This window comes from Corythoichthys intestinalis, chromosome 22 (genome assembly GCF_030265065.1).
Source record: "Corythoichthys intestinalis isolate RoL2023-P3 chromosome 22, ASM3026506v1, whole genome shotgun sequence".
NCBI classification, from domain to species: Eukaryota; Metazoa; Chordata; class Actinopteri; order Syngnathiformes; family Syngnathidae; genus Corythoichthys; species Corythoichthys intestinalis.
This window is the reverse complement of record NC_080416.1, coordinates 30,127,917-30,183,415: the sequence shown is the minus strand read 5'-3', so window position 1 is coordinate 30,183,415 and position 55,499 is coordinate 30,127,917. Positions and strand designations below refer to the sequence as shown.

At 38.6% G+C, this 55,499-nt stretch overlaps 1 protein-coding gene across 2 annotated transcripts; it reads right to left on the bottom strand.

Annotated features, from left to right (window-relative positions):
• Positions 1–23,223: 23,223 nt before the first annotated feature.
• Positions 23,224–54,808, bottom strand: LOC130910745 (homeobox protein unc-4 homolog). Of its 2 annotated transcripts, none has more exons than XM_057828284.1 (9): positions 54,727–54,808; positions 47,565–48,088; positions 44,613–44,778; positions 44,430–44,536; positions 39,630–39,778; positions 39,405–39,541; positions 38,717–38,918; positions 31,070–31,380; positions 23,224–23,845 (listed from the first exon to the last, which is right to left on the bottom strand). In XM_057828284.1, exons 1-9 carry the CDS (start codon positions 54,752–54,754, stop codon positions 23,460–23,462), a joined length of 2,010 nt encoding a protein of 669 aa, XP_057684267.1. In that variant the 5' UTR covers positions 54,755–54,808; the 3' UTR covers positions 23,224–23,459. The 2 variants fall into 2 exon arrangements, with proteins under 2 accessions (XP_057684267.1, XP_057684268.1); XM_057828285.1 differs by having other exon boundaries at positions 31,070–31,362.
• Between the last annotated feature and the right edge of the window lie 691 nt (positions 54,809–55,499).

Sequence of the window (55,499 nt, the reverse complement as noted above, 5' to 3'; positions counted from 1 at the left end):
ATATCCATGTCAATTACAATGCCTTTTAAAGACACTTTATCAAAATGAGTAAATTTATCTTATCAAGGTCCCGCGGGAACCTGGTAAAAAAAATAATCTGAATTCATTCACTTTATAAAAATAATGTGACTTTAAAAACTAAGATTTAACTTTGAAAAACAAAGCAATAATGTTACACAAACTTATGTTTACTCTGATTTTTCAAAATATGAGAAGGGCCTTTTTAACTAGCACATTTTGTACCTCATAAATCGATGTCAATTCCACTAAAAGTGCCTAGGAACTGTTCCGTTGGCAAAAACACATGGAGAAAATATAAAAATGAACACCAAACTTACAAAACAAAGTTCTGACAGCTTCCCTGCTCTGTGTTGGCGGGTGGGCAACACCGTACCTCCTAAAGACGTAAACACAAGTTTGAAAAAAAACCACACACACTTTCATTAATACGTTCACATATACAGTATATACACATCAATGGAGCCACATACACATGAAACAGAGACCCCTCTTTTTAGCGACAGCATCCCACCCCACCCAGCCGAGCATGCATTCCTTTAGCTGCCTCCCCTTACACACACACACACGTGCACTGCAGCCGCACACAAGCCGCAATTGAGGATGCAAACCAGGGAAAGCGAGCCTAGAGTAAGTGCTGTGACATATTTCCTACTCAAGTGAACTTAAGGCAAAATCAACAGTGAAAATATAAAAATGTGCATACAGTACGTGTGTGTATACTGACAAGCCCCAGATGAAAGGTTCCTGGAAAACATGTCATCTCAGGGACGGCTCAGTAATGAGACACAACTCATATGTTTGCACTTGTATGTATACATAAATATACACATATAGTGTGGTTATGTAACATATAAACTAGGGGTGTGAAAATACATTGGAAAGGTGATAAATTGTGTTACTGTGTAGCCCAAAAAGTTATCGATATGCTCTCGCCAAGAATCGATACATTGATGGTGTCTAAGCCTGTCGTAATATGCAATAATTGGGCGCTCCCGTCAGGGGTGACTTTCACGCGGGGTGGCTATTTTCCGGCACAACGCCGGATATTTACAACGAAGTCCGCCAAAACATTGTTACCGACTTGGCTGCTACGGACAACCTCGCTTTGACAACGGACAACTGAATGGACATGATGAACACTGAGTGGCAAATTAAGAGCGCTGTGCTTCAAACTCGTCTTGTTTATGAAAGTCATATGATGGTGCTGTGCGCGCACACACTAGATATCATGAAATAGCAAACTAGATGTGCTACATCCCATGCCATTGGCTACATGAGCCCAGAGTGATTATGGGACACGTAGTCCATATACTACATCGATGAATTCTAAACTGTCATGACTGAATGGAAGCTAAGAAGGCCAAATCATTCCATACCACTGACTGTAGATAATGTTGCAAATATTGTTAATTCAGTACGTGACACAGATGGATTCGGACCACAAATATGATGTCTTGCTCATGTAGTGAACCTAGCTGCTAAGAGAGCTGTAGCAATCAACAGTGTGCCCCGCCTTTAAAACAGTAAAGATTGTTCTCAGCAATTTTATACAATTTTTTTTCAGATCAGTAAGAAGTAAGCACATAAATGTTATGCACTAAAATGCATGTTTATATGGTGGCAATTCAATTTTTGCTCGTTAGCAAAAAAAAACAAAAAAAAAAAAAACAAAAACCGAAACCAAAAATATAATTTTTTTTTTTTTTTTCAGAGCATTAGATGTATTGAATCGGATCGAAAATCGTGTCGCCCGTATCAAAAATCGTACTGAACCGTGACTTAACTGTATCGTTGCATCCCTATGGAACACCATTGCAGAAGCTATGCTGGGAAAAGTTTTCATTTGCCTAAATGCTTAAGTTATTAAGTGCAATTTTATTTATTTTTCTTAAAAAACACATTTTATTTATTCTGTGTTTCTGTGCGTTATTAATATTGTTGTCTTTTACTTAAGAGGCATGGTCTATTGTTTTTAGTTGTGATTTCTTAAAAAGTATTTTTGAATTTAAGAGTAAATATTTATCGCGTTTAAATGGGTGTACTTGATCTATTAATATATACTGTATTCTCACTGTGTTATTGTGAATTGATTTTTTTTTAAATTGGGGGGGCGCAATAATATCACATATCACAATAATTTATCAGATAAACTATCGCACACTAAAATTTGTTATCGCGACAGGCCTAATGGTGTCACTGTTTAAAATAAAAAATATTGTATTGAAAGTGTCTACATGAATTCACTGGCTGCCATTGACGGCGCTAGACATCCAATTCATTTTTACTGGACTGGATGTCTAGCGCCGTCAATGGCACTAAAACCAGAGCGTTCACGCAGTACTAATCAGTCGCAATCTGGTAGCACGTCATGATCGGGTAGTGCCAACCGCTATGTTGCAGGAAAATGGATTCCCTCTCTCGCTCACCTTCTCTATGAAGTTGCTCTTATGGTGTAGACTTTCTGCTGCCCCCTGTAGTCTGGGAGAAAATTGGTTTCACCACAGGGGCTAGCCACACAGAGCTATACATTCTGAGAAACGCATGCCGAATGACCTCCATGCGTCTCCTTTCTGCGTGGAACGTTCAACATGTCAGGTATAAACTAGTGCTGTCAAATTTATCGCGTTAACGAGCGGTAATTAATATTTTTAATTAACCACGTTAAAATATTTGATGCAATTAACGCATGCACGGAATGGCCTGTTCATGCGTTGCCTCAAACAGTTTACAATGACGCTGTTTTAGCACACCGCGCCTTTTATTGGCTTAAACTTTGGCAACTCGTTCACAACATATATAAGTATTGTGGCGAACGACATGGGGAAGAATGACAGGAGACTATTTTTTCCTTGACACGCTTAATTGAACACAACGCAGATCATACTGTATACTTTGCAGCCACCACTGACAGTCATGGTTGCCCAACTTCCCATCATGCATTGGGGCAGAACAGATAAGTTGCTACAGTATCATTTAGTGAAAGCACAACAAAAGTAATATTCCTATCTCTCACAGGAGACGATATTTTTCTTAACACGTTTAATTTAACACAACGCAGAATATACTGTATATCATTTGCAGCCACCACTGACAGTCATGGTTGCCCAACTTCCCATCATGCATTTAGGAGGAACAGTTAAGTCGCTCCATTATCATTTATTGAAAGCACAACAAATATTCCTATCTCTCAAAAACATAATGTTCACAAAAAGAAAAGCGCTCAATGCAAAGGGAACTGGCATTCCCAATCAAAATAGCTATGCAAAATACACATAAAACTTACACAGACTTTGCCTTGGCTAGATCGCTAATTAATTTAAAACTCGCCATTGACACCATGTGGTGTATTTCAATCACTACCTTACGTAGTTAAAGCCAATAGTTTATTTTTTATTGAAAATTTTACAAATGTTTATTAAAACGAAAACATTAAGAGGGGTTTTAATTAGGGTTGTTCCGATCATGTTTTTTTGCTCCCGATCCGATCCCGATCGTTTTAGTTTGAGTATCTGCCGATCCCAATATTTCCCGATCTGATCTGATTGCTTTTTTTCGCTCCCGATTCAATTCCAATCATTCCCGATAATTTTTCCCGATCATATACATTTTGGCAATGCATTAAGAAAAAAATGAATAAAACTCGGACGAATATATACATTCAACATACAGTACATAAGTACTGTATTTGTTTATTATGACAATAAATCCTCAAGATGGCATATACATTATTAACATTCTTTCTGTGAGAGGGATCCACGGATAGAAAGACTTGTGACTTTGTATATTGTGACTAAATATTGCCATCTAGTGTATTTGTAAATACACTTTCAGTAAATGATACTGAAGGCCATGCCCAAATGCATGATGGGAAGTGGAACCATGACTGTGCGTAGTGCTACCAATTGATATATCTTCTCTGCCTTGGGAAATAACATAAGGTGTTAAGAAAAAGATCAATTGCTACCTTGCTTCCCCAGATTGCTTCCCATGATATTTCTAAATGAAGGGAGAGGGATTATATGGCTTTAGCCAATTAAAATAAGGCTCCAAAGGCTGCCAAAATTCACTCTACTCATTTTACGCTGCCTTTTAGCTCTCTATATAGGCAAAACGACGCCATTACAGATGGAGCGCGACAATGCGTGAGTGGGTCGTACAGCGAATGCATTAAATTGCGTTAAATATTTTAACGTGATACATTTTTTTAAAAAATTAATTACCGCCGTTATTGGGATAAATTTGGTAACCCTACCTTAAGCCTAAACTAAAGACTCTGGATAAGTGTAACATATTATGTCTGTAACGTTAAATACAATTAGAAAACGATTTAATTTAAAAAAATATATATATATTAAAAAAAGGCATGGCCGATATTTTTTTGCCGATTCCGATACTTTGAAAATTACGTGATCGGACCTGATCGGGACATCTCTAGTTTTAATATAAAATTACTATAACTATACTCAAATTTATCTTTTAAGAACTGCAAGTCTTTCTATCCGTGGATCCCTTTAACAGAAAGAATGTTAATAATGTTAATGCCATCTTTTGGATTTATTGTTATACTAAACAAATGCAGTACTTCTTATCTTTCCATTGCTACAATAATTTACAGAAAAAATATGGCATATTTTAGAGATGGTTTGAATTGGGATTAATTACGATTAATTAATTTATAAGCTGTGATTAACTCGATTAAAAATTTTAATCGCTTGACAGCCCTAGTATAAACCAGGCTTCACTTTTGTTCATTCACCTCCTCCCAGTCAAATTTTGACTGGGAGGGGGCAAATGAACAATGGATTGGACGTCTCGCACTGTCTATTGTAATGCGTGGCAGGGCAGGATGAGTGCATAAAAAGTAAAAAAGGGATCAGACTTCCACTTATGTACTTTTAATACACAAAAAATAAACAATTCCAGCTCAACCACTCGTCAATCGGGAGTGAACGGACCACGCACACATGATCACACTTGACTCCCCAAAAAGTAGGTAGCAACTGAAGAAGAAAGTTAACATAAAGAGACGCCACCGTGTGGTGGATGTCCTAAGGAACAAAGAGTATCACAGAAATGACCATTACACTATGGCAACCAATGAGCATACCTGTAAAGTTGTACGGTTTTGCCGTAATTTGTACAAGTGAGCACTGATTTTTAAATGTGTACGCCGTATGTTCGAAATCTTTACGTTTTTCGTGCATTACGTTTTTTTTTTTTCCTCCATTCGGATTTTGTCACCGTTTTGGCAATGAGACAATGTGCGTTAGTATGTGTTACTACGTTGGTTGAATGACGCAGGAAAAGTCAGAGACACGAAGAAAGAAGAGTGTTTGTTGTAACGCTGTAGCAAACGCGACGCTAGGCTAGGTGGCTCCAATATTTCCTGACTGTAGCCGAGAGCCTACAATCTACGCCTAAATATCACATGCATATAGAGCTACATGCTAAATGACAGACTCGGCGGCGTTACTAAATAGCCGCCATCTTAAAGAGGTAGACTTCTCAGAAAGGCTCTGTTGTAGTGAACCTTCCTAGCAAACCTAAGTAACTTTTTATCTAAAATACTCTAAAAATCGGCAAAATCTTGACTTGAATCTATCTTTAAATGATGACACCGTTTTAAAACTTTCACATGTCGAAAGTAGACAGAAAGGAACAAATGCAAAAACGGGAGCAATTTTAACAGTTGATTTACAACATTAAATGACTTCCAAACATAGCAATTACTATGTTTTTTGTTTTTTTTGAAAAAATGAAGAAAAAAAAAACATTAAAGGTAACACTAGTTACTTTGCCAACTAACTAATTACTCTTACATTCAGGTCACTGAGTTACTAACTCAATTAATTTTTGGGAGAAGTAATTTGTAACTGTAATTAATTACTTTTTAAAAGTAAGATTAACAACACTGGTCATAAAGATGAAGTCTGAAGAATGAAAAGTGACGAAAGCGGGGATTTTATTCTGCCAATTTGTTGTCGAAAACTATTTGCCTGCAACTATTGGTGATCACTTCTCAGAATTAGCAAAAGAAATGTTCCCTGACTCAAAGATTGCATCGGTAAGTTAATTTTATCAAATGACCTTTTTAATTTATAATTGGACACACTACCTTCAAGTCAAATTGAATTGCGAGCTGAAGTGCCATGAATTCCAGCCATCAAGACATAGAAATTGCCAAAAGTGCTACATACAATAATAACAAAAGTCACTGTTAAATTTCAGTAATCATGATGTAGCTGAAGATATTTTTCTTTGATTGCACCAGGTTATATGTTACAATATTACTAATAAATTCATATTATTTTAAAAACTGAGTTTTATTTTTGTTTCATATTGCAGGCTATATACAACGTTGTAAGATTAGTCACCAATTTGTAAGGGCATACGTCAGTGACGTGCGGTGAGGTTCATGGTTGGTGAGGCACTGACTCCTTTAGTGTCAGATTTCCAAATATATAAACCAAAAAGGGTAGCTTATTCAATTGGCTACTGGTTATTTCATATTTCATCAGCATTCTTCACAAAACACGCACACACGGTACATATTATCGATTCGTAAAAGGAAGAAAATAACATGCATTTGCTCTACACCCTCAATGTGTTGGCCGTCGCAATTCTATAATTCATGCAACATAAATGAGAGTAAAGAGTGGTGTACAAAACCACAGAATTCAATTCTGACCTTTAGTGAAATATTCAGTTGTTTTTAAAACTTTTAATTCTGATACTTTAATCAATTTATTACAGATTACAGAAAAAGTGTGAAAAGAAAAACAAAGAATATTTTATTTAAGTCCAAAATTTAGTTTTTAAATATTCTATTGTATTTTTCTTAGTCTAAGCTTTTTTTTTTTTTTTTTTTTTTTTTTTTTTTTTTTTTTTTTAAAATAAGATTGAAATGAAAACTGTTTGTGGTCTTGCGCCTGTCCTTCACCACAAAAACCGCCGTTACTTTGGAAGGGCATAGGTTTGGTCTCAACATTTGTAGGGACGATATAACAGCATAACCTGCATGTAGGTACACTTTTTGCTGGTGACGGGACATTAATAAGACCAAACAGATTGGATGAAGGGGGCAAAGGGCCACATTTCTCATGTATATGAACCTAATTAATTAATAGGCAAAAATGATCAATGCAAAATAAATCCTTATCTACTGATAATAACTTTTACGTGCATTGGTTCAGATGATACACTGTTCGATTCAAACCTTTGTTTTCAAAAAATACTAAAGAAACATTTTGAAAACTTCCTCAATAAATATCTGGTTTTTATTAGCAAACATAAACATAATGAAAATAATTCACTTAATAATGGTAGGGTCAATTCTATCCTTACAACATATGGGACTATTGAAAGATCTAAATTCTCTATATAACTGAACATTATATCATGCAAAAAAGGTAAGGTTGCTTAAAAGTTGGTGGGGACAATTTTAGCATCCTGAAAAGTTGGTAGTGTTATGTCCCTACCGTCCCTATGCAAACCTACGCCCTTTTTGTAAAAGTCCTCCTTATTTTCCTTTACTTTAAAAAATCTCTCCGCCTCAATGGAGAGGATTGCTTCAATTAGATCGTTCTGTGTTCTATTTGACAAGCCAGAAAACACAGTGGATGTGTCCAAATGTCTAGCTAACCTTTCATCTCTCTCAGCAAAACCATGTAATCGTTCTACAAATATGCCACGTTTAGGAGAGCTTACACGCTCATCGTTACCACGAAATGTTAACTCCTGTTTAGCTAGGATGCAGGTTGCATTAATGAGGTCTTTCAAACTCTTTCGGTTTTCCTTTACCTTGGCATTGTGGATGCTACCGTTGAGCTTCCGCTGTTCGTCAAAGCCAAATCGATCCTTGAGCTTCCAAAACGTTTTAAAGCAATCAGGCTTTAAATGTGAGTGGTCGAGCTCTCATATTTGCTGAGGCTTCGTGGTAGTTTTTTAATGTCACAATATCTCGTGTTAGTCCAGACATTGGCACAAGTTGAGAAGAAAAGGCAGGGAAAGCAGCAAAGGCGATTTTTCGAAGGACAGCCACATAGCCAGTCTTTTCGGGTGTACCAGTCCGTTTGAAAAGCGCGAGTTATCTTCTGTCCCGTAGTTTGAAGCAAACCTTTTAGCTCCGGTGTTGTTAATCGCGTCCACTTTTGACGGAAAGTCCAGTTTCACGTACGCCCACTTTCAGTGCGGCAGAGTACTATCTGCCGCAACCTGTGCCTTTTCACTGCGGTTTTATTTCCCATCAGCAAAACTAAATATGTTGCTAAAAAAACATTAAACTTTAAGGGTTAAAGACATTAGCCAGACTGTGGAAAATCAGGTCAAATAAACGTATCTGGAAACATTATAATGGCGACATGAAGATGTACGGCAACCAGCACGCTCCAATTCCATGTATCAACCCAGTTTGTTATGGATTGCGCATTCAGAGGTGAGGCTTTACTCGTTGCTGCCGCACCTCTCGTTTCATTTCGTTATTTGAACAGGAAATAGGCAAATTCAGCGATTTTGACTATAAAAAATGTTTGAAATGAGTCATACATAAAGAGCATTGGACAAATATTATTATAAATTTGATGCTATAATTATTTTTTGTCATGATGACAGGTGAGGCTCTGCCTCATCTGCCTCCCCTGACCGCACGTCACTGGCATACGTCACTATTTGTAAGATTGCCAACGGCCTCGGGTTGACAGGTATGAATGTGTTAACAAGAAAGTAAGGCTGCAACAACTAATCGATTAATAAATTAGTTGCCAACTAATTTGATAATCGATTTTTGCCAGCAGCTACGAGAATTCGCGTTTTGGTCTTTATGTGTAATATGAAGCTGAACGCGTGCAACTGTGACTAGAGCAAGAGAGAGTTCACTGCTACACTCACGTTAGGTTGCTGCTGAATCAATAATATCACACCGTGTCGACAATTGGATCATCTTTTGTGTTAATAAATCCGGTGTGCCTCCATCAGAGGTGAGTCAATGAGGCCAATTGCATTGTTTGTATTCGTTGTTGATGAGATATTATTACTTAGCATGGAGCGCTAAGCTAGTTTGCGATGATGCTACTCAGTGTCTTAAAGGGAACCTCGGACTCAAAGACTTGTAGGCTCCAATGAGCCACAATTGTTCTTTTACTAAAATATGTCATTAGAAACATAAAATATTGCAATTGATTTAAAAAGCGATAATATTTAGTACATGTTTTGGCCTACGGAGGTCGCCATGTTTTTAAACCTGCAATGGACGTTCGGTGTAATGAAGTAGATTGTCACTGTCACTTGACGAATACTACCGGGTTACTGCAATTCCTTCTACGCAACGAGACATCCAACACATGCGTTCATCAGCTAAAGGCGGCGAGTACTTACCATTTGGGTTTTTATAGTCTTTTTTTCACCTTTTTATCGCTTTAAAATACTTTTTGCATGTGTTTCCCTCTCATACTTTTAAGCATTTCTTGTGGTAGCTTTAAAGCAGATTGTTGATCAGTTGGCCACATTAGTCACATAGCATATTTAAACCACCCTTATTTGATATTACTACATTTAGGTATTTTCTTAAGGTATCTTTAGTATGTTCTGTCAGTATGCATCTAAAGAAAACAAGCTGAAAGCGCACGGTAGTACTTTGGGTCTCAAATTGGCCTCCTGTAGGACGTTTCGCCAGTCTAGCACATTTTGGCAGAACACCATTTTTTTTCTCGTCTCAACCCGTCTCTCCTGTTCATTTTGGTTTTGCTGCTCATTTTGTGAAATATCGACAGTGCTGTCATGCTTATTAATTTTCCTCTCTGGTTCAATTTGAAAGGGTTTAACAGATGGCATGTTTATGTCTCTAGAGTCATACTCTGAAAGTCCGGCAGCGTAACCACGTGACGTCACCGCTCTGTGACATCAACAACAATGGCAACCTACTAGCAGTGCTTAATTTGTAAATCATATGGTGCCGGAACGCAAAGTACTTATGACGGCGCAGGGATGACGAGGGGGTACAGGTACCGGAATATAATAGAAAATTGTGTTGAAACAACACACAAATGCCCACTTGCCATGTTGTGGGACTTACAAGCCTCAATTTCAGATAATATCTATGATATAAATGTTATGACAACAATTTACAATTATTTAGGATATACTCTGCACAGCACGGGCAATTGCCCATATAAACACAGGTGGGACTTACAGTAAACAGTCAGCGATATAACATGGCTATAGATGATTAATCCATGGCTAGGGACTCATCACCAAATGTATCACTATACAGCTCTTTTCACACACCTATCCAGGGAAATTCCTGTGTAAGGTGACGCGGGATTTGCTCAGGTCATTGCTTTCACGCATGAAAAGATGTCCCAAGAATGAAGCAGGTTGGACGCTTTCACAGACTTGTCCCGTGTTGCCCACTGGTGCTCTCTGTGCAGGGAGGGCTGCTGGCGCGATTTTATAAACCGGACATATACATCATTTTTGGTCGGCATCGGCTGTCACAACGTTGGTCAAATCATGTTTTGTTCCAGAGGGAGCGTTTCCAACGTCGTAACTCCAGCCAATTTAAGCTCATTAAGACTTTAAGTAGAGGTGTGCAAAATTTCCGATTCTTAGATTATTCGCGATTCGGCCGTGGAAGATTCGAGAACGATTCACAAACATCCAAATTCCGATTATTGAAATATGCCAAGTAAAGCAGAAGTACGACACACTCAGCGCGCCGCGCGGTCTTCGGTACGCAATTAGGGACGGAGCGAGAGTAGCTAAACATCATGCTTCTCATTACCCGGCCCCTCGGGTAACGCCAATGCTCAACTCACGGCTCTAGCTCAACTCATGCCACGAGATAAAAAAAAAAACAACAACATACCTGACTGCCGCCGAAAAGCTGCTACAAGCCACATTACGTTACGGTAGATATCATTTATATAGGACTAGATGCAATATGGCTTCGGTATCGTTACCAGCACATCTACAAAAAACTAGATGCAGGCGTTAGTAACTGCCGCCATCTTAAAGCAGTACACTTCCCTGCAAGGCTGTTGTTGTGAACCTTCCAAGCAAACCTAATTAACTTTTTATCTAAAATACTCCTAAATCGGTAAAATATTGACTTGAATCTATCTTTAAAATAGTTTTAAAACTTTCACATGTTGAAAGTAGACAAAAGAGAAATTATGGAATAACAGGAGCAATTTTAACAACTTTAACGGTTGATTCACAACATTAAATTAATTGAAAGTAGTTTAAAGCTGCTGATATAGAATGGGGACTGGAGTTTTTTATTTACTGTTATTTTTGTATATTTGTTTACTGCTATATGTTAACTTGATACTGAAATAGTAGTTTGGTTTAGCCTGAGAGGATTTTTGAACAATTTTGGAACTAATGTACAAAACAAATTAAAAAAAAAAAAAAAACCCTGAAATTGTATCTTTTATTTGTAGGCTCCAGCCCGAAAAAAACCCAACATTTTATATTTTATTTGTAGGCTCAAGCCCGAACCCCCAACCCCCTGAAAATGTATGTTTTATTTGTGAGGACTCAGGATAAGGATGAAAAGGATGAGATGCGCCAGTCAGACCTGGACAGCACTGCTTGCTGCTTGGGAAAACTGACTGGTTGTGTTTTGTGTGATCTGTGATGATGCCTGCATGTGTCTTTCTCAGTTGGTAGAAAAAAACTGTTTTCTTAATGTTTAAAAAGTCTGCATATTCTTATGATCATTATAAATGCATTTAAACAATGAAATAACGCTGGAAAAGTTTGTTAAACATAAAGAGCTGCGGTTTTGCGGACACACAAAGGGGAAGATTAAAAAGGATCAAATTTGTAAAAATGTCTGTGCGTAAAAGACTTCTCAGTTGGCAGAAAAAGTTTTCTCAATGTTTAAATTGTCTACATATTTTTATGATCATTTTAAATGCATTTACACAATGAAATAAGGATGGAAAAGTCTGTTAAATATGAATAAGCAGATGCTTTTGCGGACACACAGAGGGGAAGATTAAAAAGGTGGCATGGCATGCTCTGGCTCTGCACTTATACTGTTTGCAATGACCATACAGCGCCTTCGCTTTTTTATCCAAATCATTTACTTATAACAAGTATTTCTTAGTTTAACATCAATAAATCGTTTCAATATACATATATAAATATATATTTATTTTAAAAAGTTAGCGAGTGAGAATCCCGGCCCCGTCCAACACGAACGTAATATTTAGACATTTTAATTTCGTTATGTTTTTAGTTAAATTTAGCTATTTCCCGCTTGCTATGTTTATAATTGCAATGTTTGTTTACCGCTTTGCGTTTTACTGCGAAGAGGGAGGAAGTGACGATCGGCCCGCTATGATATTTACCTTTATCAGCCATCGTGCTGTGACCCTGGAATTTAACCCCTGCTTTCACGCACACCGCTTCCCGGGTAAGTCCCGGACATGACACTAGGACGCAACCCGTAAAATGTCCGCGTAATCTCCGTGTCAGTCGACACGGGAAATTGTTTTCACACACAACTGCTACACAGGTTAATCCTGCGACATTCCCGGTGTTTCGGAGTATGAGAAAGAGGCTGTAGCTAAGCGTTTGACTCTTTGTCAACGTTACAATACAATACATTTTTGAATTTTTAAAAAAATATTATTATCATTTTCTACACACGAGCGGTACCGGTCCTGCCCAAATAAGTCCCGGAACACAGGGACACCAAAATCAAGAGGTGGCGGATCCTGTTCCGATGTGTTCCGGCACAAATTAACCCCTGCCTACTAGTTAAAGTAATTTTACAAATTATATAAAAACAAAAACATCAACAGGGGTTTCAATTAGGGTTCTTCCGATCAGGGGTCGGGTTAACCGAATATTTTCTGTCGTTGACCGGTTTTTTAAAACGATGACGGAAAAAATTGAAGTCCATCCATCATTTTGACAGGTTGCAATTCACACCCCAGACTACAGGGTGGCGAGTGAGCATATTAATTAGCTATTGTCTCTCTTGATGCATGACGTCGTTGGCCTTACTCGGAAAAATGTCAAGGCAACTGAGTGTTTGCCTGGCACGGCCAAACTGTTCTCCCTGTATTTTTCAAACACTGAGAGAAAAGTCTGGGACACAGCCTCTCGAGTAGGTACAAAATCAATGGACAAATCAGATTTGTTTATTTGCGTGACGTGTTCTTCACGAGCAACGTCACTCTTGCGCAGCGAAAAGTCGTCTCTACCACAACACGGATAGCGAACGGGAGAGCCGAGAATATGCTCCAATCCGCGGTAAATTCAGTTTTAAATGAGCTAAAACACATCGACACGAGACATTGACAACAGTCTGTCTCGCCATAGCCATGTTGAATAAACTCCGTTCTCCTCGTATGTTTACTTCCGCGCGCAAGTCCCTCGTCCTGCCCTCGTCGCTTTGCTAATGGCACGTCTGCCCGTCGCTGATTGGTGCACTCCGCTGTCTGTTTGCCTCTTGTTAAGCTTGTTCGAACAGAGTATGAATTAAAAATGAATGAAAACTAAATACTATCGAATATGTCATTATTATCATTTTAAAAATGTAAGTGACGGGTAAAAATAGATTATGACCGGATTTTTATGACACTGTCAGTCAAAATGACGGACAACGAAAAAGTCTAGCACAACCTCTGGTTCCGATCATGTTTTTGTGCTCCCGATCCGATCGTTTTAGTTTGAGTATCTGCCGATCCCGATATTTCCCGATCCAATTGGTTTTTTTTTTTTTTTTTGCTCCCGATTCAATTCCAATCATTCCTGATAATTTTTCCCGATCATATACATTTTGGCAATGCATTAAGAAAAAAATGAATAAAACTCGGACGAATATATACATTCAACATACAGTACATAAGTACTGTATTTGTTTATTATGACAAAAAATCCTCAAGATGGCATTTACATTATTAACATTCTTTCTGTGAGAGGGATCCACGGATAGAAAGACTTCTGACTTTGTATATTGTGACTAAATATTGCCATCTAGTGTATTTGTTGAGCTTTCACTAAATGATACTGTAGTCATGCCCAAATGCATGATGGGAAGTGGAACCATGACTGTGCGTAGTGCTACCAATTGATATATCTTCTCTGCGTTGGGAAATAACATAAGGTGTTAAGATAAAGATCAATTGGTGCCTTGCTTCCCCACATTGCTTCCCATGATATTTCTAATCGTAGGGAGAGGGATTGTAAGGTTTTAGCCAATTAAAAAAAGGCTCCAAAGGCTGCCAAAATTCACTCCACTCATTTTACGCTGCCTTTTATCTCTTTATATGGGTAAAACGGCGCCATTACAGATTGAGCGCGACAATGCGTGAATGGGTTTTTGGTATTTTAACGTGATACATTTTTTTAAAAATTAATTACTGCCGATACTAGGATAAATTTGATAACCCTACCTTAAGCCTAAACTAAAGACTCTGGAAAAGTGAAACATATTATGTCTGTAACGTTAAATACAGTTGGAACATGATTTAATTAAAATTATATATATATATATATTAAAAAAAGGCATGGCCAATATTTTTTTGCCGATTCCGATACTTTGAAAATGACGTGATCGGACCCAATCGATCAGCATCCGATCGGGACATCTCTAGTTTCAATATCAAATTATTTTAACTCATGATGTTTATTTTTTACTTGAATGAACAGGACTTTTGTCTTATTTGTGTACTAAGAATTTTTTTTTCATGTTTTATACTCAGACATTCACTAAATACATTAACAAGTTTTATGTACTTAAAATAGTACAGTTGTAGAGTACAGTTGAGTCAGGAGGCTGTGGTAAAATATTATTTTCGAAGGAAATACCGGTAGTCATTTTGTTGTCATCATTACTTACAACATGGCTAAAACAACTTTAAGTTAAATTGTGAAGGTAATTGAAACATGTGACATTTATCCGATTACTCGTTTAATTAATCGTCCGATTAATCGATTATAAAAATAATCGTTAGTTGCAGCTCTACAAGAAAGTGACCTAAAAATGACCCAAAACCAACAGAGGGCGACACCAAATCAATCAACAGGAAGGAGCACGGAAATGCCCCCAAAAATCAGCAGGAAATTACCCAAAATTGACAGGAAGTATCTTAAAATGACATGAAAGTGACAGAAAATTAACTCATTGCCTGCCATTAACAATGATTGCTGTCCAATTCACTTATGCTGTGAATGCTCATCTTCCAGTTCCACTGACGGTGCTCGAGGTCTTTTTTTTTTTTTTTTTTTTTGACTGGGAGGGGCTCCCAATCTAAACCAAACCAAACCATCAAGTCCATGCATGTGATTTGCTTTCACAGGCCACAGGAATGACAAAGTAAGCCATATCTGGGCCCGGGCCACCAGTTTGACACGTGATATACAACCTGAGTAATTTTTGAAGTGCCATCATATGGTTGCATAAGTGGGCCCACCCACTTATTACTCATGTTATAACATTTGCTGTAAATTTTCAAATAGATTGATCTGGACTTTAATCACAATGTTGGGAAATTTATCATTTACACTGTACATAATATACTGTACAAGGTCATTAGAATTTTTAAAAGATAAAGAGTATTGTGATTATCAAAAATGCTTTTTGTGACATTAAGCAATATATTCTTGTCACAAAATAAACCTTTTATCGCCTCATTATTTTACAATTTGCATTCATCCTTAATGATTTTAAAAGTCTATCAGGTCATGGAGCGGTGTCCCACAGGGTTCAATCTTTTCCCCACTTGACTTTTTTGACTACAAAACCAACAAAAACAGACACAAATAACACGATTAGCTAATATTCCTGTAAGTCTCTCATTTCGGCTGCACATTTAGACAGAGAACATCAAACATGACAGCCGTGCGCTGCCAACCTCGTAGCACGCAAACAAGCCCAAAGCAAACTCACTCCGCATCTATTACCGAGCAGCCGCTGCAAAAATTAAAATAAAAAAACCCCCGCTATAATCTATTCTTTGTTTTTCTTCGCATAGACACTCATCTGTTCTCGCTTTAATTGCCACCTTGTGTCCCAGTGTCTGTTTGTCATATCTTCAGAAGGCAAACCGGCGGAACTGGAAATTCTGCCAGCTTTGTTTCAAATTGGACATCAACTGTAGGTGTATTAGCATACTGTATGTGTTCGGGGGTGATGCTGCAAAATCTCGCCACAAACATAAATATTGAAACAAGTTTGCCTTTCTCTCAAATCTCTGTCAATGTTGACTTTGCAGGATGGAGGTGGAATGAAGCATCCCGTACACACACATACATTCAGGCACTCCCTCCATCTTTATTCTATACTCTCTCTGTTCACTGCGGAGGAAGTGCAGGGGGGAAAAAACAAGCTTAATTGCAGACTGCTGTGTGTCCCGTCCAAAGTACAGACCAGGCACGTGGACGACTTCAAATCCAGGGATTTTAACTGACGGCTATAGACGTCCAATCCGTTTTAAGTGGGAGGAATGGCAGTCGTTCATTCACTGCCACTCTCCTCAAATGAATTGAACCTCTACTAGTGATAAACTCAGTTAAATTCACAGCATTAGGACTAAAAGAGCCACACATTTGGAGTCCATCACCGTCTATGGCAGCCAATGAGTTAAGTCGCTAGCGGTGCAACAATTAATCGATTAAGCCACAACTTATCATTTGCAAATTAATCGACAACTATTTTGATAACCAATTAATCGTTTAGGACTTTCTTCACCTTAAACTTGACTATATTATTGAAATAATTAACATGTATATAACTTCTCAGTTTGTTATGTCAAAGGAGCATATGAACAAAAATCTTTTATTTTGGAAAACAACAATTTTCAGATGTGTTACTGTCTAAATGAGCTTCTTAAAAAGGCTGCAACAACTAATCGATTAATAAATTAGTTGCCAGCGAATTTGATAATCCATTTTGCCAGCAGTTATGAGCAGTCCCATTTGGGTCCTTGTTTGTGTTTAATGTGAGATTGTGTGCGCGTGTGTGCCAGTGATTAGATAAAGAGAGTCCACTGCTCCACTCAGGTTGGGTTGCTGAATCAGTAATATGACAAAGTGTCGAGAGTTAGTTTGTCTTTTGTGTCGGAGGAGAGTAAATGAAACTAATTATGTTGTTTGTATTCTGGCGCTAAGCTAAGCTAGTTAGCGATTATGCTACTCAGTGTCTTAGGTGTGTTTGTATTGTGTTTTGGAGAAGCGTATTAGCACTCGAGTTATTGTTAGACAGTAAAGTCGTCTTTTTTTTTTTTATTTAAGCAAACCACACACATGAACCCAGTTTAGTCTCCTTTCAACACAAACTCCCATTCAAAGTGTAAATTGTCATACAAGAGAGTGTGCTTTGAAATAGGATTTTATCCTCATTGTTTCTTACAACATGCCTAAAACAACTTCAAGTAGAATTGTGAAGGTAATTGAAAAAAAGTGATATTTACCTGATTAATCGAGTAATCGTTTAATCAATCGTCCAATTAATCGATTACAAGACTAATCGATAGTTGCAGCCCTATAATTTGCTCTCTCTGTCTTGGAAAAAGGTATCTGTAAAACTGAACATTTTAAGTTAAGTGGACTTGAGCTGACAAAGTACAATTTTGAATAAAAATCAGTTTCTCATGCATGCCTTGTTACAGTAAGTGTAATGCACTAGCCTAATAGATGAGTAAAATCTGTACCAAAAGCCGTTTTCTTTGCATTTCGGGGATTTTAGGAAGTTTGAACCCTCCCACCCCCTCCCAAAAAATATATATTCCTGCTCCATGGCGACCCGTTTTGTTCAGGGAGTTCCAGCAAGAAATTATAGCCACTTTCACCCTGTATATATCTTTTTTAAAAATGAGTAAGAATACCCACAAGAGGTTTCTTATGAGAATTTATGAATGTTAAGTCTACTTCAAACCTTATGTTAGCATGACTATATTCGGACGTTTTATGTCTTACAATGAAAGTTTTGATCAACAGTAACAGCTAGCTAAACTGCTAGCTTCTACTCCGAAGAAAAAGCTAACATTATCACAGATTTTAGAGGTCGACCGGTATGGGATTTTCAAACGCCAATGTGAATGCAGATATCTAAAAAAAAATCTCAGCCGACTGCCAATATCCAAAGCCAATTTTGGAAGCCAATATACTTTTTTTTTTCTAAGCACGTAGATTATGAAAGGCATTTTTTTAAATTGCCAACAGCTTTAAATTTACAAAGATGACCTGAGACTTAAAGAATAAATTCGGTCTAGCACTACCAAACCAACGAACGCAGATAATTAATCACGAACAGCTAAAACAGTGCATTATTTTAAAATAATTAAACCCACCAGGACGTCACGACGAGATGTAAACGAGAGAAATTAAGAGGATGCGCGCTATGCTAAAGCTAATGCTAACACGAATGCTACGCTAACGCTTCGAGTTACATTTCGAGTGTAAGGATCACTCAGTAAACACATTTAAAGGCTAAAGCAACATTGCATATTCCCTCATGCAAGATAAACACAAATCTTACATTACCAACAAAACAGTGAAGCCTGAAGCTTCCTATCGCAGCCTGCCTTCAAGCTGCTGGAGGATCCTTTCGGGGTCTTATTGTCAGTCAGCGACAACCACACAGATATGTCAGCTATTTTAATCGTTAATCCACCGATGTTGGAAAAAAGTATGTCTATTAGCCTGACATATCGGTCAACCTCTAACAGATTGCCAACCAAATTTTGTAAACAGAGCTAATAAGGCTTTTGATATTTTATAACTATAAGTGAAGGCTCATTCTTCAAGAATTTTGGACCCAAAATGTTCTCCAATTCTAACTCCTCTATCTGCTGACTTTCACAGAAGACTATCAAAAACTCTCACGCATGCACACTCACTATTCCAAAAATTAAAACATACACACACACACACACACACACACACATTCTGTCTCTAACACACAGTGTGAAGTGTTTCTGGCGCCAACAGCAACAAGGAAGGCAGCCAGCGAGCGGTAGAAGGCAAGGGAAAGCAAGGAGCTTCATTAAAAGTGTAGCAGCAGTTATGTAACTCGACTCTTTCATCTCCATCCCTCCATCATCCAATGACTTCTCCATACAGATGACGGTGGGGACATGCCTTCAGGCTAAGACTCCGTGCAGGGAAGCTTCGTGACTATGCTTAACACCGCATGGCATAACAAGCAGGTGTGGGCAGTCGGGGCAGGAACCTCTGGGTACCTCACAACACGATTTGCGATACAAGGCTAACAATAACGATCTTACAATAAGACAATATTATCAATACATGGGTCAGGAAATCATTCTACGATATTCTACAAAGCTAATACACAGAAAAACAAGCTATTTGCTTTCTTCTGATGTAAAATGGAATTTATCACTAGTAGACGTCCAATCCATTTTAAGTGGGATGGATGGCAGCGAACGTACAAATGTTAATTCACTGCCACCCTCCAACTTCAAACGGATTGGACATCTATGGCCGCCAAAAATTTTATTCAAGTAAGAGTAGCGTTACTTGTAATACTTGTAATATTACTCAAGTAAAAGTCGTCGTCCAGAAAATATAATAAAGTACAGATAAAAAAGTATTCGGTGAAAAGAATACCCAAGTAATGAGTAAAATTGTGAGTAACTGCTTATATTTTTATTGGATTTTCAAAAAATTTTTAAACAATATTTTTTGGGGGCAGTTATCTATATAAACCGTTGCTATAATAATACTGTACAATAAGCCATTACATAACCACATTAAGCCAAAGGAGAAAAAAAAAAACAAAAATCATTGAATTCCGACGACAAATAAAAATTACATAAATGAAGCATTATTCTTCCAAAGAGCATGACTGCCCTCTGGTGGAGAAAATACTTCCTAGATTGAATAGTGAAGAGTTCCTTCATAATTACTGCTTTGAAATTAAAAGGATCATATCTCCGGTTTTCCGTAGTCAATCGGTTCCAAACAAAAACTTGAATCCGCGCTTTCGAGTCATGTTGAGGGCAGCTCGGTATAGACCCTACTCACGTGACGTCACAGCCACGCCCCCGCGCCATGTTGTCCGGATACTAGTCATGTTAATGCATTAGCGCTTCGTAAATTCCTCCTATTATGGCGTGTTTTTCTGCTCGTTAACATTAATAATCAAAATGGTGAAGTCGTGTGTGGCGGTCGGTTGCAAAAACAGAGTAGATAGACGGAGAGACTTGAATTTTTACCGTATTCCGAGAGAGCCGAAGAGGAGACCGAGATTGACTGCTGCAATTCGACGAGAAAACTGGGCTCCAAACGACTACCACAGATTACGTAGTAGTCATTTTATATCTGGTAAGATGCATTTAATATATATTTAGAGGGTTTTGGGCTGACAACCACAATTAAGATCATTGCTAGGCTAATCGCCGACAACATACACTCAGACGTTGTGAATGAACTACCTGAAAATATATAAGGGGATAATCAGACAGTTGTCATACAATTAATTTACAATTTCACTATTGAGGTCAAAAGCCAAAAAATAAATTCAACTAGGGACAATCTGGAGTAGTGCTATCGCACTTCATATTTATTACGTATTATATATGTATATAGTGAGAGTGCTATCGCTAAACCATATAAACATTTAAAGCCCTAGCTCCATTGACAAATAATATGAAATACATTAGACTTGACAGTGGATGTTAGCAAGAACAAAAGATTTTGAATGGAAAATTTCGTAACTCACCTTCCGAGCACAAGATTCCTGCCGAATTTTCGTTTACGAGGACCTGTTTCACCCAACCAGCAACGTAGCATTTATAAGCCTCCAAGCTCTTAAAGTTTTTCAAACTTTCGTGAGAATAGGCTGATTTTGTGTGGACAAGATAGTTGTAAATATCAGGATATCAGATGTCAGGCGAAGCCAGCGGGTCGAAAAACATCGATTTAGGCATCAAATACGGAACTGGCGAATGGATAAACTGAAACTTTTCCACGTAACGCCTTTTATGCAACGGATCCAATGAGTTTACAGCGTCAGATAACACCGGGGCTTCCATGAATTGCTCTATAACTTGCTCGACTAATTGAAAACAATGAGAATAGGTCTGAAAAAGAGGTACAATATGGCGGCCGGAAACAGCGACACGCCCATTTTGTGACGTAGGTGAGTAGGGTCTATAGGTCTGAAAAAGAGGTACAATATGGCGGCCGGAAACAGCGACACGCCCATTTTGTGACGTAGGTGAGTAGGGTCTATACCAAATACTTCATTGAACAGGCTGGCGTGAAGATAGAACGGCAAGCTTGAATTTGATTGGTAAAATGGAGTCATGTGATTATTGTTGCCATGTCTCATTGGTGAAATCGGTAGAGCCGCTTGCTACAACTACAGCTGCTACAGCTACTTGGCATCGCTGGCAAAATAAAAAAAAATCTAATATGTAAAATAAAGAGGAAAAACGTAACAACTCTTTTGTAGCACTAAGTAGCGGAGTAATAGCAGCGTTTTTTTGTTCATAAATCTACTCAAGTAAAAAGTATAGCTTGGTTAAACTACAAGTACGTTTTTCTCAAAAAGTTATTCAAGTAATTGTAACGGAGTACATGTAACGTGTTAATCCCCACCTCTGTGACAGGACAAGACGCTTCAATTCTATTCTACATTCTATTGCACTTCTCAGCTTTAACACTAGATGGAGCTAGTCATTGAAACCGTGCTCAGGGTCAGCTCAAAAATCAATTTACGAAACTGTAGAATTTCAGTATTTTTCCTTAGATAATAAACTAGATGGTAAAAACTAGAAAATGCAATTTCTGGAGGAATTGCAATGGTAGCTTTGCTGTGAAGGTTAGTATATCAGGTCACTTCCTGTTGATTTTAAAGCAACACTAGGTAACTTTTCAAGCTTTATAAAATTTTTTCATAATATTTGTGATGTTACGTCAACTAGTTGAATTACACCTCTTTCATTTCTTGAGGGGGTCTGTATCACTTTCACTGGCACTAATTAACTTTGAGGAAGGTGGCAGGAACCCTGCCACACAAAAAAACTACAAATGGGCTGACTGCTTTAGGGTATATGTCATTTCCCCCCTTCCCCATTCATTATAAAGACAGAAATCGGTGCAAACGCTTTCACGCGAATTCTGCAAAAATGGAGAGCAGCAAAAGAGACAAAAAGTTTTATCCGAGGGGGAGGGAGACTACCAGCATACTCAAGAATAAACATTGGCCCAGCTTTCACTCGCTGGTGTGACGGATCTCCCAGCCCCCCATCAAACGAACTCGTCAGCGCTGACTAATTCGGTTGGAGTGGGGGGGTTAGCCACAATAAGCCACACGGTTGCTAACCGCCATATGCTAATGTTTAGCCACAACTGGATTCATTACCTTATTACTATTCATCCTTCACACAGCTGTTGGAAACAGAAATGTTATTTAATCCATCTGCAGGCGACCGGAAGATCATGATTTTATGACACTGTGCGGGTGTGCGCTGGTCTTCATGAGAAACGCAGTCTTCCTTAAGGTAAAACACTACTGCTTTTGTCCACAGGTATCACTAAAATCTACCAAAACTGAAAAGTTGCTTTAAATCTCGGACTTCCTGTTGATGTTGGGTCACTTCATGTATAAATGATGTGACTTGGAACAAAAATTGTAGGACAAGTAGTCTACTATTTTTTCAATAAACCCGCATTTTGGGGCGAACGGTCATTGTTGGAGTGTCAACTGAAAGAGAGCCCGCATCGCATGAGGTTTCAATTCATTTTGGTGTATGACCAGTATCAGTGGGTCAAACGGTTTTCATCGGTCAAACGGATTTGGCTGGGAAGAAACGCCATTGAAAAAAAAAGAAACGTTATAGATGGTAGCTTTTTCATTAGATGCACAGCTACCGTCAATAATCCAATGTGATAACGTCATCTAACTTGGTTGTGTTTTTTATACCACATTAACTATTTCTTTATAGGAAAAATCATTCAAATTTTTTCCCCCCAGTTCATACAGTATATGAGCAACTGAAGTCTTCCCTTTCACATTCTTCACTGCCAAGTTACCCAATATGGAAAGAAATAGCGCCCTCTAGTTAACGGAAATACTCAAACATTTTTGACTAGTGTGATGAAGAGAGCCCATATTGGTTTTTACAATGATCAGGCCAGAATTTCTTGCTGGAATTAATTCAGCCAAATGTATGTAACTAATTAATGACAAAACACGTCATTTCATAAGCAGAATTTCACATGAATACAATATTTTTATTGCATTGTTTATGTTATTGCAATATTACTGGCCAAATAGACTTTGTATACCGGTGGTCTTGATAGCTTGTGTGATGATGGAGTAATAATGTTGGAATAGAGAAGTGAATGAGGTCCTTTGGACTAAATGAAGAGATTTAGATAGCTCTAAAGAACACAAAACTTTGCAACTAAATCAAACACAAAAATATTATTATTTATAAACAACACGCTCTCACTCAAAAGTGAATAGCAGAGAAGTCACAGTTAAAGTGGCTGGGAATCTCATGCGGACTGTCTGACTCGATCTTGACACAAGAGGGCGCCACAGGGCTTCGAGGGGAGCATGCAGGGCTGGTCTGCAAGGGGGGCATAGGGGCCGCCTCCGCTCCCCTGTTCTCGACCCTGAGGCGGGACGGCTGCAAGGTGGACACGGGCGGGAGGACGGCGCTGCCAAGTGTGTATGTGCGCTGGAAGGATGGTGGCATGCTGGCGGAGGACGAAGGTACCTGGCGGTCACGGGCAGCGCCAGCGAATCCGGCCGGGTAACTAGGGGCGAGCTGCTGAACTCCAGGCTGGGCGTACATGTTAGCCCAAGGGTATGACGGGTAGGACACCAAGCTACCTGTGAATTGAAAAGCGAGAGCTAAAACTGCCTGGATAACTCTAGATTTGAAACGTTAACGGCTGCACTTCTGTGTGCTTCATATACAGGAGGGAAAATGCAGAGAGAAACAACTTTTGGAAAAGGGGCACTGAGTGCTAAATTCTAATAATCAAAAGGTATGTAAAGAACATCTGACTGGAAATGAAGATTGCCTCAAATCTATAGATTATTGAAGTGCCCAACCAAAGAGCTTGAGTACTTGGATAGATGCCACAAAATTGCAAAATTTCAAAGGAAACACCATGCTTGTTGCATGAACACAATTAGGGGTGTGACACTATATCAAAATAGTGTATTGCAATAATGTGTGTATTGCCTTACATCTGGCGATACGTTTTTCAATTTCAAGGTCATGATCCGATCAGATCTCAATTAATCTCGATGCTACAGTACATTTGAAGACGATTATTGCGATATTTGTATATGACTTCAGAAAAAAACAAATCAAAATGGACACATACATTTATCTCAGTGAATTCCTAAAACCTCATCCAGCACTCAACTAAAAACTAGGGCTGTCAAAATTATCGCGTTAACGAGTGGTAATTAATTTTTTAAATTAATCACGTTAAAATATTTAACATATTTAACGCATGCGCGGAACGACCCAATCACGCATTGCCGCGAACAGACTACAATGGCGCCGTTTTATGTATATTGAGAGCTAAGAGGCAGAGACAAGCGAGTGGAGTTGACACAGGCATTCATTGGAGCCGCGCTATTTATTGGTATGAGCTTAGGCATCTCTTCCACAACAATTATAACTATTGTGACAAGCGACGTGGGGAACAATAACAGGAGAGGATCTATTTCTTAACACCCTGTATTGAACACAACACAGAGAAGATATACCATTTGCAGCCACCAATGACAGTCATGGGTGCCCAACTTCCCATTATGCATTTGGGCAGTTAAGAACAGTGAAGTCGCTACAGTATCATTTAGTGAACGCACAACAAAAATAATATTTCTATCTCTCAACAAAAAAAAATGTTCACAAAAAGAAAAGCGCTCAATGCAAAGAGAACTGGCATTACCAATCAAAATAGCTATGCAAAATAATACTCAGACTTTGGTCAAACTCTATTCAAACTTTTCGTTTAGCTCAACAAATACACTAGATGGCAATATTTAGGCACAATATACAAACTATCAAAATTACTATAACTTGTACTCACATTTATCTTTTAAGAATTACAAGTCTTTCTATCCGTGGATCCCTTTCACAGAAAGACTGTTTATAATGTTAATGCCATCTTGTTGATTTACTGTTATAATAAACAAATATAGTACTTATGTACAGTATGTTGAATGTATACATCCGTCTTATCTTTCCATTCCAACAATAATTTAAAGAAAAATATGGCATATTTTAGAGATGGTTTGAATTGCGATTTATTACGATTAATTTTTAAGCTGTGATTAACTCGATGAAAAATTTTAATCGTTTGACAGCCCTACTAAAAACATGTTTTACGTTTCGAACAACTTTTTCTCTTTTAGTGCAAACCTGCTTTAGTCCAAACCTTCTTAAATGCAGCATTCTAAACACTTCATGCCTCTGTTTTTTTACAGTAAAAGGCAAAATTAGCCCAAATTTTAGACTTATAAAAGGCATCGGCGTCACCAGACATATTTCACAAGTGGAAAAATAAATAAAATACTCAGGAGTTTTAAGTCTACATAGCATAATCTACAGAATGTGCCTATTAAACATATTACTGTAATCACACCACATACACAATCTGCACATGGCTCCTCAATATGATAATTTATGCATGTAACTTCCACAAATCACCTTCTTAAGATATACTGCGCTCAAGTATGCCAGGAGATCTCCAAGTTGGAAAACGTTTCTGATGTGTTGTAAAGTTGTAATGTGGGATTAAAACATGATTGCTACAAAGAGTAGCCTATTTTAATACTCCGACAATACATCACAAGTTGAGTGACAGGTGTTTCTTATAGACACCATGTAATAGAGAATTATTTTTTCCGATTACTCCAACAACTCGCGAATGCAGCATCAATATTACGGCGTGTGTGCCTACCATACAGTCGACGGTGCAAATGACATCTTCCCACCTGCTTTACAGGTTAGTGACAGATAAACTGCCCATCTTTGTTGTTCGCTTTTTACCTCTGTGTTGATGTTTGGTCGCCTATTCCTATGAATTGTGAATTTAAACGGTTCAACTTGACTCTTTACGTTTATCAAGCAGTTAACTGCGGTAAACTTCGCTGGTCACAAATTGAAGGAGCAGATTAGCTGCAGTCTTTTAGCCAACTGGCTATGAATACAATGACAATTAAATGCGATTTGAGGGAGAGGCTCTCACTCAAGAGCTTTGTCTAATATTATGCTCATATGAAATGTGTACTTGTACTTGAACTGTATCAATATTGATGCTATTTACTGCTACGGTATTTGTTTATATAATCAAATGAATAGAATCAATCTGTATGAATTAATTGCCTAGCTTTGGGATATAATCTCTAACAATTTTGTCTGTGTGCTCATCATAATGTCCAACTGTTTTACAAGCATTTTAATTGTTACTGCTGTCCCTGTAATCTGCAACACTAGATGGACGTTTGAACACCAATTGTTTTGAGTTAAGTGTTTTATTGTTAAAATGCGTTTCGATTTGAACATAAGTGTATGTGTGTTACAGCTTTACTACATATCAAAAGTGCAGTAAAAATCTTCAAAATGCACAATTGCCTTGTTTGCTGTCTGTCAAGCTGAAGAACTTCACGTTTAGTGAAGACAGAACACATCATGTTAATGTAAAAAATAAGATACTGAGAGGTATAATAAGGTACTGTTAATGCGACCCAAAAAATAAAAAAAAAAAACGACTGGAGACAAAATGGCGGAAGTCAAAAGTAAGTAAGTAAGCAAGTAAGTAAGTAAGTAAGTAGCGTACATCTGGCACTACCTGTATGCGCACCTACTTTCGTATTACTTAAAATACAGTGATCCCTGTTTTTTTTCGGTTAATGGGGACAAGAACCTGCCGCGATAAGTGAAAAACCTCGAAGTACCCCCCCCCCCCCCCAAAAAAAAAAAATATATATATATATCTGGCGGAAAACACAGACAAGGCTAAAAAAGCAGTTTCTGCTCTTGCACCCCTCTTTAAAATAAACTGTTGTATTGTACGCCAAAAGAACTGTTGTCTGTGATAGAAAAATGTCTATATGCTGCCATAGCGGTTTCATGGTGCATTAAGCCCCCGAACTATATTCAATTTGTCTTTTTTACACTGGAGATTGAAGGGATGTAAATGTAACGTTCTCGCACACACCATATAATTGTTTGCATTAGTATAACACATTCATTTAACTATAGTTTAGGCAGACTCCACTCAGTAGCCTTGAACAAAGTAAAGTGAATCACCTTATCGGCACTCATGAGGGGGAAAAGGAAAAATGGTACTGTTTCTCATAGGCACCGTCTAACCGTTGCATTACTCGAACACACGTAATACAATCAATCAGGGAATAGTATCATTTCTCATATTCACTGTAGGACTGCACTACTCTAACACACCTAATGTAAAATAAATAGCACACCATAGCTTAAAGAAACAGAATAGATACACATCGCCATCTTATCACAGAAGCCCAAAACGTGTGCGCCACAAGCAAGATTGACGCACCAAACTCTGGCAATCGGTCCTCCCGACAAACGAACAAGGACAAAGACCAGCGCGCTTTGTCCTAAAACAAATAGTGCCAGCCCGGATAACAAAGTTGATAGCAGGTACTTGTGATGTCAATACCAGCGTCGGTCGCTGTGGCAACCACATCCCATCCACGCACGAACCTAAACAGCCCGAAACCGGCCAGAGAGGGATGATCCCAAAGCAACGCCTGGACACACCTTCAGCCGGCCAACGGACTTAAAAAACACTGGACACTGAGATAAGACAGATTTTGCTGCCCGGAAACATGTAGCCTTGTTTTGGATCCAGAATTGTCCCTCCGTCGTCTGTTTTTGCCTTGTTTTTGACCATTGTCAACGAATACATTTTCAACCTGCTTTCGGCGAGTCTTTTTCAAACTTTTGGAACATGGAGTCAGTACAAAGGGTTAATATCAGAGGTGAACGCCCGAAGTACGCCTTCCCGGTTGGCACGCGCGGAGGCAGCATCGGCAGAGTGGTACTTTGTTCAGCTGTCGCTGTTTCCGTGCGGCTTGTCTGGGGAGGCGAATTTTAACAAGATCCTAGTTTCCCCGTTTACAGATATGCAACCGCTTTTGTTTCAACCCAGCCATAAAAAGAAGTAATTATATCATTATTCAAAATGTCTATCATTTTTAGCTTGGAATAATTTATATAATTTTTCATTCGCAATTTCTGCATCGTTATATTACCTTGTTTCACCCATAAAATCCACAAAAAGTCCGGCTGTGGCCATTCACAGCTGTGTCTTGACCAGTTTTTAATAACGGCGTTAGAATATAACGGCGTTACTAACGGCGTTATTTTTTTCAATAGTAATCTAATTAATCTAATCTAATTAATAACTTTTCTTACCTTGGCAACGCCGTTACCGTTACTGAGGCGGGAAAGGCGTGTGTTACTATGCGTTACTATGTTGGTTGAATGACGCGAGAAAAGTCTGAGAGAGACGGACTCACGGAGACAAGAGAGCAGAGCAGGAGTGGGGAGGAGACAAGGGAGTTGTGAAGGCGTTGCAAACGCGATGCTAGGTGGCTCCAATAACACCTGACTGTAGCCGATAGCCTACAAACTACGCCAACATGATGCTACGACATAATATAGAACTAGAAGTAAATGACAGACACAGCGGCATTAGCAACATGTATAAAGAACTAGATGCGTTAGTAAACAGCCACCATCTTAAAGCAGTAGACCTCTCAGAAAGGCTATGTTGTAGAGAAACTTCCTAGCGAACCTAAGTGTTTTTATCTAAAATGCTAATCCTAAATTGGCAAAATCTTGACCTAAATCTATCTAATGATGAAACAGTTTTAAAACTTGCACATGTTGAAAGTAGACAGAAGGGAACTAATGAAATAACGGGAGCAATTTTAACAACTTTAACGGTTGATTCAAAACATTAAATGACTTCCACACAAAGCAAAGGTTACTATCTAGTTATCGCAATATCCGCAATACCCCTGTGTCTAGTTAAGTTTAGGGTAAAGAATAGGGCCAGGGCCAATTTTCTCAGAACCCTTTAAACTTCACATTGTGTGACCTGTTCAACATGAAAATTATCACCAGTTACTTTGCCAAGTAACTAATTACTCTTATATTCAGGTAACCGAGTTACTGACGCAATTACTTTTTGGGAGAAGTAATTTGTAACTGTAATTAATTACTTTTTAAAAGTAAGATTAACAACACTGGTCTTGACACTCAGTGAGACATGCCACACGGAGTTTTTGGATCGAAACAAGGCAAGTACGCGATAATACCTCGTTAAATCATGGTGTCTTTAATTATGCTCTCTCATGCTCTCTTTAAAATCTTTCATTGAGGACTTTAGAAATTTCATTAAAATTTTATTTAAGCGAGTCAACGCATGTGATTTACTTTCGTAGAGCACACAAAATGATGCTGCCGTCCGGACCTGACTCCTGCACCACCAGTTTGACACCTATGATGTACGTAATATCAGAAATCCAATCCTTCAATTGTCCAATCGATAATGTATTGCTGTGAAATTGCTGATTTCTATCCCAAATTAACAATTAACCAAAAAGCATCTAATTGGATGTCACTACATGGTGCAATCGTACCTAAAGATCAAGGGCGTAGGTTTGCATAAGGACGGTAGGGACAAAACACTCCCAACTTTTCAGGAATCTCAAATTGTCCCCACCAACTTTTAAGTAACCTTATTTGCGTAATATCATGATTTCAGTTACCGGTATATAGGTCATTTAGATTATCTTTCCATATGTTATAATTGTTGTAATTGACCCCACCATTGTCAAGTTAATTATTTTCATTATGTTCAGACTCACATGTACCGTTTTCCACTTGCTGAATGTGCTGGTCCATTTTATTTTATTTTTTTACTCTTTAACACATATTTGATTGGCTGATGACTTGACCCCCACCCCCACCCCAACACACACACATTAGATATTAGAAATACTAGGGATATAAGATGGGTTTTTTTCATCCAGCAGCAGCCACTGTATAAAATGTAAAAATATGTCAATGTTGTGGAAGTGGGGAACACACCACTAATTTTGATACTGAAAGTCCGACCTGCATCACAGTTAGTATAACATTAAACTATGTGAACTTGCTAACCTGCAAAATTTGAGTAGGAAGCGGCTTAGAGAGAAATGTCCTCCTGTATCTGTTTTCTACTGTCAACGTTTAATTAACTTTGAGAAATGTAGTGAACCGAGGTTTACCCCCTTCTCCCCAATTTGAATTTTTATGTTATTTGTGGTCTTAATGCAGCCCACAGGAGCTTTCATTTTTTTGTTGATTTTGGCTGTGCTCGTTGACAAAAGCTGTAGTGTTTTACCTGAAAGTCGGCTCCATTTTTATTTATTTTTGTTATTCCTTGTCAAAGAAGTTTTTTCAGCTATACTTAATTTCTTTATTTAGACAATGTTGAGTTTTAAGACTTTTTTTTTTAAATTCCTGGATAGTTAAGAGATGATTAACAAGCTTACATTCATTGTGTATGTTAATATGTATGAATGTATGTATGTTAATATAATTTTAGTGATGTTTAAATAATTTTAAATTTGCTCATAACGTTTGAATTGATCGGTGTAGGCTGATCCAATATACACCAATATACACATAAAAGTTAGAATAAGTCAATACAGATTTATTTTGAATTGATCATTATGAATGTCCCGTCCCCAGCAAAAAGTGTACATGGAGGTTATGCCATATTGTCCCTACCAATATTGAGACCAAACCTACGCCCTTGCTAATGATTATATTTACCATAATCATTATGACTTAAGAGTGGTGCATGACATTCTTGAGCGGAATGTGTTTGTGAGCCCTGTCAAGGAAGAATTTCTGTCACCACTGTGAACAGACTATGAAGTATTTTATTCTATCTGTCAAAAAAGAAAACAATTTTCAGCAAACAAGGAAGGACCTGCCAGTATGAAAATGATGAACCACAATATGCAGGGTCTTTCTGTACCACTTTTCACACTTACCAGGGTTGTTGGGCTGCATCATAATTTGCCCGCCGCCGTGCGACTGAACATAAGTGTGGCCCCCAGAGGAATAAGTGGAACTCCCGGAAGGACCGAAGGCTATGTAGGAGGAGGAGATGTCGTCCGGTGGATTGGTTGTGAGGAAGGGGGAGGGGGTGAGGAAGGCCATGCGTGGCGGATGACTTGCGGACGCTTGAAGCTGCTGCGGCGGCAGCGGCTGGGTGGGCCCGTTCGGGTAAGACGTCTGCAGCTGGAAGGACAGCTGAGTGTTGTTCTGAAAGTCCGTCTTGTCGCTGAAGTCAAACAGAGAACTGACGACATCAAGATAAATGAATACATTTACTCAAAAAAAGGTCACTGTACATACACCCAAAGTAAAAAAATATTGCTTAAATAATACTCTGAAAATCAAAATAGACCACTGTATAGTGGTGCCTCAAGATTAGAGCTGTCCCGACTATTCGACGTAGTCGACATCATCGATGACGTAAATGCGTCGATGAGGACACCATCCCGTCGACGGTTAATAAAGGGTTAAAAAACATGTGTGGAAAGTTGAGAATAGCGAACGCTAGGGATTCAAGCCGGGAAAGCGACACAAAGCCAAAAAGCGCACCGGAAGAAAGGATTTATTTCAACGAAACATAGGAGGATACAGTCGTGTGCCAAGCTTGCATACTACGGAAGCACGTCACCGAGAATGAACACCTGAAGCGCCATCACCCAGATATAATTTTGGAAGACGACAGGAAACAACAAGCTGGTGGATCATAAGTCCATATAACAACATTTTTTTTTTTTTTTAATTAAAGTTGCCTTTATGTGGGTCGTACGACCGAGTATAAGGGGTTAATGTCGGGCTAATGTAGCTGAATAAGCAGCTACGTACTTTACGTAGTGCGTTGCCGCCTCCGTTTAAATCAACAATATTGAAATCAACTTGTGTTTTAGAATCGATTTTACAAATAAGTAAATCCTTATTATTTTGCTTCATCTACTGTATAGCAGAAGCCCTTTTCACATACACTAGAAGGGTAGGCCTTGTATGTGAAAGCAATTTCCAGGGTCAACTGACACAGAGATTATGCGGACATTTAACTGGTCCCGTCTTAGTTAACGTCCGGGACTTTCCCGGGTCGAGGCTTATGTGAAAGCAAGCTTTAAATTCCCGGGTTACAGCACTATGGCTGATGATGTAAATATTGGAGGTGGGAATCTTTGGGCACCTAACCATTCGATTACGATTCAGAGGCTAAGATTTGATTATAAATTGATTATTTGATATTGTAAGATAAGGGGCTAAATTATAATCAGTAGAAGAATTTATAAAAATGCTTCGTCATTGCTCCCAGCGAATGCACATGTATGTAAAGTGCATAGCGGCTCATAGCTACATTTCCCCTAAGTAATAATGCGACTTTTGTTTTCTCGTAGCAATATTACGACTTTAATCTTGTTTTTTTTTTTTTTTTTTTTTAATTTGGCCCTAATACTCCATCGTAGTATAATTACGTTTTTTTCACATATTTCACTCCAGTGGTACGTGACATTTACTGTATTTCTCTACTCTGCTGGTGTTCACTCTAATGTTGAAAACAATATAGACATACCACAAAAAGAGAAAGTAAGAATTGTTTTGAATCCTGCTGGAAAAGTGAAGTCACAGTATTCTGAATCTGTTAACAATCCATTCTTTTGCACTAGGTAATGCCATCGGCATTTGACCTCATTGTTTATTTGTGTTTTATTATTGTTATTTATGTGTTTATTTGTATTTGAATTTAGTAGGCCTGCACAATATATCGTTTGAACATCGCCATCGCAATGTGCACATGCGCAATAGTCCCATCGCAGGACGTGCAATTTTTTATGATTTTTTTTTTTTCCCCAAAGTAAAATTTTGTTTTTCTTCATAAAAGCAGCAATTGTGCAGAGACATGGCTACCTGCATCCCTTTTAAATACACCAGTCTTCATCATTCACAGGTAAACCCATTAGCCTGGATTAAACGGTATTATATGAATACTAGGGATGTCCCAATCGCATATTTTGGCACCTGAGTCTGAGTCAAATGATTTTAAGAATCTGCCGAAACAGAGTCCTGATCCGATACAAAAAAAAACAAAAAACTTTTTTTTTTGCTTTGACGCTTACACGGCCGAGAACAGCCTCTCACTTACACAATGAATGAGTTGCCACAGCACACTTAAGACCGCGTACTGAGCTTAACGATGATTAATACATTTGTGCCTTTGATCGTAGAGCTACCGAGGCATCTCTGGCCAGATCAAAGCTACATAACTGTCAATCACTGTTAACGTGAAGTACCAAATGCCAGCTGCACTGGTGGCCAAGAAAAACTGTTTGGTCACACTGCTTAGCAGGAGGGAGCTTGAGAGGCTGTACGAGCATGAAGCAGATAAACATAAAACCCGATCCTTTTCACCCGAGTCCGATCCTCTGAACAATGGCGCGATCGGCCAGATTTCTGATCACGTGATCGGATCGGAACATTTCGAATGAATTAGGGCTGTCAAAATTGTCGCGTTAACGGGCGGTAATTCATTTTTTAAAATGAATCACGTTAAAATATTTGATGCATTTAACGCACAGTGTCACGTCCACTTGTTACTTGTTTTTGGGTGTTTTGTCGCCCTCTGCTGAGGCTTGGGTGCAACTGATTATATGGGTTTCAGCACCATGAGCATTGTGTAATTATGGACATTAATAATGGCGAGCTACTAGTTTATTTTTTGATTGAAAATTTTACAAATTTTATTAAAACGAAAACATTAAGAGGGGTTTTAATATAAAAATTCTATAACTTGTACTAACATTTATCTTATAAAAACTACAAGTCTTTCTATCCATGGATCACTTTAACAGAATAATGTTAATGCCATGTTGTTGATTTATTGTTATAATAAATAAATACAGTAGTTATGCACAGTATGTTGAATATATATATCCGTCTTATCTTTCCATTCCAACAATAATTTACAAAAAAATATGGCATATTTTATAGATGGTTTGAATTGCGATTAATTACGATTAATTAATTTTTAAACTGTGATTAACTTGATTAAAAATTTTAATCGTTTGACAGCCCTAGAATGAATGCAATGTGGTCATAGTGTTGCTAATCTTACTGTATTTTTCGGACTATAAATCACATTTTTTTTCTCATATTTTGGCTGGGGGTGCGACTTATACTCAGGAGTGACTTATGTGTGAAATTATTAACACATTATGATATAATTTCACATGTTATTTTGATGTTTTGGAGTGACACTGATGGTTTTGTAAACTTGTTAGCATGTTCTTATGCTATAGTTATCTGAATAACTCTTAATAGCTATGGCCACGTTCGCGTTCTGACTTTGGCAATGTATGTTCAATTGTATTATTGACTTTATATTGAAATGGATGCATTTAGTTTGTGGCGCTTTCACGCCCACGTGGGGGCGCATTCGCACTTGTTTACGTGAAGAAGAGCGCTCACACGGCAGAAGAAGACGGACAGCTACGTAGCTCTGAGTGAGTGAGTGGGCGAGTTAGCAAGAGAGAAAGTCGGCTTCGAACCTACGTTCATTGTTTATGCTTTTAAAATATCTCTACAGAGGCAACGCCTGCGTGTATCATCTTTTCTGTTGTTGTGTTTTCCACCCGCGATCGGACACTTAGAGCCAGTTGTGTGGTTGTTTGAACGATGTGCTAATGCTAGCAAACGCATGCTAACCTATTACGTTATTGCTGTAATAGAATCTAATTATCATTTATTTACATTGATCTGAACCTTTTTGCTATCGAGGACCAAATTGATTCAGCAAATTATACGGACGTCCAGCATTGTCTTTTGGGAGTTCGCTGTATAGCCAGGACCGAGCCGTAGCGTCCTGGTGAGGACAGTATATTCACATTTCGTTGTTCATGCACTGTACATTGTACATTTATTCAGCATGTTGTTCTCTATTGTATTTTTATATTAAATTGCCTTTCAAGATGACATATCTGTTCTATGTGTTGGATTTTATCAAGTAAATTTTCCCCAAAAATGTGACTTATACTCCGGTGCGACTTGTAGTCCAAAAGATACGGTACTTTAAAAAAGTAATTAATTACAGTTACAAATTACTTCTCCCAAAAAATAATTGCGTTAGTAACTTAGTTACCTGAATGTAAGAGTAATTACCGTAGTTACTTGGCAAAGTAACTGGTGATAATTTAAAAAAGTAATTGTGTTAGTAACTCAGTTACCTGAATGTAAGAGTAATTAGTTCCTTGGCAAAGTAATTGGTGATAATTTTCATGTTTTTTTTTCTCAAGTTTGAAGGGTTTTTGGGACAATTGGCCCTAGCCCAATTCTTTACCATAAACTTAACTAGACACAGGGGTATTGCGGATATTGCAATTACTAGATAGTAACCTTTGCTATGTGTGGAAGTCATTTAATGTTGTGAATCAACTGTTGTTAAAGTTGCTGAAATTGATCCCGTTGTTGCATTAGTTCCTTTCTGTCTACTTTCAACATGTGTAAGTTCATAAACTGTTTCATCATTTAAAGATAAATTTAAGTCAAGATTTTGCCGATTTCGGAGCATTTAAGATAAAAACACTTAGTTTTGCTAGGAAGTTTCTGTACAACAGAGCCTTTCTGAGAGGTGTGCTGTTTTAAGATGGTGGCTGTTTACTAACGCATCTAGTTCTATATACATGTTGCTAATGCCACTGTGGCTGTCATTTGCATCTAGTTCTATATTATGTGATATCTACCGTAGCATCATGTGGGCGAGTTTGTAGACTATCGGCTACAGTCAGGTATTACTGGAGCCACCTAGCATTGCGTTTGCAACGCCGTCACAACTCCCTCGCCTGCTCCCCACTCCTGCTCTGCTCTCTCTTCTCTGTGAGTCCGTCTCTCTCACTTTTCTTGCGTCATTCAACCAACATAGTAACGCATAGTAACACACGCCTTTCCTGCCTCAGTAACGGTAACGGCGTTGCCAAGATGAGAAAAGTAATTAATTAGATTACTCACTACTGAAAAAAATAACGCCGTTATTAACAACACTGGTCAGAGTGAGTCATTCAAAGTCTTCCCAAACATAGCTTTTCGAGTCATCTGGTGAAAAATCGTAGTATATCGCAAACCAACCACAAGCCGCAATGTCAGTTTTTTGCAATATAGTTCATCCCTAGTAGTTAGTAAAAAAAAAAAAAGTTCATAAAAAATTTATTTGACTAGTCGACTAATCGTTAAAAAAGTCTAGAGAGTAATCGGGAGAAAAATATTCGTTTTTTGGACAGCCCTACACAAGATATGAAATGAATTTGTTCCTGAGTGGCTTTCGTATCATGGTTTTTGTTTAAATCGCGTTTTACAAGTAAGTCGCCTAATTCGATGCAAGTGCTACTAAAACACCACATTAAATTTGTTGTCATGTCCTCTGATTGCCTGTCTTTATTTGTAATTCTTTGTCGTAGCCTAGTAGCGCTTGGGTGTAGCTAGTTTGTTAGGTTCCAGCTCATTCTACAGACGTTATTACATGACTACTCGAGCTTATAGCAAACACAGCAGTGCTAAATGACAAGCTAACTTCGGCGGCAATTGCTTGCTATTTCATCTCACCGTTTGTGCTTTTAAAAAGGTATATTCTTTTTTTGTTTCATTTACATGAGCATTTTGTAACACATTGGGGTGTCTATATTTCGCTTGATTTAGTTATAATTAGGGATGGGAATCGAAATCCGATTCCAATTCCGAACCGGTTCCGAGTGTTTCGAGGCCTCGACATCACAATGAAAAAGCCTTAACGATCCCTTTAACGAGTCCTGAAGACGCATATTGCGTCGTGACTGTCTTGTTGTCCAGACGCATCAAACTAGCATGGCGCCAAGCACTACCTGCTCCAAAGTTTGGCTACACTTCACCAGGAAAGAGGGTGAAAATGAAAAGCTACGATGCTTTAGCACGAACATTGCAGCCGTAAACATAACAATGACAGCACGTAGGTTCAAACGCTCGAAAGTGTGTCTTTACTTCACGAGGAAAAATTACAACAAAACGACTTGCAGTCATTGCAAGGCGGAGATAACTGCATCGGGAGGGAAGGTTGAGATAACTGCATCGGGAGGGAATAGACTGCACTGTCCTCACCGAGACAGCTATACAGCTAGCTAAACTCCGAAATGACAATACAGAAGACGTTGGTATAATTTGCTGAGTTTATTCAACCATCACTTGAAGAGTGAAACTAAAAATAGAAATGAAATAAATTAATTTCTTCCCCAATAACAAACAGGTTTGCATCAATGTAAATCGGCGATGATTAGCTGCTAATTCAGTAATAACAACACGATTAGCATGCGTTCGCTAGCATTAGCACATCGTTCAAACCACTACACAACTGGATTTAAGTGTCCGATCGCGAGCGGAAACACACAACGACACCACAAAAGATGATACATACAGGCGTTGCCTCTGTAGATATTTTACAAACATTAAGAAAGAACATAGGGTCGTAGCAGTGCTTCCCTCTCTTAATAACTCGCTCACTCGCTTGGATGCAGCATTTCTTCTTCTTCGCGTGTAAGCGCGCTCTTCTTCACGTGAGCGCGTTCTTCTTCGCGTGAGGAAGCTTAAGGGCGCCCCCACTTGAGCGTGAAAGCACCATAAAAACCAAAAGGCATGCATACTGGTAAATAATACACTTTATTAAAGTGTATTATGGGGTCCCCAAACTACGGCCCGCCCCGACATTTGGTCCGGCCCCCTGAACAATACCAGAGAGCATTTTGAATTTTTTTTCTCAATAGTGTTATTTATTTTCTGGCCTTTTTCTCTGAAGAACTCAGAGAGGGTTATTTGGTTATTATCTATTTGATTAATAGTGTTATTGTTATTAATTATTATTATATTATATTATTATTTTTATTTTATTTACTTTTGTTCCGTGAAATATCCAGAAAGGGTTATTTGATTGTGGCTTTCTGAAAAACAATATTTTTTTTACATTTAGGCACTCCTGCAATCGTCACACTTTTTCTGTTAGAAACTGACCCCGGCCCCTTATCAGGGAAGGGAAAAGTTATGTGGCCCTCACTGGAAAAAGTTTGGGGACCTCTGCAAGTTTAACACATATTGCCAACGGCAAACCAACGACCTATATGCCAATATATACAAATATTTTTTATTTCTATAAGAAAAATGTTTCAGTAAAATGTTACACTTTCTTGTGCATTTGCCACTTATTGCCACAGTTAATATTGAGGCTTTGGGCCTCTTTTGACATTGTTGTGAATTTGTAAGGTTGTGACTTCTGATTAAATAAACTCAATGCCAATCAAAACGTTTGTTCTTCTTTTTCCCCAAATGAGAATCGATAAAGAATCGAATCGTTAAGCAATATCGATAATGGAATCGGAATCATAAAAATCCTATCAATTCCCATCCCTAGTTATAATCAAACATTATTGCTGCAAGACGGAACGATCTATTACAGTACGTATTATCTCTCCAACGCTGAATCATTTTTTGTAATATGAAGCGAAAATAGCTTTGAAAAACTTTCCGTGAAATAAATTTTTCATGTACCGAAGCTTTCGTATCTCGAGGTGCCACTGTATTAAGACCTTTGGAATGCTTACCTGGCGTCTATCTGCAGAGTGCGGCTGTCGCGTTGGGCCAAGGAGCCGCCTTCATCCACAAAGAGAGGCGGCGGCGGTGGGGGCATGTTAAGGTTGAAGGCAGTGGAGGTGGCGAGAAGGGGGAGGCTGGCTCGCCTGAGGGGGGGAGGGCTGAGCATGGGGCGGGGATGGAAGTCAGGTTGCTCTCCCACTCTGGACTGACCTTGAAGATGAAAGGCAGGTCAAACGGCAGCACAAAAACCATTTGAGAGCAAGATTTACACCAGTGAGCTGACATTTATGGAAAATATCAACTAAAATATCAAATCCAGTGAGCATGTCATTAGGCACGATTGCACCATGTAATGACATCCAATTAGATAGCTTTTCACACTTACCATGCCCTGTTATACCCTAGTATTTCCTGCTTCCTCATTGGGGTGTCCCCTTTGTAAACAATGTTATGATTTTGTAAAGCTACTTCTAGTGAGGTAGCATAAACTATATATTCAATCATGTTTCTGCATTCCTATTCCCCATCTTTCTGTCTGTCCCCCAAAATATTTTCTGCCTACCTGCAGTTTATTAACACCCCACTTTTGATATCTTACTTTGATGCAAGTCTTGCATTGGCTGTCATTAGCCTGTGTAAACTCAGTAAAACATCTCATTTAGCACGGACTAATTGAGCCTGCAGGAGGAAGAAAACCTGGACTGGTGGCCAGAAGTTGGCTGAAGGAGGGCTGGGTTTGCGTGGAGAGTGCAGAGAAAGGTGGCACAGGCAGCACAGAGTCCAGCAGCGGCATCTTGGTGCCAAAGTGTCCAGAGAACACAGGTGCTATGTTGCTAAAAAAAAATCAGACGCGGTGGTCGTCAATCCAGGCGATTCTGCAGTCCCAATTAATGAAAAACAAAAAACAAAAATGGCTCTCACCCGCTAGCTTCAGTTTGCATATTGGGCAGCAAAGATTGGGCACGGGGACGGGCAGGACTCCACCTGCCCCTGTTGTGTAGCTGTTCAGCTTTACATGACACTAAGCGCTCTACTTTGCGCCACTTGGCTCGTCGATTCTGAAACCATACCTGTCACACAGCAACACAAAAACAACACCTTACATCACCACACAATACCTGTAAATTTTAAATAGTATATACAGTATAGTATTACATTTTGTTCTAGATTGATTCATGAAAAAACTGACAAACTAAGGGTAAAGACATAAGACAAGAACAAGACCAGATAGAAACGAAACATTGATGAGAAAAGACTGCCCCGCAGTAGAAAAGAACCGGAACAAAATGAACAAGACCAAGACAAGACTCGAAAAGACAGTAGGACGGTAAGATAAAAACAAGAAAAGACAAGGGTAGCACCTACCTGGGCCAGACGTCGTCAATGATGCCGACAACAAAAATATTTAGTCGATGAACAATTTTTTCATGACGATGACGAGCTATAAATGTGTCTTGGAAGACTATAATATAACAAAACTAATGCCAGTTTTCATCTGACGTGACAACAATGGGATGAAAATGCGCCATAGTTTCTGTCATATGTTTACAATGCGTGACTTTTTTTTTTTTTTTAATTATATCATACATATACAAACCCCTAGCAACAAGTATGGAATCACCAGTCTCGGACAAGCACTCACGCAGACATTTTATCATGTAGAACAAACTCAAATAAAAAGCTTGAAAAAATAATGAATTACTTCAAAAGCGCAAATCTTTAGCATTCAGAAACACTAAAAGAAATGAATAAAAACATTGTGGTGGTCAGTAGATGTTACTTTTATAGAGCAAGTGCAGGGAAATATATATGGAATCACTCCGTTCTGAGGAAAAAAAATATGGAATCATGAGAAACAAACAAAGAAATAACAATCCAAACTTGTGCATTTATTGAAGATTTAACCACAGCCAGTGCCTTTGCCTGACATGCAGCCCCACATCATCAAGGACTGAGGAAATGTTTATGTTTTATTCAGGCAGTCATCTTTGTAAATCTCACTGGAGTAGCACCAAACAAAACTTCCAGCATCATCACCTTGTCAAGAGTCAAGAATCTGCATCGGACAAGGTGTCAAGAGTCAAGAATCTGCATTGGACAAGATGACGACGCTGGAACTTTGCATTGAAATTTTAGACTGCTTTCTTATCCATTCAATTGAAAATATGTTCCTCATTTTCTAAGATGACAATGCATCATGCCACAGAGCTAAAACTGTTAAAGCTTGGAGAAAGACTCATCCAGTCAATGTCATGGCCTGCAAATAGCCCAGATCTCAACTCTATTCAAAACCTGTGGTGGAAGTTGAAAAAAAAAGGTCCACACTCCACAGCAAGGCTCCAATCTGCAAGGATGATCTGGAAACTGCAATCCAAGAGAGTTGGCACCAAATTGATGAAGAATACTCATCAAGTCCATGCCTCAGAGACTGCAAGCTGTCATAAAAGCTAGAGGCTGTGCTACTAAATACTAGAGATGTGTTTTGAATGTTTTTTCTTTGTTTCTCATGATTCCATATGTTTTTGGATTCTATATATATTTCCCTGCACTTGCTTTATAAAAGTAACATTTACTGACCACCGCAATCTTTTATATTCATTTCTGTTAGTGTTTCTGAATGCTAAAGAGTTGCACTTTTGAACTAATTCATTATTTTTTCAAGCTTTTTATCTGAGTTTGTTCTACATGATAAAATGTGAGTGAGTGCTAGTCCGAGACTGGTTATTCCATACTTTTTGTTCGGGGTTGTATTATGTTACCCTGTATCGTAGCAGTGTTTGGTAGTGTCACTCATATGACGTGCTGCACTCCAGTGTCTTCTCCAGGCTCACTTGTTTTAAAATATTTGTTTTCTTATCTTAGCAAAAGAGAATATACAAAGTTGCTTTAGCCTTTTTAAAGGTCTGTGCTGAGCGATCATCACACACTAAATGTAACTGATAGCATTACCATAGCATTCGTTCTCCCGTTCGAATTAGCATTAACTTTAGCGTATCGAGTGTTCTCTTAAACTCTAGGCCAACTTTTTTTACAGACAGTTCGTGGCGTCTAAGGTGGGTAAAATTAATTGAAAATAATGTACTGGTTTCCTGCCGAGTGTGTATTATCATCACAAAATTGACATTGTCCTTGTAAATGCAACAATATGTGCTCGTCTGTCAATGTTCATTGTGTATTATCATCACAAAGTTGACATTGTCCTTGTAGACGCAACAATATGTGCTCGCCTGTCAATGTTCATTCTAAATTGATTGAAACCTTTATTTATTTTTTTGACTAAAAGTTCCTAAATTTACAAAAACATTTTGAATAGTCGTTGACTAAAACTAGACGAAATTTGACAGTTTTTGTCTACAAAAACTATACAAACACATTTTGAAATGGGATTAGGATTAATAAGTATTTTTGTCCAAAAGACTAAGATGAAAATTAGAAGGGCAATCAAAAATAACACTGACAAGAACAGGACCAGATGAGAACAAGAAAGGCTGAAAAAGAGACAAAGACCAAACATGTTAAAACCCAGATTGGACAGGAGAAAGACCAGGACCAGGATACGGAACGTCAAAGGTAGGATAAGGACAAGATAGGACTCGCTACTTCGCAGCTCAACTTTCGCGCCCTCAGTGCGTCACGGATTTTTTAAAAAATAATAATATAAAAGAGTTCTAAAAACATTAATGTACGCTTTATTTACATCTAAGTATGTATGTATGCACAATTACACACATTACGCACATACACCCTAAATGATTGAGATAATGAATCTACAGTACGTATTATGTGTATTAGTTCTACATTATTTTACAAATGTTATTTAAAGTGCCTGTGACACGATAAAAAAATCTTAAATAGCATTATTATGTGAATTAAAATCATATTTTCAGACGATTTGACCACATACAACAATCTGGCAAAGCGCAGATGACAAGAATTTTTTTCATCTGCTGTTTAGCCCCGCCTGTCATTATAGCGCTCTAGCGCCTCCAAATGGGTGATGACGTTGGCAGAGTAACGATTTCAGCTGATTTAGATTTCAGCCCAATGGGGAAGATTCAGAACGACAAAATGCGACAGAGAGCAGCAAAATGTCATCATTGTTTTTAGCTCTCTACTCGAATATTTTTAAAGGATATTTTTTTTATCTAAGTATTTTTGTCCAATTGCTAAATAAATTGTATGGTCATGACAAATAACAGTCCTGTGCTAAATTGAATATAAAATATTAAAAATACATGTGCAACAGGGCTAAATTACTGCATAATTGTCAAAACTGCTGACTTCTTAAACCTCCCAAATGGTATTTTATGCCACCGGAGTTAGTCCGGCTTTTGTCATTTCCCTGGCCCGGCTTCGGAGACAGGGGACAGAGCGTAAATGAAACAGGAGGCTTGAGAGCGACACGCTAACTCGAACTGAGTGGCTCTTCCAAGTCTTTTCCTCGCCTTTCAAAAACGAAAAATCACACAAAACTACCCTGACTATGTCAAACACCTCGGCGGGGGTGACTGTCTTCACCGATCGGCCAGGCCCCGGCGGCAAGTTAGTTTCGGCACGTCTTTCTGCTGCGGCCCCGGCAGACAGGCAGTGCTCGTTGCTGGGACGCAGAGGGGAATGAACGCTGAAAATGGCGCATTCTCAGTGGACCAACCGGCCAACGTCGGAGCGCGTGGCTGCAGAACCCCAAGCCAAGTATAGCGCTCTCTAGACGGGCACATGAAGAGGACCGAGGGGGGTTGAAATCTGGACACAATCGAGAACCGGAGACGAGAGTGGGGGGCTCCCCGGGCCCAAGCCAAGGATAGCGCTCTATAAGTGGGCACGCGATGAGGACCGAGGGAGGTGGAAGTCTGGACACATTCGAGAACCGGAGACGAGAGCAGGGAGCTCCCTGAGCTCAAACCGAGGATAGCGCTCTCTCAACAGGCACACGAAGAGGGTAGACAGGGGTGGAAATCTCTACACAATCGAGAACCGCAGACGAGAGCGCATGGCTGCCCGAGCACGGACGTTCATCGGCCGGCGACCATGGTGTGCAACAAGCCGCCGGTTGTCGGCCGAGTGGCCTTCTTGGTGGACATTGATTGTCGGACTTCTTTTGCCCATTCTCCATTCAAATAAAGGTCTTTTGAAAATCCAAAAAGCCTCACACCACTCTCCTTGGTGTAGCAACAAAATCCTGCAGCACATTGGGCTGGCATAACACAAAAAAATAAACAAATTAATACGCAAAATCAGCTGAATCCGCAGTCGTTCTGCATCCGATAGTAATGGCTGTATTGTGAGAGGATTAGTCCGCTGACGTCACTTTCGCTTCCTTGCACAATCCGAGACCGTGGCCGGAAGTCTCTCATTTTCTTAGTGCGGGATTAAAAAAAATTTAATAAATATATCGATACAAGCGGTCCATTTCATTCAGGAGCATAAAATACCACGTGTAATATGAAATAAACATGTTTTTTTGTGTCACAGGCACTTTAAATTATTACTTTATTTACGTTTCAAACTATACTTTAATGTTCTAATAATAACAAATGCATTTATAGGATTTTATATACACTTATTTATATTATACAGTATATACACCAAAAAAATGTATGTTAAAAAAGGACGGGTTGACACTACTTCCCAGTTTTTTACACTACGCAGTCGGTACTGGTCCCCATTAATAGAGATATTTAAGGAATCCCTCTTCTCTATGTCTGCCTAAGCATTGCTGACCATAATCCTCTGAGGCGTGACGCCGACTGATGCGGCAATAACTTTCCTCTTGTCAGTATCAGGGTAGTGGTCCTCCTGGAACAAGGCTTCCAGATGCTCTAACTGATCTGCAAACACATTACAATACACAAAGCATGTAAAATGCCACAAATGGACCACGGAAGCTAACAAAATCGATCTGACTTGTGCTGTAAAGAGTCCTCGTCTTCTTCTTAGGTGGCGGCGGTGGCAGCGGGCAACCCTCAGCGCTGTCGGGCTTGGGGGGCTGCGGGATATTGCCGGTCTGGCCTCGACCGTGGGTGATGTAGCGGATGGAGCGACGGGTAGAGTACACTTGGGTAATCTCCATCTGACGCAGACAAAAACTTCTTGAGACTTTTTTTTTTGTGCCTATCAAATGCCGTGTTGCCAAGTTATACTGACAGTGGAGCCTGAAATTTGGAACTATTCCTCTTTAAAAGAAACCTGGATACAGCTACAATGAACCTAATGTGGCAGACTTCCTAAGCCTTTCCAGGCATTACTTCAGAGACATTTTGTAGGTCTATTCATGATAGATATGAATGCCAAATGTCATGCAGCTAAGTCAAACTAGCTTAGGAGGCTTAGTTTTTAGATTAATTTGTCTTTCAATGACTCTTGAAGAACCCTGGCAGACGCTGAGGATGTTTTAAATGTAATTTCTGACTTCCTGAGTGTCTTCTTTTGACAATTTGTAGGTCTTGATTTCGTTACTTAATGAACCATTTTTTTTTCAGGCAGAATTTGTTACGAGTTCCTCTTAGAAAGAAGCTACGAAATAGAGAAAATTAGTGTTTTGAACGAAAATGGAGGACTTCCTAAGTCTTTCGCGCATGGATTCTTGACACCTTTTTGTGGTTCTGTGTTGAAAGAGGGTGTGTGTGTGTGTGTGTGTGTGTACAATGAGTAAATAATGATACAAGTCATACACACGTGCTCTGTCTCTTACTCTCGCTCTCCATTAATATTTAACTAATTAATATTGATAGTAGTAGTGGTATGTTTTACATAAAATCAATTTGTTTATGTCTAGTTCTACATTACCAAGGGTTTTTGTTGAGCACAATTCTATTTTAAATATATTTCAGGTATTTATTTATTTAAACATTATATTCATGTTGACGTTCCAATTTTAAAACATGTGAAAAATAAAAAATCCTGTTCAATGGAATTTTTTTTTTTTTTTTTTAACCCATTCATCTCAAAATAACATATTTTAGAGATATAACTGTAATACAATAATACCGTGAAACCGCAGTATTTTTTAAGGTTATCATACCATCAAAATCTCTTACTGGCACATGCTTACCCCCAACACCAGGAAGACTGGCTGCGAATGCTCTGATATCAGTGCCACTGATGGTGCTAGACGTGCAATCCATTTTGAAATTAATTCCATGTCGAAATGAATTCAGATGTCTCGCGCCATTAATGGCAGCCAATGAGTTAAAATAGAAACTATTCTAGTGGAAAATTATGCTTGCAACCTGTTGGTTACTTTTTTTCGACATACGATCAATTCGAAACACAATCTTTTAGATATCAGACGTAAAATTTGACTCGCCATTTGTTCCTACATCCGACGAGATGCTCGAAATATGACGATTTATGTAAGCGTCGAAATTTCATTGTTTTCCCGCACGGCGGATTTTCTTGTGAGAAAAATCAACATGGGTTTCAAGAATGTTAAAGCAGGTGGTGAGAAAAGAAAAAAGGTGAGGCTTTTTGTTGAAATGAAGATGGAATGAAGGACAAATATGAGCGTGGGGTGCGCATCTGTGAACTGCTTGACAATACTCCTGGTGACAATTATTGTTGTGGTACCATCGCCAAAGACATCGCCAGCTTCGTCATGTTTTTAATCATTTATTTAAGAACTTGTGCACCACAACACGCCAACTGCCAGCAACAACAGGATATTAAAAGAGAAAGTAAAATCTCAACTGCACTCTCTCACTTCCCGGCAGCCCTTGCGGTGCGTTCAGGTACACCACGCAAAATACATCCGCCACATTAGAACCGATTTGTTACAGGTATTATTATTATTATTACTATTATGATTATTCCGATTTTTATTCATAATGTACTGTATTTGTTTTGTTTTGTGTAATTGCTATTTGCAATAGTAACAGCAGTATTTATTAAGGATTTAGTGTGGGTTTTTGGGCTGTGGAACAAATTAATGGAATTATAATTAGGGCTGTCAAACGATTAAAATTTTTAATTGAGTTGATCACAGCTTAAAAATTAATTAATCATAATTCATCGCATTTCAAACCATCTCTAAAATAAGCCATATTTTTCAGTAAATTATTGTTGGAATGGAAAGATAAGACACAAGACGAATATAGACATTCAACATACTGTACATAAGTACTGTATTTGTTTATTATAACAAATCAACAAGATGGCATTAACATAAACATTCTGAAAGCGATCCATGGATAGAAAGACTTTTAGTCCTTAAAAGATAAATGTTAGTACAAGTTATAGAAATTTTACATTAAAACCCCTCTTAACGTTTTCGTTTTAATAAAATTTGTAAAATTTTCAATCAAAAAATAAACTAGTAGCTCGCCATTGTTGTCAATAATTACACAATGCTCATGGTGCTTAAACCCATAAAATCAGTCGCACCAAAGCGCCATCAGAGGGAGACAAAAAACACAAGTAACAAGTGGACATGACACTGTGCTGTCATTTTAATCTGTTTGAGCGGGGTATGTGCGTTAATTGCGTCAAATATTTTAACGTGATTAATTTAAAAAATTAATTACCGCCCGTTAACGTGATAATTTCGACAGCCCTAATTATAATGTTTTATGGGAAAATCCTGCTCGACATACGACCATTTGGACTTACAAACAAGGTCATGGAACGAATTAACTTCGTATATAGAGGTACCACTGTATTGTCACATCCATAACTACTACTTCAATACTTTAAAACACTTGAAAAATAGGCCATTGTGCCTTATACTCCGCATGCCTTATGGTGCAAAAAATACGGTGACTCCTAAAAATAGATGTTTCATGCCAAAAATGGCATTTCTTGTCTTTAGGAGTATGACTTGTATCCTATTTTTAAGGTGTCAATGTGTTAGTTGTGGGTAACCTCCAGTGGTTCCAGGCTGTGGTGGGACACACTTTGTGGAAAAGGGGGGCTGGGAGGCCTCTTGGTCGCGGCAGGCTGGACAGCGTTCATGGGCGAGTCGACCTGGGGTATAGGAGAGGGGGGTCCGTGCATACCTAACCCAGCACAGTCTGTAATGACAGGCTCGGGCAGGTCACAGGTGGTCACGAGTGGGACGGGGGGCTCCATCAGAGCGGACTTCTCCTCGGGGCTTGTCGGGACAACTTTGGCTTCATCTTCAATGGTGTCCTTTTGTCCTCTTTTCTTTTTCGGGCGCTCATTGGGCTTCTTCGTTCTTGTCCTTCTACTCTTTTTCTGCTTTTTGTTGGTGGCATCTTTGGGGTCCTCCGCCTGAGCGGCTTGCTCTTCAGCTTGTGACGCACTGTGACTAACTTCACAGTCCTTTCTTCCATCGTGTTCTTCCCTCACCACCTCCTCTTCCTCGCTTGTCTTCTTCTCCTGGCTACCTTTGTTTTCCAACTCTTCACACAGGAGACTAGGATAGCCTGGAAGCAGAACAGTGAGGTGAAGCACAACCAGCAAACTGAGTGTTTGTATGCTCTACAGCCTCGAGACTAGGGGTGCAACGGTTCAGGTAGCCCACGGTTCGGTTTGAACCTCGGTTTTGGAATCACGGTTTCGGTTCGGTTTCGGTTTGCTTTTTTGTTTTTTTTAAACTGCCATTATTTTGCTTTTGAAAAAATGAAATAAACACTTAAAATGTAAACATTTTCGACTGTTAAAATGCCTCTTGGCTCTTTGGCAAGTGTAGTGACTGACTACTGAAATACACACACAGTAGTAAAAAAGTTACTTGGCAAAGTAACTGGTGATACCTTTCATGTTTTTTTTTCATAAAAAAAAAAACAAACAAACAAACAAACCCAAAAACATAGTAACCTTTGCTATGTTTGGAGGTCATTTAATGTTGTGAATCAACCGTTAAAGTTGATAAAATTGCTCCCGTTTTTGCCTTAGTTCCCTTCTGTCTACTTTCGACATGTGAAAATTTCAAAACTGTTTCATCCTTTAAAGATAGACTCAAGTCAAGATTTTGCTGATTTAGGAGTATTTTGGATAAAAAGTTGCTTAGGTTCGCTTGGAAGGTTTACTACAACAGAGCCTTTCTGAGAAGTTTACTGCTCTAAAATGGCGGCTGTTTACTAACGCTACCGTGTGTCATTTCGCATGTAGTTCTATATGCGTGAGATATCTAGGCGTAGATTGTATGATGTCGGTCACAGTCAGGAAATATTGGAGCCGCCTAGCATCGCATTTGCTACAAGCCAAACGCGTGACCAAATCCAAACGGATGGGAAAAAAAAAAAAAAAAAAACGCAATGCACGAAAAACGTGCAGATTTTGAACGTAACGTACGGCGTACACATTTAAAAATCAGTGCTCACTTGTACAAATAACGCCGAGACCGTACAACTTGACAGCTTATGAATTATAGTGGACCGTCACAGTTAGGTAGTAGCACTCTGTAGCACGGGACGTCCAACTATCAGCGGTCAGGGCGAAACTATGTGCTTTCGCGAAATCATCTTCGATGGCTTTGCGTGCCATTTCATAAATGTCGGGGATTATGTTGTTGACGAAATATGTCCGCGAGGGAACAATATAACGCGGGTCAAGCGTTGCAATTAAATTAACTAAGCCCGCATCTTCAACCACGGAATATGGTTGCATGTCTTTTGTAATGCACATCCCCACTGCGTGGGTTATTTTCTTGTGTTTTTCTGACCTGATATTGTAAGGCTTTTGGAACGCCTCTTCTATAGACCCGTGTGTTTTCACTGGTGTCATCTTCGGGGTTGTCCTGCTCTGAGAAAGCGATGTCTGTGGGTGATGCCGGCTGAGGTGCCCAAGTCATGTTAGAAGTGTTGCCGTTAGCATAGGGAACAAGCGCTAAGCAATGCTTGCAAATTGTTTTATTTTTTTTCAATATTTTCTCTCCGTCTGCATTGTAGTCCACGGGGATACTGTAATGTTACCACACCGCAGATTTGAAAGAAGCCGGTGCCTCCTCAAAAATCGGTCTGTCGACTCCTCCGCTCGCCATAACTTTTTTTGTTTTCTTTCTAATTCCACTTTCACCTCGCTCGTAAGCGAGCGCATGACAGCGATTGGACATTTACTCGCGGGGCGGGAATTTCTACACAGCTGCGCTTCACGTCACACACAGGCACACAGAGTTTGACCAATTCATTCCACAAGCGTTCGGAATAAATTACTGTAATTGCAAAACCAAAAAGGCGCGGTTCATAAAGGCGTATTGAACCGTACAGGGCGAACCGTACAGTTCGGTTTTGAAGTGCAAACCGTTGCACTGCTACTCGAGACGCGCTGAAAACTTGTCTTGGGAGACTAAAACATAACGAGATCAGGGTTTCCCCTACAAATTAAATATTGTGGTGCACCGCCACACCAAAATTAAAGCTGCCTTGCCGTGCAAGAGAAGTTTTTTTTTAATTTTTTTTTTTTAAAGGCCATTTCAAACTAGCGGCAGCCTAGCAACCTATTCAATGTGTATTGTAATGTCCGAAACTACGCGAGGCCCCCTTAAGAGACGATCGGAAGTATTTTCATCCAAAAGACGAAGACCAAGACGAAAATTAAAATGGCTGCCAAAAACAACACTGGACTTCTCTGACTGCTCACATACTCAAAATTGCATTTTTACTGGACCAATATTTAGAAAAACTGATTTAACATCCTACATGAGAACGTTGATCTGATTACAGGTGACAGTTTTGATTTTTGTGTTACTCTAAATCCACAATTATGGATAAATTTTGGCCAAGGTTGGTAAATATTAGTAGTGGACCTCTCTGACTACTCACAAACACAAAACGATACGTTTTTACTAGGGGTGTAACGGTACACAAAAGTCTCGGTTCGGTGCGTACCTCGGTTTTGAGGTCACGGTTTGGTTCATTTTCGGTACAGTAAGAAAACAAAATGCAAAATATAAATGTGCTAGTTGTTTATTACACACTTTTGTGCTTTCAACAATAGGAACATTAGCCTATACAAAGCTAGAATTCTGCTCAAAAAGTAGCGGGTATTTAAAAATAATAATCCAACAACAATTTGCCTTTCAGACCCAGCGTATTGGTCAGCTTTCTTTCTGAAAGAAGAAAAAAGAAGTCCTGTGCTAAAGAGAAAAGCAATCCCAATGACAAAGATTTTAACATGTATTTTACAAATGAAATGCCTCACTGAATTATTATTTTTTTTCTTATGAACAGTTTTCAAAAGCTTTATTGGTGGATTTTCTCAAGTTAAAGCGCCACACAGAAATTAATACATTTAATTGTGTAAGCAGGATCTGTGTATTATTCCTATTATTTCATTACAGGTGTTTTTGCTCATTTCAATCTATTTTATGTAAATGGGCTAATATTTATTTTATTATGAGTTTATATTTTACAAATGTGATGTAGTATTCATTTATATTGTATATTTTATGTTGTATAACTTTAGTTCCTATGTGAATATTAAGTTCCTACTCGTTTTGTTGTGGTAGGAGGGTTTTGTATTGAACACGGGCCGTGTTGGTTATTATTATAGCAGAGAAGAAAGCAGTAAATCAACAAAGACAAGTCAACTGTGCCCCGATCTGCCACTCAAAAGATCTGATGGACTCAAAAATTGGGTTACGATTGCATATTAGTTTGAAAATCGACCGGATGCACCGTATTTTCACACAAGTGCCTTCCGGTCTGCCCGACCCTGACTAGTTGTATTGATGCAGGAGGGCCGCGTCTCGCGTCAAATAAAAAACTGCCGTTCTTTTCGCGTGCGTCGCTTCTGGGACACCTCTAACACGCGGCCGCACTGCGATTGGTGTGCATTGGCTGATTGACTTTAACACCCGCATTTCACTGCGTTCTCGCAGCGACCACGTTGTCGCGCCGTTGACGTTTCTGGGTTATATACTGGCCTACCGTGTTGGTCCTCATTATAGTAGAGAAGACGGAGTAATTATAATCTACACAAAGAAACTGTAACACGATCGACTCACAGCCTCGAAAAGTAAGGGTTACATTACGTAAGAAACTCGTTTAGTACGACTCCATTCCGAACTGAGCATCCCGTACCGAAAAGGTTCAATACAAATACATGTACCTTTACACCCTTAGTTTTTACTGTAACAATATTTAGAAAATTTGAAATCAAAGTCCTACCTGCAAATCAGGTTACAGTTCCCTAATGGTTTACTCGTGTTATAGTTTATTGTATCAATGACCTGTTTGCATTAGAAATCACTATGTGCTTTCAAATTACTACACTGTTGTAATTATTTTACTCTAGGCTAATTAAAGGGCTCGAGTTATTGTTTATTGTAGGATTTTTGTCCAAAACAACATCAAATGCTTTTTTTTCCCCATCTTGGTGCAGGTACAGGTACTTGTGTTACCAGCTGGAGGGCTTCTAACACTGTCCATGAAGTGGACCGGTCTTTCATGTACAGCCCTCATAGTCTGCCTTTGGTCACTTCCTCTTTATTTGAGTGATGAGTTAACATAGACATTATATTTGAAAATGTTGTTTTTGTACATTTTAATAGTGGCACCTTTTTAAATTGATATACAGTGTATTGATTCTTAGTGGGAGCCTATCGATAACATTTTGGAATAAAAAGTATCACAATATATCCCTATTTCAAAATATTGTTACACCCCTATTAGAGACATTGGTTAATCTTAAGTTGTGTAAATTTTAAAACTGCTTAGTAACATTTCAGATTTTCAGAAGTTTCTTTCTTAAATTAGATACTTTTGTTGTTGATAGTTTTGGTAGCGAAATGTTTGTTCTATAGTTGAAACAGTGACACCTTTTTAAAACGCTATATCTTTTTTTGTGTGTTTACAATGTATTTATTCAGATTGAACATCACTGGAAAGAGATACGTATAAGACATGTTTTCCCCCCTTTTCCCCCTTAAGTCATAGACTTCATAATATATTGACGGGACTGACAGGACACGGGGCGCTGGGCCGATTCATAGGGGGCCCATGTCCGTCAAAGCTGACCCAGTGGAAACACAGACAAAGAGCTTTTTACATTGAAAATCAATGAATAAATGCTGGAATCCCTGAATTTTTTATTATATATATATACAGTGGGAAGAACAAGTATTTGATACACTGCCAATGGGTTTTCCCATAGGCAGTGTATCAAATACTTGTTCTCCCCACTGTATATATGAAGGTAAAACAGTCTTAATTCTTGCTTAAAACCAAAAAACCGGGCACTTAGCATTTATTTTCACAAAAATATCTGTATGTCGAATGTGATGCTAGTCTTTTTATTTTTTATTTATTTACTAATTTTTAACGCTATATCGATCCTTGGCAGAAGCATATCGATGACCTTTTGGGATACAAAGTATCGTGATACTCTCACCTGTCATTCATAGTTCTACTGGGGTTTCACATGTCATTTTCACTCACTTAGTGTGCGTGTTTTGATTCCCAAAATGTCACAAAACATATGTCAATAATGGTAATAATGTGTGGTTTACACATTTGTTTGATTATGTGCTCATATTTAAGTCTTCTGAACATGTTAAAATACTTTGGGGGACATGTTTAAGATCATTTTAACTTCAATTTTAATGGTGTGACAACAACCTTTCCAGGAGAATATATTAATTTACTCTCTATGAAAAGCGCTATAAAAAGAAAGTTGCTTTGCTTTACTACTAATGCACAAGGTGCATAAAAACAATAGGTGGAGTTTGACTTTTGGGGCAGGGGGGGCACAACATACTGATGACCCTAAAATGCAGTGTCAGCAATAAAATTAACTTACAATAATATTTATAATAATAAGTTGACAATGAGTGTTTTTTTGTTTCCCATCATTCTTGAGGGGAATTCTAAATCAGGCTGCTTAGGCAATACTTTTAGTCAAGATCGTCATCCATTGATTATGGTACGCCCGCCGGTGTCGTGCCAATGTAGTTACCCCAATCAAAAATGGTATCCCCTGGGTGGAGCCATATGGAGGTAGATTTTTGTCTTTATTATTGAATCAAAAAAAATTGTTTCAATCAAAATATATATTTTCAACCAAAAACAAGTCGCTTCAATCGGAAAAAAAAAAAAAAAAAAAGAATGCAAAAATAAATAATTTTTCATTGAAAAAGTTTTCTGTGATTGAAGCAATCCTTTTTGTGTTTGGGCCATATTATGAGTAGAAAATTTGTGTCTAAATGATTTAATCCCCAAAAAAGTTGCTTCAATGAAAAAAAAATATTTTCAAGGAAAAAAATCATTTGAAAAATAAAATTGCCCTCCCCTAATTTTTTTGTTGTTGTTGAAAAGTATATGCAAAGCAAATGACGTTGCAAATAAAAGATGCTAGTCACATGATCTGTTCGAAAAATAATTTTGACCCATTATAAAAACATATTTTTATGTTCATTGTATTCATTTGTGTTGCAGTTTAATTGCTTAACAACTTATATATATATATATATATAGGAAAGTGAATTATATGCAATGACACTTTTCGGCCACCAGGGAGGCCTGGCCTACCTGGCCCCCCCTTAAAGTCCGCTTATGGATAAAAACTATAGAGTACAGGATTAAATTAAGTGCACAAGGATGACATTTTGTTCATTTCTCACGTTGAAAAATACTCAATTTTGGGGGGGAGGGGTGATATTGTGTTGTTTTCTAATCTGGTTCTGTTACTGCAGAACATTCTGTACAATTTATAAGAAGCAAACCATTCTAATAAAAGTTAGGAGAACTTTTCATGAACTTTCAAGGAACATGTTGAGTGAAAGCTGATAAAAACATAACACTAAAGTAATTAAAATAAGGTGACTTCATTAATTCGCGTCCCTAGATATTCACTTTAATGTAAATTATTAGCTAGTGTTCGCTGGCTAGCCACCAGTGCTCCCCTAACTCCAAACGCAAGGTCACTGAAGTTAATGAGCCTCTTTTGGGTTTCTTTCTTACGACTACCCCGGGGCCCTGGAGCCTCGCGAGAAAAGGTATTAACTTTTTTTTTCTTTTTTCTTCCTCACAGAAATGTGACGACGAGGGAAGTCGAAATAATTAGCTGACCTGCTAGGTAGGTTAATAAACAGGCTAATGATTGACAATTAAAGGCATTTTACCAAATTGTTGGCTTGACTCTTCCTCCATGACTTCGCCGCGTTCGTCACGGCGAGTCCCTGTTAGAATTGATTGATTAGCTAATTGACTGGTTAGCGTTGCTGCAGTCACGTGCGTGCGCCGCAGCCAATCAGCGAGCGAGAAGACACCTGCGATTCACACAGGTCTGGAAAGTGTCTTGATTAAACCTTAAAAAAGCCACAAAAACGTTAAATATGAAGCCAAACCATATAAAATGTCAGTTTATCTTCATTATTGTTAATTAATACGTTGGAAAATGGCATCTAATTGCTATGCAAACATGATAATGAGGCGATTAACTGCACGTCTTGCCACGCCAATTTCCTAATGAGGCGTTTATTTTTGAGGTAGTACCACAATAGGCCACCAGATAGCGTGCTGATAGAATCACCTTGGTTGCATTTCTTGGAAGTGCCACTCAACATCACCCCAAATTAACAGTGTGCTGATACATATTTGTAATGATGTCACTTATCTGACAAAATGTGAACTTGGATTTCGCTTTCGTAGCTGGAAATGAACCTGAATTCCACATTGGGACTAAAATATCTATTTGACCTCTGGAGACTACAACTGGAAAAAGGTAAGTACAGTGAAAGAAGTGCTTAGATTTGTTGGAAATGAAGACATTTCGGTGGCTAATATTGTAGCAATATTGATTTTATTTTTTGATGGCAGTGAATTTGGCCGTTCAAAAAATTAATAGGGTTCTTGTTTCAGCGTAAATAGACAAAAATACCGGGACAGGTACAGT

Excerpts from the sequence above, each read along its gene's own strand:
- LOC130910745 (XM_057828284.1), bottom strand. The coding sequence starts at position 54,754 with ATGGAGGAAGAGTCAAGCCAACAATTTG. Across the intron at positions 39,542-39,629 it reads ATGCAAACTGAAGCTAGCGG|CAACATAGCACCTGTGTTCT; the intron begins GTGAGAGCCATT and ends ATTTTTTTTTAG. Across the intron at positions 23,846-31,069 it reads GATGCAGCCCAACAACCCTG|GTAGCTTGGTGTCCTACCCG; the intron begins GTAAGTGTGAAA and ends TTCAATTCACAG.